Here is a 70,842-nt window from a genome sequence, read left to right as displayed (position 1 = left end):
TTCATTTTTTTTATAGTGATATTAGGCAAACATAGTATGTTGAATACATTTTTTTACAGAATGTATGTTGAATACATAACGGATTCACCTCTTTTTAATTTTAAGTTAATACATAGCTGTAATATAATGGAATTTTTGTGAATGCACCATTTGAAAGCAATTAATAAAGGGTCTTATGGTGTATTCTAAAGAACCTGTTTTGATCACACTCTTTTTTTTTTGTTTGTTTCTTTTAGCCTCATTTGTTATCTTTTAAAAAAACTGCCCTATATAGTATTTAATGCGTTCCTTTCAAATTCAACTAGTAACTACAATATTTTGTAAGTTCATATTCTCCATTTAATTTTATTATAAATAAAACTTTTCATTTTCAATTTGACATACTTTTCACATTTTATATTATTTTCTCTCAATTCAATATTGCATGCATTATTAAGTCTTTCCATCTATCTCACTCTTAAATTTTTTCTTCTCCCACGGTGGTATATTCCTTTCCTTCCATAGTCATTGCTTATAGTTTTTTTCTTCTTTACTGCCTTCTCTATTTTAATAGTTTTGGAACCTTTCTCATTAGATTTTCATTTTGGTGTACATAAAGGCTCTTTACCTTAAAACAAAGGAAATATTTTGTGTTTGCCTCTTTATGTTCACTTTTCATTGCTATAGGCATTTTGTTTTGGAATTATTTGATTTGTTGTTTTGGCCATTTCAATAATGCCTGTGTTTGATAATTTTAGTGTCAGGAACGTGTGGTTAATTTTTATTTTCTCTTCTCCCTCACTTTTGTTATCTTTGTATTGTAAAATACTGTGTGAATGTTTATTCACATGATAATTTACAGGAGGTATATTGCTAAGCATTTAGATCAAATTGGCCTAAAGATGCTATGGGAGTATGAAACACAAAAATTGAAGCACGTCTATTATGTGTCTCTCCAATTTAAATTTCTTTATGTTATTTTTTAGTATTTTATTTGAATTTTTTTATATTATTTGTTTATTTAATATTGTTTATTTATGACCTACCGTACTCCTTGCTAGATTATAAATACAAACAAATTGTCTAACAACCTAATTTGTGTAAAGTACTTTCAGAGTTCGTTTCACTTTTGTTTGTATATAAGGTTCCAAAATTAGTAAAAAAAATTGATTTGATTTTTGCACGATGAAATGTTCTGATAGATATACTTAAAATTGTCATAAATTTATTATATATGAGATAAAAGAATAAAAGATTAGTCCTTTCTTGCTATCACTTTTTTTATGTGTTTTCTCTTCTTCGTCTATTTTGTTAACTTCTTATTCTTTATTATCTATTGTTATGTTTGTTGTTTTTTTTTTATCTTACGAATTTTCTTATTCTTCTTTTCAGTATCTCTTAGAATTTAGGTATATGCAGTGATTAATGTTTTTTAAATTTATTACTAAATTATAAGAATCAAATTAATTTTCACTTTGAAATCTTTTAATCTACTCTCATTAAAAGTATGACATATATTTTTAAAATTACTTTAGAAAAAATGAATTTTCAAAATTAAAAAATCCCTCACCCTGCTAAATATTAAAAACTGAATACTATTTATATATATACAGTTTTTTTTAATATATGCATAGTTTAAAATCTAGTTATAAATTTATAATCAACTCCTATTCATCCATCATCACGTTCAATTGTTCATGCACTATTTTTTTTTCTTTCTTTTTGGTACATATTTATATTTATTTATGTTTATTAAAGACGGGATATAACATTATGATGTTAACATCGATTAAAAATTGATGTTAACAAAAGTGAAATGACATATTTGTAAATAACACGAGTTTGTCAACGTTGATTTTTCCAAAATCGACGTTAACGAACTCATGTTAACATTGGATGTTTTTGGGAAAATCAATGTTGTGTTAGTCAAATTAAATATGTATCTTCATCTTTTGGTGCTCTTTTTGAACCATCTCTCACTTTCACTCATCTCTCGCGCTTTCGTTTTTCTTCGCTCACTCACCTCTCGCGTTATCCTTCTCACTCTCGCTCTCAAGCACTCTCTCTCACTCGCGATCTCGTTCTCGCAATCACTCTCACGTTGCCATTCTGGTTCTCTCACTCTCGTGCTTTCACTCACTCATGAAAGGTTAGTCTTCCATGTTTGGTTTTGATGGTGATGGTAAGCGAGAAACTAAGGCTCATTCTTGGTTTTGATGGTGATGGTAATGCTTGTTTTAGTGTTTATGTGCATATTGCTTATTGTTAATGTAGGTATTACTAACATGAAAATGTTTTTTTTGTGTATGTTGTTAAAAACATGTGTTATTTTTTGAATATATAAATACTGATATTGAGACTTTGTGCATATTACTAATATGAAAATGCTTGTTAATGAGACTTTGTCATGGTGTGAAAATTCTGTCACATCCTTAGGCCCCTAAAATAGGAATATCATTGTTGGTTTTCAAAATAGAAACACTTTGTGCTGGTGTGAGAATTATTGGTTTTGCAGATTTATTGGTATCATATTGTTATGTCAAATGTATCATGCATATTATATTAGTTGCATGGAATAAGCTCCAACATAAGCATGACGCATTGTTAGTTTATGAATGGACCACTTAGTGAATTTAGTTGGTTTGATAAAATCTACTTAATGTCATGTTTATATTGTAAATGGAGTTTAGAAACGATGGATGAAGATCAATAGAACTGAAATAAAATGACTAATATAATGATGAAGATTAACAAAAAAAGCAGAGGAAATGTCCAACATTATTCATGTTATGGATTAAGTTAGAAATTTCAAAATTATTCTCAAATAAACATGACATGATATAACACATTTGCTCATATTACTTTGTTTGTTAAAATAGCTTTATGGTGAAGTCAACAGGTCATTTGTTGTAAGATGGAAGGATAAACTAGACCCTACTTGGCATCTGTCACTCTAGTGGCAACATGCACTCTGTTTTGTTACGTATAACCAAGATTTGGTGAGCCCAGTTCTACTAGCTGGATGGACAAAACTCAGAGAGTTCTATGGGCTCACTGAAAATCATCATGTGACCTTGATCCACTTTGAACAAAGTGTTTTCCTCCTCACCATCTTTAAAAGCAGCTTTAAACCAAAAGCTTACCCTAAATGACACTCATTGTATCACCAAGTTACTAACTCAGTCACTTTTTAAAGTCCGTTGGCTGAGTACAAAGTGACTTGCAACAATTTGGTGAGTAATTAAGCACTCTTCTTTATGTTAAAATTTAAAATCATATACATATCTAATATGAATTTCATGTTAATTTCAAGATGTGTCAAGTATCATGTACTCATTTATGAAAGTTGCAGGATTCACCCATAAGGGACTACAGAGTGTAGGATCGTTTATGATCATTATAGGAACAAAAATTGGAAATGGATGGAGGAATTTTGAACAATCACAAAATATGCTTAGTAGAACTCAAATTATATTTGAGTTCATAGATGCAACTTCTAACTTTGTTTTATTTTGAATTTATTTGTAATTAAAATACATTATTACTCTACTATTATCAATTTGTAAATTTCTGTTTAGAAGTCTTCGTGATATATTTTGTGAGAAATATTGGAGCATGTTGAACACATTTTGTTTATAAATGTTTATGATTACTCTTGGTATATGATATATTTTTGTTTATAACTTTCAGTGCATGACTTATTTTATGTGTTTTTTTACAACTTTGCATGATGAGTTGTGATATGAATTAATTACAGGTTGCTAATTAAAAAACAAATATGATATTAAAAAAAAACTAAAAAATAACATCAATTTTTATAAAAATTAATGTTGATTTTTGTTAAAATAATATCGATTTTTAAACAATCGATGTCAACGTTGATACTTTAATGTTGATAATTTTAACCTCGATTAGTAACTTATGTAAAAAACCTATTTTATAATAGTGTGATTTAAAACAAAAAAAATATTCATGTTTGTTCTCTCTATGTTACGTTGTATTGATACCTCAAAAGGGTGAGAAACCAATCCGCTTAAAAGAGGGAATATTACCGTTAAACTCTTTTCATTTGTAACGTTCCAAAATTTAATTTTGGATCATATGTGATATTGTTATTTTGAATCATTTGTGGATTGATGTATTGGACATCTTGTTGTAGTATTTGTGTTTTGAAGGCGTTTTATAAACATATTGTAAATGCTCACATGTAGTGTAATCTTAGAATATTTTGAAAATTTGTAGATGAAAAATAGTTAAAAAACAATGTTTGATATATTTTTTTATTAAATATTATATAATATTGAAGTTATTTTTAACTATTAAATATTTAAAAATGATATTCTACAATGAGTAAGAATTTAATCATCATGTTCAAACAAGAGAACTTAAATACAAGATATTTGAATTACTTTATCCAAATGAAGTATTTAAGAAATTAAAGAAATTCAATTGAATGTAATTCAAGTATCATGTATTTCAAATTCTTTATAAGTCTAAAATTCCCCGCCAAAACATACGGTAAGAATACTTTGGATCGAGATTTTATAAGAATTTGTTTATCAATAATTTTAATTGTCTCGTTTTCAAGTTATTTGAATTTACTTTTATTTTTTATTTTTTTCCACCTACTATCTTTCTCTCGCACCTCTTTATATTTGCCTACATTTTAAATTCCCTATTTTTTATAAATAATATTTTTTAATATAATATGAGAAAAGTTAAATTTTGCATATTTTTAATATAAAAAATTTACATAGTCTATTTATAAAAAAATATTATTGATATAACTTTTAACATAATGATAATAAAAAACAGCAAATTTAATATACATTTATTGATAAATGATAATATAAAAAAATATATATAAGCTATTGATGCATAAACTATTTATTCATATGAAAAAATAATGAAAAATATTAAATTTTACATATTATTTAAAAAATAAAAAGTCACACTAACTATTCCTAGGACTTCATAAAATTACACAAATCTTTTGAGGATAGGGATCAAAGTTATTCATTACAAACTCAATATTTATTGTCAGCTATATTCATTGGGTAATTAATGTAATGATATAAAAAATAGAATTTTTTTGCATAATTTCATGAATTTTCAGGTATGATTAATGTAATTTATTCAAATAAAAAATATTAAATTGTAATTTTGATTAGCTTGTAATTTCAAATTCACAATTTTGATCGCTATTAAAAAAAATAATTTTGATTCTTTGTTTAGTCCATCTTCAACGTCAAATCCAAATAAAAAAAAAAAATATCAATGTCCAACGAAGATTACATCAAAACTTTGTCCCTAATGTACACTTCAGATTTCTTTCCATGTTTTCCGCAGGCTTGGGGCTCAGAAAATTCCAAAAAAGGAAAAATGAAATGAGACGAGACACTTGAAAACTAAAAAAGAGAGGAAAAGAGAAGTAAAAGAGAGAGAGAAACAATGGTGTATTGGAGTGGCGCAGATTGAGGAATAGTGAGTGTATATGGGCGGTGTAGGAGGAAGGAGGAATACTTGTGGATGGCATTCGTCGCTTCTTCCATCGTTGCAATTCTATTAACTCTCACATTCACCATCACAACAACAACAACAACAACAAAAACATAAAGAACAAGAATAAGAACAAGAACACAATGCCAACAACAACAATATTAACAACATTGTCTTTGTGAGACATTTTCGTGCCCAGTTGGCCAACGTTCCCACTCAGCAAACCACTTCCTTCAACCTTCTCAAAGTCCCCAAACGCTCCCACTTCAAATCTTCTTCCATGGATCGTAACAAAAAGGTCCCTTTTTAAAAAAATACTTTTTTTTAATGGGTTCCATAATATCGTGCCTTTTTTGTACTCTAGCTTTATTTGGGTAATGGGTATTGTTCAAGTTTCAATTTTTTTTCCAACCCATTTTTTGTGCCTTTTTGGTTCTTTGGCATTTATTTTTTCTCTGTTGGGCATCACTATTTTGGTTTTGACTTTTGTGTGTTTATATTTTTTATTTTTTTTAATCCTGGCATAGAGCTATATTTGATGTAATGCCATAAAGAATCTGGTTTAAGTTTTGTCTGGGAATGTGCAGAAGGATGGGGGAGTACTAGAGAGGTTTGATTGCAGAGATTGTAATCGATTTCATTTGGTGCTTCTTTCAGGTTATGGTAAGAAACTAAGAGGTAGCATTTGGCAATTATTAAGTTAGCCTGATCATGGTGAACTTTCCTTTCCTTGCTATGTTTTCTTATAAATGGGAAATGAAGAGGAAGAGACATAGTAAGCAATTAGCATGATTTTTGATTTATCCCCCTTGCACTCATGACTTAAGGCAAGAGTTTACCAATATGGTGAGATATGGTTGGCAAATAACCATGCCCCTTAAGCATGTGCTCAGGGGTTCGATCCCCAGGTCCAACATCTGTTAGAAAAGGTTAACCCCTTAAATTCCGTATCTTGAGGGATCAGTCTCTGGCTCTTGGCCGGGGATACATTGGACACTAAAAAAAGGCAGTAGTTTGTTGTGCTATCACAAATTGCATATAAAAAGAAGTGCCAACTTTATGCGAAGTGTGAAATTGTCTGCTATCTGACTGTCCCATATATTTTGTAGTTATGCTTTTTGATGCCTCCTACATGTGTTTTACATCTATTACCATATAACTTGCAGTAGGTTGAAAGACAATCAAACTAAGTTGTAGTCTACTCAAATTGGCTTTACATTTTATTTGCCTCTTTTTACATAATGATTTCTGGTTTATCAAACAGGGTGCACCGGTGGTAGAGTTTTTTACTGAGTATGGAGAGGCAAGTAGGTTTGAAATCCACGAAGTGATTGGAAAAGGGAGCTACGGTGTTGTGTGTTCTGCTGTTGACACTCAAACTAGGGAAAAAGTTGCAATTAAGAAAATCAATGATGTTTTTGAGCATGTGTCAGATGCCACACGGATCCTAAGAGAAATTAAACTCCTTCGTTTGCTCCAACATCCTGATATAGTTGAAATTAAGCATATAATGCTTCCTCCCTCACGACGAGAGTTCAGGGATGTCTATGTTGTGTTTGAGTTGATGGAGTCTGACCTTCATCAAGTAATTAAGTCAAATGATGATCTTACCCCCGAGCACTACCAATTTTTCTTGTACCAACTTCTTCGAGGCCTCAAATTTATACATACAGGTATCCTTGTAATTAAGTCCTTGACTGTTGCAGATAGTGATATTAAACTAAAATAACATTCTTCTTGCAGCAAATGTGTTTCATCGTGACTTGAAGCCAAAAAATATTCTAGCTAATGCTAATTGCAAACTAAAAATATGTGATTTCGGACTTGCTCGAGTTTCATTTAATGAGGCCCCATCTGCTATATTCTGGACCGTAAGTATTCTAGCAAATTGATGCACTTATTATTTCTGTTTTGCTTTTGCTTCTGCCTTTTAAGATTTTCTGCTGGAAAGTGCAATCAAATTCTTTATTTCTGTTCCAGAATCATTCTTCTAAACATTTTGCTGACTGATTTTACCTGCTCTTACTAAGGACTATGTTGCAACTCGGTGGTATCGTGCACCTGAACTTTGTGGTTCTTTTTTCTCAAAAGTAAGCTTTTTGTATTCTTTGCACTTTGCTTTCCCCCTTTTCTGTAGTTTGTGACATGTATCTAAACTGTTATTGCTCCATATGTGATTATGCTTAATTATGTGTTATGGTCCAATTCTCTGGTTATACCTTTCAATTCTGAATATTATCTTACATATGTGATTATGCTTAATTATGTGTTATGTGATTATACTTAATTATGTGTTATGTTCTAATTTCCTTGTAGACTGTATATTCTCTCTCTCTCTCTCTTTATTTATCATATATCAATTGCTACATATATGATATATATGTAATTCTGTTTTAGTTGCTTCTTCATTATCCTTTTGCAAAGCCTTTTACGCACTAGATCGGTTACCTCTTCAATCCTCCTCTACCGGGATTGTGTATGATTTATGAAGTTGAATATATTTAAGTATTGCACTAGTGTGTAATTTCAAATCCTTGTCTTTTGCAGTATACGCCTGCAATTGATATTTGGAGCATTGGATGCATATTTGCAGAAATGCTCAGTGGGAAGCCATTGTTTCCTGGAAAAAATGTAGTGCACCAATTGGATCTCATAACTGACCTTCTTGGTACTCCTCCTGCTGAAACCATTTCTAGGGTCAGTTCATCCAAATCTATTCTACATTTTTTTAACATCAATAGGTAAAATTGTGGCAAGCTGTAATGGCTAATGACATTAATTCTAAGCTTCTATTTTTCCTGTTCTAAAACACTTCGTCTCTCATGTTTTTCAGATTTTGTTGTTATAAGTGTCTTCCATGCTTACTTTATTTCTTCCCACATGTCCTCTTGTTAGTAATTTTTTATCTTAATTTTACAGATTCGGAATGAGAAGGCTAGAAGATACCTTGCTAGCATGCAGAAAAAGCAACCTATTCCATTCTCCAAAAAATTTCCAAATGCAGATCCATTGGGTCTTAATTTGCTGGAGCGATTACTTGCATTTGATCCTAAAGATCGTCCAGCAGCTGAAGAGGTTGTTCTTCAGTTACCTAGATAAAAGAGGAAATTTTGTTGAATGTGTACCAAATGATGATCAATTATGCAGATAATTTCCAAGGTTCCTTACTTCTTTGTTATGCCTGTGTTTGCAGGCACTAAGAGATCCTTATTTCCATGGTTTGTCAAATGTGGACCGTGAACCGTCGTCCACTCAGCCCATTTCAAAGCTTGAATTTGAGTTTGAGAGGAGAAAGTTGGCCAAAGATGATGTTAGAGAGTTGATTTATCGAGAGGTATGGCCATACATTTCAATGACTTGATTCAATTTAATAATTTATTGTCTTCTCCTCTGTGCCTTGGTAATAATGAGTTATACATTTGTACTAAACAGATTTTAGAGTATCATCCTCAGATGCTCGAAGAATATCTTCGTGGTGGAGAACAAACAAGCTTCATGTATCCAAGGTAGGGCAGTAATACTGACTATTGGGAAGTTCAGTCTATTTCTTTCTCTAACTTGATAGGTTTTCAGATTTCTGATAGTGCTATCATATGGTCGTTTCTGAATAAACTATGACCCTAAATATTATGTAGTTCTTGTCTTGACTCTAGAACTTGTTCTATTATTGTTCATAATTGAAATTCTTTTTCCTGCTTTATAATATGCTCCTGCTTCATCTCCTAGTATTTATTGTGAAGCTTTGATATTTTTAATTATGGCTTCTATCGTAAGATTATTTGATTATGGGTTTTTAGGATTTTTTTGAAGTTACTCTTTGTGTATGTCTTATGACTTGTTTGTTTGACACTTACAATCAATTTCTCATACTGTGCACATGTTTCAATGTAAAATGTATGGTTGAAATTAATTAGGGCACACATCTCAATTACATTAATCAGTTCTATCAAAATCAATTCCACTCAACTTTAAACCAATCTGACTCTTAGTGGAACTTCTACCTTATCCCATTGATTATTAGTCTGGGTTTCATGATTCGTGGATTGTATTGTGATGGTCTGAAAAATGGCACATCCATGTGGGTAGTTGGAATGAATCCAATCCCCTGCCTGAGCCTGAACAGCCAATGCATTTGAAAAATTAATGGCTTCATGTGTTTGTAAAAACAGATGTGCTTGGAAGACATGTCTGTCCATCCCCTTTGTGTGCTCTTTTATAAATGAGACAAAATATTAAGCCAGCTTTTATGATATGTTTTTCATGATACCTGATTTTACAACCATTTTGTCAGGACATTGTTGTTGCACCAAAGTTGTGTTAGATTTTTTCTATGCAATTTCTTATAAAGAGCTAGAGCTTCCATTCACAAAACATTTGGCATGCATGTTTAGCTTTTGTTGATGATTCTTGTACAAGTTTTGACTCTTGAGAAGCAACTGATAGTTGATTGTCTTTTTTCTGCATGTCATCTAAGAACTGTGTAATGTGTTATCTTTTTGCAGTGGGGTTGACCGGTTCAAGCGACAGTTTGCACATCTTGAGGAGCATTATGGCAAAGGTGAACGAAGCACTCCATTGTTGAGGCAGCACGCCTCCTTACCTAGGTAAGTTTTGGTTAATCATCTAGGTTCCTTTACAGTTTCTAGATCCAAACTTGGTGAACCTGTTCAAATACTTGATTTGCAGACTTACACTAATAACAGCCTTTTTGTCTTGTCCTTTTAGAGGTTTATTTTATATCTTTTTTTTTATTACCACCATGGATTTTAAAATATAATCCAGATTAGTGTTGTCTTTACAATCTTCATAGATGAGGCTGGCAGTTGTGCCTGCAAACTTAGTGCATGTTTGGTTTTCAGTTCGACTTGCTGTGCATAAATTCTTAGATCAAATCAATGGTCTACAAAACTCATTTTGCAAAAGGAAGGGTGGGGATCCTTTTGCAAAACTCATTTTGCTGCAAACATCTGTTTGTAACTGAAATCCTAACATGCACTTTGTCTCTGATATCATTTAAGTATCATACATTGACTATTTCAATTAACAATTTGCAGAGAGCGAGTTCCTGCTCCCAAGGATGAAAATAATCAAAACAATGATGTTGAAAATCCAACTGGAGCAAATCATCAGAGTCCTCCAGGGTCTGATGTGACAAATTCTGGAAATCCAGATGCACAAAATGAACCCTCCAGGCCAAACTGCAGCGCACGTAGCCTGTTGAAGAGTGCCAGCATTAGTGGTTCAAAGTGTATAGATGTGAAACAAAGTAAAGTTTCAGAGGTAATTAACTCTCCTTTCAAGTGCTGTCCTTGTATTGTGTGGAATGGAATGGTACTAGCTGGAGAGTTTGATATCATTAGAATATCCAAGAATCTATGAAGCACCAATACTGTCATTTGCTTCATGTATTTGTATTCATATCCTATACGCTTCAATACTTTACGATATGTATATGTGAAGTATCGAAGCTTTAAAAATAGTTATGGAAATCCATTACAACCAGATATGAGACATAGAAGCATGTATAATATAAAAGCGCAGAAGTATTATTCCTTGATAAAAAATGGAAATTGTTCTCTTTAGGAATGATTTCAAGAAAGATTGATATCATCCCTATTTGTAGACAATAGGAAGTGACTCATGATGACCATGATTTAGTAATGTCTAGGAAGTATGTTATTAATTTGGATTTGCAGAATTGTCATTATATATTTGTTATGTTCTATGAATTTTTATATATCTAGATAGGTATCTTTTACACGTATTGTATCTTAATAGTATATTTTTAGAATAATCATATCATACTTGATACATGTATCAGAGCCAATAATTGATTATGATTTCCTTGTTCTATCAAGTATACACAATACACATCTGCCTTCAAATGATCTATGTTTATTTCCATTTTTTTACTCTTTGAGTACATTTCTCCTTTGGTTATGTTGACCCTATTTCTATTTCCACAGGAGGAGCCACTTACAGGGGTCAACGATGAGCTGGATGAGTTGACACAGAAGGTTGCTTCCCTCCATGCTTAGTTCAAACTTCATTCATGATTTTGTTCTAACTTTCCTATGCTCCTTTCTTCAAGAGAGAATGAGTTGTTGAATAGAAACTCTTCACATTTTTTTGGGGGTTAGAAGCTAACTGTAGGGCTCTGTTGTATTGAACTACCATTTCGTATTACCACTGCAAGTCATGCAAGTATTTAGTTGTGTAAAAGTACTCATTATTGCAGCACAATGTATTATAGAACCTGTTTTTGCTGCACGTGCTACGTAGGGATGGTGTCAATTATCTAAGGTTGTGCTTGATTTGCGTGTTTATTTTCTGTTTTTATTTTTTATTTTTAAAATTTAAAAAACATGCATTGAGAAGAAAATATTTTAAGATGTCAATGCGGTTTTACTTCCTTAGAAAATGCTAAAAACATTGATTTGATGTTTTCAAATTTTGATCCGTTTTTTAAAATATTTTCTAAATTGTAAGCAAATGTATTTTTACTCTTATTTTTTCTTTTCTTTGAATATGAAAACACTCAAACCAAAGATCACCTTAATTCCTTATGAGAATATTTGCAGAAATTGCTCTTGCTTTGCATGATTTTAAAGGCGTCAAGTTTATGCATATTATCAATATTCTTATCGTAGATGCATAGGATGCTTGAAACTGTTTTCATGCGTAATTAGGAATGATAGAGTTTAGCTATCAGTGTCCATTTTTTATACTTGTTGTTCCTAAATCCATACTTGCCTGGTTAAATATATGATAACTATAATGTATTTAAATTTTAGGTCACTGCAATAAATTAATTACAAAATATAATGTACATATCTTGTTTATAGCAAATAGAATAATTAAATAAATTCAAATAAAACATCATGAGTGTGAAATTAGTAATTTATCAACATGCTTATATTCTTTAAGAAATGTAAAAAAAAAGCCTGACATTAACACTAACTATTTTTAGTGATTCGTGAAATTAAAAAAATATTATTTTAATTATATAGTGATTTGGGTAATATTTGTTGCATATGATGATAATGATTTGTGTAATATTATTACGTTTATTTTAATTTTAATATATTCACTAGTCTAAATTAACCTTTTCTTTTATCTTTTTGTTTAGATCCAATTTAATCTGTTTTCTTTAATTCATTTTATTCTTTTATGTTTTTAAATTTATTTCAATTTATATTGTTTGTAACAATTTTTAACATTCATTTAATCTAAACAAAAAAAAATAACTTCATAAACACAAAATGCCATATTTAATTTTTGGCTAAAATATATTTTTCCTATAAAATCAACAAAATATGAATTTTGTCTCTATAAATTTTTTTTCTTCTATTTTTTGTCCTCCTAAAACTAACATATGCTGCTTTTTAGCTTGGAGTTAGTCTTAGGAGAACTATATATCACTACTTGATGGCAGCTCTTGTGTCTCCTATCTTGCATATCCCAATTGATAAAAAAATCCCCGTAACTAACTTGGTTGAGCTGAACTTGTATTGTCGTGAAAGAGCAGTGCTTTCTTGATATGTCCCTTAAGACAGTCTTCAAGGTTATGGTGTCTGGCTGGTAACCCCATCTTGAGAATGAGAATGTTGGCCAATACAGAGAAGCCGAAAGTTATTTGATCCATATGACAGAAACAATTAATGAGAATGCTCAAAGTAACAAAGCTTGGAACAATTCCCTTAAAAGTATGTTTAAAAGTATGTTTGGATAAGGAATTTTAAAATTTTAAGAATTTCAAATGCTTCAATTGAAATTCTTTTATTTTCAAAATTTTATGTTTGGATAAAAAAATTAAAATTGTGAGGGTGAAAGAAAATGAATGCAAAGAGAAGAGAATATACGTTTGATGTGCTTCCAAGAAGAAGAATACTGATGTGGCATGAAAAGTCGCAGGAAATCGGGAAATGGCGGTGTACACTACCACACTCAGCATTCAGTCAACGGCCTAAGACATGGTCTAGGCCCGTCACGCCAGCAAGCACCTCTGTCGCGTGATGGGCAGCGACGGCTGTTCCCCTGACTGGCGAGTGTAGTTCTATGTGTTCCCATACGCCCGCACTCGATCGACACTCTACGAGTTCAGACGGTGTTTCTTGAAGAAGAGAATCATTGACCGTGAGATAAGAGTCGCGAGTTCGAGAATGAAATTTCGAGAACTTTAAAATGAAAGAGATGATGAAGGTTATAAAGGAAATATGCAAACATTTTGGAAGCTTCTTCTATCAAGAAGAAAAATTTAATTTTGTACCTTTTAGAATGAAATTGAAATTTCACATTTTTAGTTGTTTAAAATTCTGTTTTAAAATTTCAAAAATTTAATATATCTGAAAATGACATTGATGAGAATGGATTTGTAGGAACAGATTTTTTACTTCTGCTTCTGTATAGGTTTGTGAATGTGAAATCAGAGTCTCGATTGGTTTGGTCGAAGGTCGTTGGAGGACTAGGATATCGGCTTAGCATCCACCTATAATAAACCATTGGTGTCAAGTTTTTATCTCAAATAAATATTTAACTTTTAGGTTTTATCTTTAATAAATTTTTATTTTGTGTTTAACTTAATAAAAAAATAAATTTACATTTAGTTTTTGACACTTTTTTTTTTAAAGTTTCTAATAAATTAACAAAATTTATATTTATTTTTTGAATTTTATTTTTCATTTGTATTTAAATTATAAGACTGAAACAAAAAATTTGTTAATTTAAACAAACACAATATTTATTATCATGTTAGGAAATAAAACAGCAAAATATTGAAAACCAAAAATAAATTATTATTTTCTAGAAAAATAAAATAAAAATTTATTAAGAAACACATTCAAAAATTGAATATTTATTTGAGATAAAAATATATATTTAAGCCTATAATTTAAAAAGTAAGTCGAAGTCTGTTAATTATTAATGTTCAATCAGGTCTCTTGATTAACAACGCTACAATTATATCCTTTCCTCATATCTGTTGATCTAATTGACGAAAACTAATGTCTTATATCAATTGTGCATACTAGCATCAGATGTAAAACTTCTCACCCCAAAATCCAGCTTCTCAGCGAACAATCTCCACCTTTGGGGTTAACATCAAAATGGCGTTAGAATGCTGAAAGCGCGCGTTGTTTTTGTTTGCGGCGGTGGTTAGTTTAGTTATAACATATGTAACAGGTGATGCACATATCCAAGTCCAATTAGTATTTGAATTGGAAAATTATTCATGATTAGGGGTTATTCTATTATAAATAGAATACCAACTGAAAATCCTTTTAAATCATATTTGATAGTATAGATGATGATTTTACCCTGTTTTATTGGCTCTCAATCTCATCAACTTCTTTCATAAAATTTAATTCCAGTCTACAAAAATATACTTAGTTAGTCAAAGTTCTTATCATATCTGATAACACATGACGAGAAGAAGACTCATGATATTTACTAAATCGCATAAGGAGCTTGTGAAAGACACTAAAAAACTATACCTACATGTCTTGTGGTTCATCATTAGATGCTGATATCAACTTTCCATGTTTTGGTATACACTTTAGAGTGTAGAAATAAAAGCCTGAGCAACTTTTCAAGTCTCAGTTAAACTGACATAAGAATCTCAAGCAAAACATAAATCAACAATAAATGCTGATATGAAAAGATCATCAGTTGCTTCAGCCTCAATGAAGTAAACCACTCAGAGTTTCGACAAACAAGAAGTAAGGCTTGATAATCTTGAAGCAGATGAAGGGCAAATATTTGTAGAGAAGTGGGACAGAGGCAACAGCATTCTCCACCAACTCAACGTCGTGCATGGTCTGAGTCTGAATCAATAAGATTGCAGAATCAAGTGGGAAGATGGAATAAAAGTAACTCACAACTCCAGGAGTCTTAGCTCTCCTTTCCAACCTACAATACTCCAAATCCAATGTAACTCATTAATTTTCTCTCCTATTTATACCTTCTGACTTCTCCCTCTCGCTAGAGTACAAGTGTGAGGTGTCTCACATGAGTAGAAGTAAAAAAGTTGAACACTATATCAGTGAGGAGAAGACCCATAAACTTGAATCTTAAGGTTTTGGATTAAAATGTGATGTTAACAAGTGACCCTAGAGTGAGCTTACACAGAAACCAACCTTGTGCCTGCTATTATACCTCCTAGCACAACTTTTTAAATATGATGCCTGCTAATGAAGTTGCTCTGGTTGGAAGGATTTGTATAACAATTTTCTACCACTCTCAACATATTAGAATTAGAATTTGGATTTAGGGTCTAACTCGACCCAAGATAACTAGTTTGTAAGGTGAGAATTGTCTATGGTTTATAAGCACTACTTAGACCTTAATGTGAGATTAAACACACCTCCTCACACCCATCACAATGAAGGAGCTCTGAAGTGGCTGCTGTTAAGGAAAGCCAAGGGTGACCGCAATTAAGATGACTTTCAACCATAATACATTATGAACGTATCAGCAGACAAATGAAAAGGAACTAAAATTTCAGATTTTTTAAAAGTTGGCTTATGCCCAGACTCCATTAAAATTGCATGGTTACTAATATATGATTAGCCTTCTTTTTTTGAGTTATTTTTATTACCTAATGCAGATAACCCAGGAGAAATTGAAGTTGTCAAATTATTTAACTGCCTTCATTTGGACGCATGAATAGAGGTCCTGGCAATCTATGTATGAAGAATGCATTAGAAAAAATGGGTCTATTTCCATCCTTCACAACAGCTGTTTTTCCTATTTACCATATATTCATCTCCTTCGTGCTCAGTTAACATCTGAAAACTGCCATGTTTGTATCATATATGGCAGCATTGTCTTAAGCTTCTTTTTTTAATTTTTTTTTATAAAAAAAGACAACAAGAAACAATAAAAAAAATCAGGTTTTACTTTCTCTGCTTTTAGGCAAACAAAGTCAACTATAGGAGTCCATCTTCTTTTTCATGTGTAACAATAAAAAAGAGATAAAGATTGACTAGTTGTCTTCAAAATCCAAAATAATTTAATGTATAAATAGAAAGCATCTCACCAAGTTTTACTATTACAATACGCCTCAAGCAATCATTTCTTGAAGATGTTTCTCTGCTTTATCATTCCCATCTTTTTCAAAGATATAACTAATTATTTCAAAAGTTACAGCACAGCCCGTTCTGTCACAAATGATGCCACCAAACCCGGCCATAGCTGAGTTGGTTAGGGCACTACCATCCACGTTAAGGGCAAAGACATACAGATGAGGACGTTTCCACATGTAATGCATGTAACATATAAGGATTAATTTGATTAACATAGTCAGAAAGCAAAAATATTCCAACCTTACTAAACAGTCTCTTCCAAAGATTACACTGCTTAGCTGAGTTTGGCAGGAATTGAAAAACAATTTTGGATGTTATCAGCATCTTATTAGATATCACTTGGAATCATGTTTTGAAATCAAGAGACAGAATCAAGTTGATACTTAAATCTCATACTTAAGAATGTATAAATGTATTGTCCGCATATAATTACTGAGTTGTGTCACTGCATATTGAATGTGGAATGATAAAACATCAGCAGCAGTGAGGCCACTGCATAACTCAACTCCTCTGATCAAACAAACACAAAATTTACAAACCATTCATGTAAAGTCAACAACAATAGAAATGTGATTTGATATGGAAATGAGGTGTGTGACCTTTTATCTTTTCGCCAAGCCTCTAGTGATCATTTCACTAAGAAGTTTCTGTGCCTTATCAGTGTCTCATTTGAAGAGAGAGCACATATAATTATTTCGAATATGTTATAGCATTAGGGATGCAACCATTGTCTTCCACTGAAAATCGAATGCCTCATCAAGCAAACACTCTTTACAAAGCCCAACAATCATCGCATTATATGTGTAGACACTGAGAAAACAAAATGTTTGTGTTTTTAAGACTTTCCTTTATGCAAAAAGACCACCAGAAATATACAGCAAAAATAATCCATATCTACTTTCTATAATCAAAGGGTAAATAGACTCAATTACCAGAGACAAAGCATTCTTAATAACCACATTAGTTTCAGCTTAGTAGTTAAATTAATGAAACACTAACGATGAACAGACAGAGAAGTGGTTGAAAAAAATCCTTAAAAGTATAGATGATGCAGATAGAAAGTAAATTGGAAAGAAAAAGATACATACGTTAACAGTCAGACAATCCATAAAAAATTGTTATTGTTACCACATCAAAATAGACCTAACATGTGACAATCCATAATTTTTTTTGTGTGAAAATGATGCATGCATGCATGGAAATCGCTTTGCTTACGTTAAGGTAAAAAGGATAATTTTTTTTGTCATCCTTAGGAATGAAAAGACGTGAGACAGTTTACAATAACTTGTATATTTTATTTAATCAATTGAATAATTGAATTATATCTTTTGACAAAAAAAAATTGTTGTGAATAATTTTACTTTTTTTAAAAAGGATGTAATATATTTTTAAAATGAATTAAATGGTAATTTGCTTTCTTTTATATTTTTTTCTCTCATACTTTACTATAAAATATGAATGTAGAGAAAACGAGGTTAAGGAATAAGGTTTTGTTTTCATAATATTAGGAGGGATGGTCAAGTCTCATTTATCCTATCCATATAGTAGGATATTTGTAATAATTTATGTAGATTCTTCAACCAATTAAGTTTGATGTCTTAGTAAGTCTCTCTCATTTCTTTTCTAATGCACACTTCTTTAAAATTACTATTAATTACATAAATTCTTATAATAAAATGATTTTTTTTAATATCTCCATCAAAAAGTTAAAAATAACTATTGTTCTATTTAAGTGGTATATTTAATAGATATATATGAATATGAATATGTCTGAAAAACAATTACTAATATTTTTAATTTTTAAAAATGCCATGACAGTACGATCAATAGAGAGACAGTATTAATTAATTATCATTAAAATATTATATCTGTAGGTAGTCTTCATCTCTCACAACCTTTTAAAATTGAATATTTATTAAATTAAATTTACCTTCATTATCTATTTTATTGTTTTCCACCGAACCCCATTGTGTCTGTTGTGAGAGAGAGAGATGGTTGAGCTTGTGTGAATGAAAACTCGGCATTTGACTCAGTGAGTGGCAGTGACAATCTCTCTTTCTATGAATTTCAGGTGAATTCTGTGTCAACTCTTCCCTTTCTGGATCTGCACTTTAAACCCTTCTTCTCCTCTTAGTTTCCCAAGTCTATCTGAACTTGTTCATTAAGACTTATGCTTGCTTAAAACTGAAAACCCTGTTCTTCTACTTATAACTTATCTATTACAAACTAGTAGTTTGGAAATGATCCTACGAATTAGACCAATCATAACCGATATAGATTTTACTACTAGTTAAGCTTGTGTTTGCTTGGAGATATAAGATTGGTCCAGTGGTTCGCCAAGGGTGAAGGGAGAAGGGAGTGGGGAGAGTTTGCGGGTTCGAATCCTCCCAACTGACATTTCTAACAAAAACTAACAAATTAATATGTGCCGATTAAAAAAAGCTTGTGCTTGCTTTGGTACTTTGCTCTTGCTTTATCAATTTCATTCCCATACCTTATAGGTGATTGGTAAATAGGCTAGCTAGTTAAGATTGTGTATGATGATCAACTACTTTTGTCTTTTGCATTGAACTTGCTGTATGATTCCTGTGCCAGGTTTGTGCTAGAGTGAGATAAAGTGAATTGCAACTCTCACTATGGGTGTCTCAGGGAAGTGGATCAAGGCATTGGTGGCTCGAAAGAAATCAGAAAAGCCAGAGTCATTAGAGAAGGATGGAAATGTGAGTTAATCTTTCCCTCTCCTTGTAAATGCTCCCTCAGTCCCATTTTGTTTTGGCACTTAAGGATTAAGAAATGCAATTAATGCTTTAGATTTCATTCATGGTTGAGGATATAGTAAAAAAAAAATATTTAATGCTTCATTGGTATTGTAAAATGACAATCATAATGGAACAAAAAAAAGTTTGCTGAAACAGTCTGGGGGAGTATTTCATACTCCTATTTCTGAGTTTTGATATTTATTCCATGTTCTGGCTATGAACATAACAATCACATATGGTAGTTCTATGTTGGTGCTTAGTTATTTCTCATGTCCTGCACACCCACACTGCCAAATAGGAAAGCAAATAACTTATGTTGCTTGGGTTTCATAAGTAAGGAAAATAATTGTGTTTGTAAGCAAGTGTTGCACTCAGAGTGGTTTTACTGGAGTCATTTTTTATTCTTCAAGTGTCAGAGCATGGTACACCTTGATTAAGTAGTTTTCTAATTGATAATTTCAATTCTAGTATGTGCTGAAGGAATTTTTCTCTTGGAAACTAAGTATAATGAATTTAGTAGTGTTTAAAACTTGTGGTGGACCCACATTATAGAGAAGGGGATACTGCATCCCCCAAACCATGATGGCAGGCAGGGTTAGCATATGAGAGAGCCACTCAAGGAGGTGTTGTTCTTAGCATGAGAGATGCCACTCAAGGTTTGCATCCATCCCAAATGAATTTTCTGCATATTGTGAAATAACTTTGTGTAATTTTTTTCAATGATCAGAAGGTTAAGGCTAGCAAGTTACACCATCAGGGAAAGCCTGCTGTCGAGTTTGATAATGGTAATCTTCCAAACGAATTTGATAATGATGCTACTCAACCTATCGGAGATGACAGTGGTCATACAAACATTGATGCCCATTATTCACCTTCTACTTCACAACAAGCACATGATGTTGCACATAATCATCAAATGAGGGAGGAATGGGCTGCAATACGCATTCAAACAGCATTTCGAGGATTTCTGGTAATTTTCCATAATAAATTTGGCTTAACGGATTGACATGAGCTAAACTGGAATTGGTTTTTAAGATGCATTTCAGATCTATTTTGAGGGTCCTTCTTTCTTTTATTACTCCATTATTTGTTTTGAGACTTATAATAATTATTTTCAGGAGTTTTATTGCCAACAACTTTGACCAAGTGAAGTTGTGTTTTATGTATCAGGCCAGAAGAGCACTACGAGCTTTGAAAGGAGTGGTAAGGCTTCAGGCCCTTGTAAGAGGCTATGCAGTGAGAAAACAAGCTGCAATAACACTCCGTTGTATGCAAGCTTTGGTGAGGGTTCAGGCTCGTGTTCGGGCAAGGCATGTTCGCATCGCATTGGAAACTCAAGCAACACAACAGAAACTTAAGCAAAAGCTTGCAAACAAAGTTCAAGTTCGAGAAACAGAAGTAAGGATTAAAGAGTAATGTTCTGTAAATGACATCACATTTTTTATTTGTAAAATATCTTCATCTCTTTCTTTATAGTTATAAAATTTCAGAGCCTCTTGGTAGTTTTATAGGTTCTTTGAAGAAATAATGTCAGCTAAAACTTGATAGAAATTGAAAAGAAAGAATGGAAAGAAGTAAGAGCTAGGAAGTAAGGAAGAAAAGAGGGAGAAGTTATCACATAAAAAACCCAAAACAAATTTCTATGATGAAACCATTCTGATTTTGATTTAGTTGCCTATGCATCCCATTTGTGTTCAGCATGTTTTCATGAAGGTAACAATCACATAAAGAAATGTATTTGCAAAATGCCATGGTTTAGTGCTTGGTTGGATACAATGTTAATTAAATTGCAGTTTTCCTATCAAATTATTTGTTTGAGGCATCTCGTAACTTAATAATAGTGATAATAACTTAACTGTTTTATAATCATATATACAGGAAGGATGGTGTGATAGCATAGGATCTATTGAAGAAATTCAAGCTAAAATATTGAAGAGACAGGAGGCTGCAGCAAAACGAGGGAGAGCCATGGCTTATGCTCTAGCTCATCAGGTGAATTTACAATAGCATCTGTTGTTTAACTATGTGGGTGTTGAGTATTATTCTTTAGTTACATTTTTCTGCAACCTGCATAATAAGAAATATCTGAAATTTGTATTTTGTTAATTTATTGGTGGGCCCTCATTGCCTTCAAGCTATTCTCCATCATGAGACATAAGAAATTTCTTGTTATTATATTCTATGAAAGTATTGGATATTCAATCTGAGCTTTTGAATGGTCCATCTCAAACACAAGTTTGTATGTAAAATTACCGAAGAGAGTACTAAATATGGAATCATTTTTTCTCAAAAAGAAAAATATGAATCAGTTTTGAAGTTTGAACATAATTTAACCAAGCTATGTAGTTTTATAACTTATGGTAGCATAGTATGGTTACTTGATTTGATGATGATATCATGTGGTACTGAACTTCTAGAAGTAAAATGAAAACTTTCGTCCAACAATTTCCCCATCACATGATCAGCAGTTGTGCATCATCCATTTCCTTTTGATACATCTTTTTTTCAAGCTTTGTGTAAAAAATTTCAAATTTCCCCTTGGCAGTGGCAGGCAGGATCAAGACAGCAGCCTGTTTCCTCTGGATTTGAACCAGATAAAAGTAACTGGGGTTGGAATTGGTTGGAAAGATGGATGGCTGTCCGTCCTTGGGAGAATCGCTTTGTTGACATTAATCTGAGGGATGGAGTAATAATACATGAAAATGGGGCTAAGGGTGGTCAAAATGGAACAACACATCAATCAAGACCTGCTAACAAGAAACCATTGTCATCAAACCCTCATCTGTACCCTGTAAGTCTGAGAACTGGTTCCATTCTTTCTGATGGCTGTGATTCTTCACCTACACTTAGTAAGTCAGCAGGTTTGCCAGAATCATCAGACACACAGCCTGTTAAGCCAAATTCTAAGGCAAATGTTGAAAATTCTGTTGAAGAAACATATTCAAAACCTGGAATTGAGTCAAGATCTCATTCAAATCCAAAGGAGAGAACATCTCAGGCAGATAAGCAGGCAAAAAAGCGATTATCTCTGCCTAACAATGGTGAGTTTATTCTCTTTCTGTTCATTTTATTGTTACATGTACACTGGCATCTGACAGCTGCTTCAGGGAGTCAGAAAAATTATCGGGTAAACTAAAATATAGGTAGACTAACTAACATGACATTATACTTCAGCTAGTTTGAGTTTGAGATTGACAACTAAAAGTTCAAGGAGGAATCACATTCATTCCTCACTTATAGATGGAGGCCAGCATTTTAGAGGACCCCAAAATTTAACTCAAATTTATTAAATGAATCCCTGCTACAAGAGAAATGCTATTTTTCACTTTTTTTTTCATGAAAGGTTTTAGAGCTAAGAGTACAGATGATCAATCACTTCCAAGAGTTTACATTAAGGATGAAAAGGCTTGTAAAATAACTGCATGCCAATGATGCCATGCCAATTCTTATGGAAATGCTGTAGAGAAGTTTCCCTAAATTTCAACATTTTCCAACTTGCAAATGTCGACCAGCACTGTAGAAAACCATTCCACTGTATTTATAGGTTGAGCTCTCCGTTGTCCTAAAATTTTACTCTCGGGAATAATATCTCTGATGTTTTGTACACTCCCTAAGGAATTAATTTGCAATTTCAGTTAGAAATTTTATTTTAACATCTGTATTTCTAGAATTCTTGTGTTGATGAAAGCATAGTAAGGAATCTGAAAATCCAGTTGGTTGGATAATGTTAGGATAGAACCATCCATTTTTAAATATTATTTCTCATCACTGTTAAGCAGGGGGTGGTCCTGGATCTCAAACTGCCAAACATCCTATTGGAACTAGTGTGAAAGGGACGCTAAGCACGCAAAAACCTAGCAGGGATAAGCGTAAGCTCAATAGAGGAAAGGATGTGAATATTTCAAAATCAGTTCCATAGCTCAATCAAAGAAAGGATGTGAATAATACATGGTATGCATTTTCGAGAATCCCAAATCATGGAAATTATTCTATTCTCCAATGATATATGTGTCATTTTGTACATATAAATATAATGTCAAGCGGGGAGGGCTTTGTACTGACTACTTCATCCATTTAGACGCTGATAATGTCAATAGAGGAAAGACTGATGCTTGGTTTGGTTTGAGAAAATATTCTCTGTTTTCATTTTTTTTTTCATTTTCAAGTTTTCATATTTTAGAAAATGTTTGTTTTTCATTTTCTACTTTTTATCATTATTTAGAAGACGGTTTGAGAGAGAATGCAACTTGAAAGCCACGATCAAGATTCTGGGATGCACAGTCCCATGTTTCAAAGAGAGAGAAAGTAAGATGGAACCGAATGAAGTCATGAAAATTTCAAAAATACCATTGCAAGATCAGCAAAAACGTGGAAAACATCTTTTTGTTGTTTTCAATATTTCCAGAAATACTGACTTCATTTTCTGAAATTGAAAATATTCTCTCTTATTTTCTTTGAAAATAAAAATAGAAAATGATTAAACCAAGCACAACCATCTCTGCATGGAGAGTTATAAAATTTCTGGAAATTCGGAATTCAATTTAAGCTATTAAAAGCATTTCATTCATGAAAATCCTTGTTTAGATTATTCATCTCAGCAGTAAATTTTGACGGGTGAACTCACTAAGAACGAAAAATATGAAAAAGCCATGGAAATATGAGCATTGTTGAAACTGTAGCCATCAACAGTTAATGGAGAAAAATTCAGAACCTCATATGTATAGGTAGAAATTAAATTCCCTATTTTAAGATAAATTAAATTCAGAAATCACATATGTATTCTAAGTGTGGGTGCAAATATATATCTCCATAGGGCTATATTTGGAATCAGAAGCAAAATAAAGCTATAACATTCACAAGATTCAATCTCTGTAAATTTGCTTTTAGATCTGTACATGATTAAATTAAAACACAAATTCATATGCAATCAAATAACTTTAAAGTATCTCTAATTAAGTTAAGAAGCACTCAGCACCATTAATTGGAGAATTAATTCATATGCAATCAAAATATTTGTTACAGCCAAGACCAAAATTGTGACCTCCCTCGATGGCGGGTATAATTCTTACTGCATGTTTTAAGATACTTTAAATCTATAATATCTGGTTGCTATTAACCTAGTAAAAGTTGCAGAGAATCAATAGATGACATTGACAGATCACTTGCTTGATTTTGGAAGTAAAATGCCAGGTGGATGGAGAAATTTTACTTCTGCTTTAACAATCCCTTTCAAATTTTATGTGAAAATGCAAAAACTGAAATTTCACGAATTCACGTGCAGAAGTTACTACTTACTACACACACAGAGAATATGATTCCATGAGCGAAAATAACTCACTTTGGACACATCCAGTCACCTTTCTTCATCTCAGCATCTTTAAACAATTGATTAGTCGTAACACTTAGAGATTGGCCTTCTCCCACAGCATCCTGTGCAGTAGGCTTTGAACGAGCAGAAGCAGGGGCTGGAGCAGGGGACTCACTCAACTCAATTAGCTGAGAGAGAAGTTTTCTGGCGGATGATTCAATAACTTCTCGGCCTGGTGGTTTGTCTCCACTAGAAAGCACTAGTGGATCTAGTGCGTAGAACAAAAGTATTCGAACTATATCAATAGTTCGAGCATCAGTTTCAAAATCCTTTAGAATCACATAAGCTCTATCACAAGAGCTTCGTAGATTGCAAGCACCACAAACCTGGATGGAAGCAAACTTACCTTGTCAGATCATAAGGAAGCAAAATACCCCCTCAAACTCAGGCAGAAAAATAAAAAATAATAAAATAAAATTTCATCTCATACTGTCATACATAGACTAATAATAACAACAACAATTAAAATCTTGCTTCGTTAACTAGAAGAAATACTAACAATACACTCTCCAACACTCGCACTTCATAATTGAGTAAAACTCCGCACTACTATTTATGAGAACAGCATGAGATTTCATTCACACAATAATAAAGGAACGTCAAATTAATGCATACTTTCTAAACATTTCTCTATATTAACTATTACTTGAAAGTTGCAACCAATATGTTCAAAACATTAATACTTGCGCTGAAAAATTGAAAGTAAAAAATAAAAATGAACTAACACACGTACATCCCCTTCATCTAATTGCAGGTGTGCTCTCAGTCTCTTGGCCGAATTAACAGCTTTACGGAGAAGATTAGGGCACCCACCGTCAACTACTGCTTGGATATCGTGCGTAGGCAGCAACCTGCATAGCATAACAAGTAACCAAACAAAATTTACTGAACATGTAATAATACTAACCCCAGATATACATATACCCTTCTCATCATGAATTCTTACAAAGCCAAAAGGCTTAAATATGTTTTTCATACATGTAATATATTCCTTTTTCAATTTACTACCTAAATTTTTTTATTGTACTACCAGACATTTCCAAACTTTTGCTTTTGTTACATATCATTAATATCAGTTCGTTAAGTGATAACTCAGCAAGCTAACATATGACTTAGACTAACCACACGTCACGTACCAAAAGTAAAAGTTTGAAAATGTCAAGTAATAAAATAATAAAAAAAAAGGTGGTAAACTGAAAAAGGATATCATCTATGGAAAATATATTTAAGCCAAGCCAAATTGAGAAAAGGCAAAAACAACAATAACAACAGTTTTTTCCCTCAATCATCACCAAATAAACTAAGGTTCTGTTTGGATAAAGTTTTCAATATAGGAGGAGAAAATGAAAAGCTTAAATGAAATAAGTTTTTTTATAAGTTAAAATTAGCTTACACAAACTAATTTGTAGACTCCTTTCAATTAGCTTCTCCAAAAGTTCAATTTAACTCATGGGAGAAACTTAATTCGTTATTAGGTATAAGGTTCAGGTTTAGACTTAACTCAAGGAGAAACTTAATGCATTTTACCTTTTTTAATTTACTTCTCATACAAATTCTCGAGAAGTTTTTTTTTTTTTTTTCTACACAGACCCAAGTATTTGAAATTAAGCAAGTTCAATTTATGTATTTTTTCGCATGAAAAGGAGAAAAGAGAAAAACGAACTTGAAAAGGTCGTAACGGTCACGCGAGAAGCTGAGACAAGCGTCCTTGAGAGAGTTCATGTTGGTGTAAAGGCTTACGGTGTCATCGGAAGAAGAGGAGGGTTTGGGGAGGTAGCCTTTGGTGCTCAAGCGGTCGACGAAGGAGACCCATTCCGGCCAGGGGTGGTCAACGGAGGGTAGGATTTCTGCGGCGGCGGCGGAGGAGGAAGAGGAATCGCGGAGGAGGAGGAAGCGCGGCGGCCGAGGTAAGGGAATGGGTTTGAAGAAGAGAAAGGGAGTTACACTTACAGGTGCAGTTCGACGGGTGCGGAACAGTGCGGTTCCGATTCCGTACAGTGTGAGCTTAGAAGCTGATGACATTTTTAGTTCTAGCTTTCTCCCTTAGCCTCACTCACTCAGGTTTATGTTTATCTCAACGGAACAACACTAGCAGGGTTTTGGAGTTCAAACTAGAGGATAATATTATATTATTTGTAGTAGTATTACGGTTATAATAATAAAAAGAACAAATCCAAACTATAAAAAAAAAAACTTATTAAGCTTGACAAGTTATAATAATAATAATAATTTTATTTTATCAAATTTTATCTTATTCAGATTTTATTTTATTTAGATTTTATTTTATCCAGATTTTATTCCATCTATATTTTATTTTATCCAGATTTTATTTCATCCAATCTTATCTTATTTTATCAAGATTTTAGTTTATTTCGTTTATCGGTTTGGCCTTAAAATAGATGTGTAAACTTTGGGGCTGAAGACCTAATCCATACATTTTTTAATATTATATTTTTTTTTGTTTTTTTTATATATTTTGTGCTTTAACGACTTTAATATAATATGATTTTGTTTATCAATTATTTTTGGATTTTTACATTACTTATATGAAATTTTATAAGTTTTTTTTAGTTAGTATTTCACTAGGTTTTAAAATAATTAATTAATCAAATATATCTTTAAACAAACTTTTAAATAAACTCGTGAAGCAAGTCAGACTTTTACGTAAGCCGAACCGAGCCTTTAAAAAAAAGTCTATGATAAATAATGAGTCGCTCAATCCTTACGTATTCCACTGAAGCCGAGTTAAAGCCTAATAAAACTTGATTTGACTCATTTCTACCCCTACTTAAAACATTTGACTAGGAAGAAATTTTTCCATCTCAGTGAATAATCATAGAGATTAACTGAATAAATATACAGATTAGTAGAGTGTAGATTACCTTGTACATATCTTTCTTTAGCAAATGTCATGGTCAAAACTAAAATCATTTTTAAAATTGAATCCAAAAGCTTTTAAAATTTTCAAAATTGAAGCCTAACACTGGACTTAGTTTTTGAAAATTTTAAAACTTAAAACTGAAAATCACCCTAATTATATTATCATTTAATAATAAATTATAGTTTAAATTACTTTAAGATAATTTATTTTAAAAATTATAAATTTATCATATATGATGTATTATAATTGGATAATTTTATAAGATTTTTTAAATTATCAAGTGCATAATCTTTCTTAGCTTAATAAAAAAATTACACTAATAATATAGCAAGTCTCATAGAGCCATTCAATCATAATCAATCATCTAGGATAAATTTGATAAATTTTAAAATAATTTAATCTTTTTTCTCTAAATTATTTACTTGAAATATTTGAGAGTTTTTAAGTGAATTTTCAAGCTTAAAAAAGCTATAAAAAAAATTCAGATATTAGTTTGTGGCGACTTTAAAATTGAATAAATATAGCAGTTCTAAAAATTTTAGGGACTTAATTAAAAACTTTTACATGATTAATGACCTATATTCAAAAATAGTTGAGGGCTTATTTGAAGAAAAATAATAGTTTAACTTAATAAAATAGTAATCCAACTAAATGAGTCAAATTTAGTGAGCAACACATGCTTAATTTATGAAAGACAAGTTGAATTCAATTCCTACAAAGTGCATCCTTGTCTTGTAGAGGGACTATATTTTTTTAGATTAATTTTAAATATATATATATATATATATATATATATATATATATATATATATATATATATATATATATAAATTTTATGCACCTCTTGTGAGTTTTTTCTTAATCTGCACTTAATAATTTAATAAGTATGTTTTTGAGATGTTGAAAAAAAATTATGTATAACTCTTAATTGATCATATTAATATTAAGAGTAAATTACAAAATTTCATGAGATTTTGTGTAATAACATAAATATTTTTTTTACTTTTTTAACCATTACATTCACCTTCATTAATATTTTAGGGGCTTACCGGTTTAGTGTAAGATCCGAAAATGTATCGAAGAAGCGTAAGTATAATATTTTTAAACATGTAAGGAATGTTAATATAATATTTTTAAATTTAATGGGATTAGAGAAGGAAAATAAAAAATAATAAAATTTTGTGTAATTTAATAAAAGTTCTAGATGTGTTGCTCTAATTTGTTCTAAAATCAATAATTTGTTGGGGATAATATTTTGAATTTGGAGCAATGATATGAGTAATGGTACTAGAGCAATGTTACTTAAAAGTTCAATCATTTTTTTAATGCACTGAAGCATAATTTTTTTTTTAAGAGGAAAATTATTTTTTATATTTTGTTATAAAAACATTGTCTTACTTAAAAGAAAAATTAATTGTTTTCATACAATTTTTAGAAAATAAAAAGTGGAATGATATTTTTATAGCTAAGAGTGAAAAAAATCCATAACAAAAATCTCCATGATATTATAAAATATTTACCGGGTAAATTGGTTGGTCTTTGCCAATAATATAAATGTTAACTCCAAATTTTTAAATGTTAATATTAGTAACTAATTTTGAGATTGAGTGAAAGGTTGTGATAATTTGTAAGTGTGTGATTATCATTTTTAAAGGAAGTGACCAGTAGAATTGCGAAAAATATTTAAGTTATATTTATTTAATAAGTTTTTAAAAGTTATTTACCACATTATAAATACGAGTTCAAGATGAGAATAACCACTTCAACATGAATAGATGATTTAAGAAACGCGAATTTAAAGAATGTGAAAGAGACTATGGTAAGTGTGATAGTATTTATTATTTCTTATAACTCTTTATTAAAGACTCGGTTTATAAAGTGATACACTATGAATGCATGAAGGATTTTTCATGTTTATTAAAAAATTGTAATATTATTTAAGATATTGAATATTTGCTGAGATATTTTCATAAAGGTGGGCAATTGTGTGTGAACTGCATTAATATTCTATTCTTTTATTATTTTTATCCTCGGTGATGTTTGTGTGTGTATTATTTATCATTTGATCCTTATGTGTATGTGAAAGGGATTCCTAATAATGATATCAAAGCTGTTGGTTGGTGTTGTCACGTAAATAATAAAATAAGTATTGATGACAAATCCATGTGAAAATTTGTATCAAGTTTATTTTTTGATATGAAAGTCAAATTATTAATGATAACTAACAACGATGCAAATACAAGTAATGTCACCATTAAATACTTGTGAATGAATATTAAGATCTAAGAGTATGACAAATAAGACACCAAGTTTTGTGTAGCAAAAGCATGACATGAGAAAAAAAACATGAAGATGATTGTAGAGGACTTCCATGACACTAATGACAATGGGTGTTGAAAGGCAAAGTATATGGTTTGGAAACTCTGATTCAGGGACCAATTGTGAATCTAATTCCAAAATTCAATTTATTAATTCAAGTGATTCATTCTGAGATTAAGTAAAAAATTGTAATCATTGGTAAGTGTTGTCCAAATTATTGTTGTATGAATTATTGTACAAATAATAATTCTGATAATTTATAATTGGATCATACTATTTTTTCTTAAATGTAACAATTTTCACGCTTGAAATCTCTACTTAGTAAAATGTCTACATTCATTGTTTCTTAAATAAGATTATTTCTCAAATATGTTAAAAATCAACCATAATATAGGAGTTTAGAGTTGGAATGTGAAAGTGTAAGCAACCTATTTTCTCAAATAAGAGTAATGAACAAATAAGTTGTTAGTATAAATAATATTAGACTTGATTTCTTTAACTAAGATTTCGGATTTGAGCATTGTGTATAAAGAAAATATGATTGGAGGGAAGACTCCTGAATTATTAACAAAATTGATAAATACATCACACCATATCATACTATGGGTACCAAAACTAAATAAATAATAGTAATTGTTAAAATAGAATGTGAATAAGTTTTGGATCACATATCATGGATACCAAAAATAAATAAAAGATAAATAATCAAATTTATCTCTGAAAGTGTAAGATGCTGGTAAATAGATTACTAAAAAATGAAAAATTTAAATTTAATCTTTGAATGTGTAAAAAACATGATAAATTAGTCATGTAAATAATTTAATAATAAATTGATCCATAAATTTTATAACTTAATATCAAATTAATGCTAAAAAATATAATTTATTATCAAATTAATTATTAAACATCATTTAATAATAAAATGATCTCACAAATTTAAAAATAAATAAAAGACTTATCCACTCCAGTCACTGTGACTTTCTTGTTTAGTTGATGTGATTATGGCTTATATTTTTCTTTGTAGTTTTCATTACTGTGTTGCATTGTGTTTCTTCTATCTTGGATTTTATTATTCATCCAAATGCTAATTTGCACTTCCAGTTTTCGGGCGGGATATTGGAGATAATAGGATATTAGGATTATTAGGTGTGGCTAAGTCCATAATGTACTCATGTAAATTTGATTTGTTGTTTGAGTAATATTTATTTTTAATTTTATTTTTTGTCTTTTCTCTCTCTTCTATATTATGAATTCTTACATGTAAGATTAATTTATCCTTTTTTTTTACATCAATTTATATTTTTGATCTTGTTATCAACATCACACTTTTAGAAACAAATAGGATTATTTATTTTTAAATAAATAAATAATAGTAATTGTTAAAAAAGAAGGGGAATAAGTTTTGGATGAGGTGGAGAGCACAGAACGAAAGCTAAAACCCTGTCCCCGTGGATCTACGAAACCCACATAAACCCTTCCGGGTGAGGGTGAGAGTGGGAGAGATCTGATTGTGTTGTGAATCTCAGACGCGACGCCATGAGAAGGGTACCTTCCATTCTCTTCAGAACCCTTGCCGCCCCTCGCGCCGCCACCTCTTTCGCCGTCCCCAACCGCCTTCTTCAGGCCGCGCTCTACGGCAGCGCCACCGCCGCCTCCCGTTCTCACCGCCGCCGCTTCTCCTCGCTCCTAGGTCCCTTCGCCGCCGCGTCCCTCGGGGTCGCCGGGGCTCTGATCTCTCAGGAAGTCCTCGCCAAGGAGCCCCCGCCGCCCGAGGCTCTCCCGAACGACGTCGTTCTCTACCAGTTCGAGGCTTGCCCTTTCTGCAACAAAGTCAAAGGTAAAAAACAAAAAACAAAAAACTAACCGTTGATTTAACACGCTCTAGCTGTTAAATCATGTTATGTTATATTGATCATCACACACCCGGGACTCATTTTAGATAAATTACAGGTTTGATACATTAGTAAGTACCTAAACTTTTTGAGAAATTTTAAGTAGGTCCTCGAATTAAAAAAATAAAATTGTGATTTTATCCTTGATCTTCTACAATTTTTGTAGCAATTTGTTGATTTTACAATAACCAATTTAAAATTCATACCTACTATGATTTCTGATTGGTTTGTGTAGAAATTAAATCATAGATATTTCATATTGTACCCAGAATTTACTTGTGTTTTTAGTAAGTTTAATATATGTCGAAATGAAGTTGATTGATGAAGAATTAACTAGTTTTTAGATTATATGAATTTTTCATACTTGATCCACTTAACAAAAAGTCTTAATCTAGTGGTTGGATTGATGGAATTCAATGTAACTGAGTAAGTATGACAGCTCTTAGTGTATGTTTGCTTACGGGTCTCAGATGCGTGTGTTTATGTTAAATTCCTTGTCCAAAAGCTGAAGCATTGAGTCATTGAAATACAAAGAGCCAAGCCAAACATATGCTTATTCCTTGGAGTAAGTAGATTCCTTGAGTTATATGAGAATTTTAAATAGAAGCATTGAGTAAAGAGGATGGAAAAATGACACATTGGTAGTCAATTGTCACTTCTAAATGTGGCTGTATGCCTGTATTCTTCACCCTATTGATTTATCTCATATATAATGGTGAGCATGGGCTAGGATGTTGGTGATTATTCTGCTATACATCTTTCTCTTTTATTACTGGAGTTTCTCCATTGAGATTTCGCAGCATTTTTTTTCTGGTTTGTTATTGATTTTTTTTACTTGCTTTACCAGCATTTTTGGACTACTACGATATACCTTACAAAGTTGTGGAGGTCAACCCTCTCAGTAAGAAAGAAATCAAATGGTCTGAGTATCAGAAGGTGCCAATACTGATGGTAGATGGCGAGCAGCTAAATGATTCATCAGGTTTTTACATTTTCCCTTAAACATTGATTGTAAAGTTTTGTGATGGACTTGTGTCCATTGAACATGTCACTATAATTTTTCCCTGATGTTTGTTTGTTTGGCAGTTATAATTGATAAGCTGGGACATAAGATTCTGTCAAAGATAATTGTAGATTCAACTTCTGAGGATGAAGAGACAAAATGGCGGCGGTATGGTTTTCTTTCTTTTGGTCTTGTTTTATTTTTCAATCAAGCACGTGTCTAATAAATGTAACAGGGTGAAGTGGTTGAATTTTTTCTTTAACAATTTGATTGAATTTCGTTTTTCCAATTTTAAGAAGTTGTTTTCAGTTTCACACTTTCATTTGAACCAACTAAAAAGGAGATATTGCTCAGTTTGACTGGAAGAGAAACCTTTCTTTCTTCCTCAATTACTCTGCTTTTTGTTCTGTACTTTGCCATTAGGATTGAAGAGAATATATTTACTGATGATTTTATAACATTTCACTTATCTTTTTATCTTTAGTTCAGCATATAAATGCAGTGTGATATTGTTCTAACAAGCATAACTGGACATTTATTATGTCAAAACAGTATAAATTAAGTCACTACTTCCTTCGTGTGTGATGCTATTAAATTGTTGGCTTTCTTTCTCTATGGCGATTTGATTTCAGTCAACTTTTATTACACTTAACATATGAGGAATCTTATGTCTCTATGGGTTGGATTTTGGTCTAATCTTTCAATTGTTTACTTTTGAATCCCTTGATTTGTATATAAGAGACCTTACTATATCTGTTATGCAGTCCCCCCCCCCCCCCCCCCACACACACACACCTCCATTTTTTTTTTCTAACATTTTTCTAAAGTAAAATTATTTACCAAACCAGTAAATATTTTCCATTGCCTGCTCTTATTCTTTTGAGTAAGAACAGTTAGATGTAGAATGTGGACATTAGTACCAGCCAACTTGTGTTTGGGGAGCACTTCTTTTCACTTTTCAGTAAGATGCTCAATTTAGCACCCATTGTTTATTCTTAAATTTGTATAGCCAAACAATTTGACAATTGATCTGGATTGCAAGATGCAATATGGCAACTTGAATTGCTGTCGGTAATTTGTACCCGTTACTATTAGAGGGAAGTCAGACAAAAACTCTGGGGAAGTGATTGAATCTATTTTAGCTTAGCATGTATATCTAATAGGCTAATTAAACTTTCTCTTCTGATATAGGTGGGTTGATAATCATTTGGTACATGTTCTGTCACCAAATATATATCGAAATACATCTGAAGCACTTGAATCCTTTGAGTATATTACGAGCAATGGTAAGTTGGTACTGGCCTTTGCTATAGAAATAATTTTTTTACCATTAGTTCTTACACTTATTTTAGCACATGCTGTGGTTTATGTTTCTTTCGACCACGTTTTCTACTGTATGAAATTGTCATTTGATATAAGAGCACATTTGGAACGTAATCTGTTGCCATGAAGCAACTGTCCCAAAAGCTTAAGCTATTAGGTGAAGACACCTTAACAATTTTATATTATATTTGAGTGATACCTTTAACAACAAAATGAGCCTCAAGACCATCCATTTTGGCAATAGGAGAAAAAAGTATCACCATTATCCTGTCCAAAAATTTGATTGATACCTTTAAGTCTTTAACAAGAAAATGAGCCTCAAGACAATCCACTATAGGTCCTACTTTTATAGTGAAGACCCAAAGGCAGCCCACAGGATTTTTACCTAGAGGTAAAGGAACCATCTCCTAAGTATGGTTTAATTCCAAAGCATGCATTTCCTCTATCATTGCCTGGTGCCATCCTAGATGGGAAAGAGCTTCCTGGACAATTTTAGGGAATAGAAACAGGCGACATGGAAGACGTGACAGCATATTGACCAGAAGAAAGATGATATAACTTACATAATTATAAATAGTATGAGGATTATGTGTGGAGAGAATACCTTCACAAATAGCAATTGGGAAGTTTGAAGGAGATGAAGGCTGGTGATACAGAGAAGGTGGAGAAGCTGGAACAAGTGGCGAAACATATGCCTTGGGATATGGTTGGGATGCTGAAACTTCACATGGATGACAATGATAAGTTTTCCGAGGATGAGCACACTCTACATTAAGAGTGGAGGTTGGTGTTGTCTTCTTGAAGAGTGAAGTATGTAGAATTTTAAAGAAAATCATATCTGCTTAAGTAAAGAGACAATATAATGAAGGAAAGTAACACCTATAAATTTTTTTGTACATTGGAATATTCAAGGAAGATACATTAGATTGCACAAGTGATGGGCTTGTCTTTTCCTAGAGAAACATCACAAACAAAGTAGCTACAGCCGAAAACACAGAAGGAGTTTATATGTAGACTCAACAAGAAACAAAATGAAATGAGAAATCTAAATGTAAATATTTAACAAAGAGGATTGAATTAAATAAGCAGTGGTAAGGCCGTAAGAATTGCATCTGCCCGAAAAATTATAAAGACATTAGCTGAAGTGACAAGGTATGAGCAGTATCAAGAGAAGACGAGCATGTTTTCTTTCAGTAATACCTTTCTCTTGGGTTGTGTGAGGACAACTAGATTGATAAATCTTTCCTTTAGATGACAAAAAAGACTTGAGAAATAGAAAACTACTCCTTGGCATTATCATTTTGTAAAATGTAATCCGAGTGACCAAATAGAGTAGAAATTTCTGAATATAATTTTTTGAAAAATTTCAAGCATTTATTTGATCAATTTTTCATCTAATGGATCCAAGTACACCTTGGGAAGTCATCAATGAAGGTTACAAAATGATGAAAGCCTAGAATTGAACTAAACACAACAAGGCTACCAAATATGTAAATGAACAATTTCAAATGTTTTGTCATACAATGTACCTGTTATCTGGAAAAGAAAGAAACTCAAAGTAGAAGAGATATGAAGGACACAACATATATAATTGTGTTGGGGACGTGTTCTTTCTGGATATTATTTACTATTGTGAAAGGATCAGCTTTATACACCTCCGTTCATCCTTAGTTTTTGGAACTTGAAAAATTCGGGCTTGGCGTAGTGGTGGAATCATCATGAACTGGGATGCCTTTTTTTAATTATTGAGCATATGTGGCCATTGAAAAGGCTCAGATTGATGTAGAAAAATTTCTATAATTGACATTTTACAGTAAAAGAGACGAGAGACACTATCTTACAGGCTTGTAGAAGATATTAGAGGACATCACATGCAATCTGCTTCAGGTCTGAATAGAGTCAAATAATGCTGTGACACTGAAATGTGCATGCATGCATGCACACATACAAACTAGCCTTCTCCTACTTTGACTTGTACAATATTGGAAAAAATCCAAGTGCCACATCAGATAGCTTTTGGGGTTAAGTTAGCCTCAAACTCAAATTCTAATATGGTATTAGAGTCTATCTTAGATCCACCAACGGGCTGCCCACCATATTATCCACACACCAAACCCAAAAGTAGGGTTATAAGTGGTTCGGGTTGGATTGAGTTTTGTCTATTTTTTAACCTAATTCAATTAAACTTAATTGGGTTGGATTAGATTGGGTTTACCTTCTTTTTTTTTTGCCAACCCAATCCAATCCAACTTTAATTGGATTGGTGATCGGATTGAGCCATTAAAAAATTGTCACCTTAAGTCTTGAAAAAAAAAAAAAATCATCAAGCTCAAAAAATAGTAAGATATTTTATTTGACAGAAAATGAGAAAAATACTATTCATATAATAAACAATATTCATTAATAGAATTCAATAATCATAAACATAACATTGTTTTACAACTCAAAATACTTAATCAACAATAATCATAAAACATAACATTGTGTTAGATTGGGTTGGGTTGGGTTTTGATCGGATCCAAAACTCTAAACCTGCCATCAAATCTAATTATTATCGGTTTCATTAAATTAAAACTAATCTAATCCAATAGCTCAATCCAATCCACAAAAATCTGATTGGATTGGGCAGATTCGTGGATTAGGTCTGATCCACTTACACCCCTAGTCAAAAGTGTTGGACGTGAGGGGGTGTATTGGAAAAAATCCAAGTATCACATCGGCTAAAGATAGTGACAAGATAGAGTATGTAAGTGGGGGACAATCCTCACCCTATAAGCTGACTTTTGGAGTTGAATTAGGCCTAAATCCAAATTTTAATATACAATAGTTCACATTTCTAGAATCATCATTTTTAATGAGAAACTTAAGGTTTTCCTATTTGTTTTGTTATTACTCAATCTGTATTAATACATTTTCATGGGCAAAATTAGCAATGTCGAATCTTTTCTTTAACCCTTTCTTTTCCCTAATGTACATACAAAGAATAAATCTTCTTCAAAACTCTCCTTGCATATTGTGCCACTTAAGATTTTAGAGCTTAAGATTTTAGTGAGAAGAGCTTGAGTGGATCACACTCGAGCTGAGACTAGTCAGCAAGTACATGGAAATGAAAGGGTGCAGACTGCAGCACCCTGACCACAAATGGCTACAGTAGGAAAAAGAGAAAAAGGAAAGAAAAACATAGAAAAATACATATAAAAACACATTAATATAACAGTGTTTTATCTACTTTCAGCCCATGTGTATCATGCTTACAAACCCTTAATTTACTTTATGTGAACTTCTTTCTTTGGCCATGATTTATTAAACCTGAAATCTAATCATGATGATATTTTGTTTATTTTTATATTTTTAGGCAATTTCAGCTATCTTGAAAAATTTTCAGTGAAGTATGTTGGAGCTGCAGCAATGTATTTTGTGTCTAAGAAACTGAAGAAAAAATATAACATTACTGATGAACGTGCTGCTCTTTATGAGGCAGCAGAAACATGGGTAGATGCTCTGGATGGCCGGGAGTTCCTTGGTATGTACTCCACTGTTGTGTTAAGGAGATTATAATATCAATGCAAAAGCATCCATTCCCTTTCCGTGTGTGTAACTGTGTATAAAACTGAGGCCTCAGATATATCCAAATGCTGTATAGCTTCTTGTTTGGAACAATTTTTTTCTAGAGAAACAATTGTTTTTTTTTTATTATTAAAATTCTCTCAAGAAGTTGACCTGAAAGAAAACAACTAATTTCTCCCAAATAAGTTGAACCAGATGTTCTAATTTTATTGTGTATTTTTTTTTTTGCCAAGCTAAAGAGTAACAAATAAAATAGCTTCATATATCCTTGGCCAGTCTAAGTATTGATCATGAACATGTAGTCTCCATTTGTAGTACTTTTGATTTTCACATTGGTGGTCTCTTGTAATTTTCCACTGGATTTGTTTGATCTAAACCTCAAAAGATAATTCAGAGTTTAGTACCTGCATGTAACCATTTAAAGCAAGTGACCCTTACATGTCTGTCTGTTAGTTTAGCTGCAAATAATCTCTGGCTTTTGATTCAGTTTACTTCAATTTCTTGTGAATTTTGATGAATATTAATCTTGCATTCATAGGATGTGAGACCATGATTACTTTTCTGTGTTTTTAGGAGGGTCTAAGCCTAACTTAGCTGACCTGGCTGTCTTCGGGGTTTTAAAGCCGATCCGCTATTTGAGGTCTGGCAAGGATATGGTGGAGCATACACGTATTGGCGAGTGGTATGCAAGAATGGAGAGTGCTGTGGGAGAGCCTTCCAGGATTAAAGCCTAAATTGGGTTCTTTCTTGTCCTGACAATTGACATTTATTTTTTTGGCTTCTACTATTATTATGGTCTTGCTTTTGCCTCCACTGGTTTGATGGAAAACATTTAGGTTTCTCAGATAACATATTTGGCTCTTTAGAACAATACTACAATGTGGTATTAGTGTTATATATAGGCAAAGTTTTGCTGAACAATTGATTCTTTAGAAAAATTATTCTTCTATTATAGCTGCTGTTATTGTAAAGATTAAAGAAATCTTTGAGCTGTATCAAAGAATAAGGCAACGTCTGCCATGCCTGTGATATTTTAACACTTTGGTTTTGATTAATTTGATGCATAAATGACTTGATAGAGTTTAATATTGAGTTTAATTTGATCACTGATCAATCGATGTAAATAAGTTGAGAAACTGAAGCGATGTAAATTAAGGATTCGTCTTCTAAATTGATTGGTACATTTTAAAAGATATAGTACTAGTATTGATTTTGGAGAAGGCTAATTTTGTAAGTCAACCTTTCCGTTATCAAAATATTATTGTAATTACCAACTCCTAGAACCCTGTTATTCTCAGTATTGTGAGCGTGATTTGCAATACGAGATATTTATGGTAATTTTTAGTTCTGTTAGAATGAAAATGTGATTGTTCAGATGGTTCTTTACTTTTCCTTAAAAGAAAGTTTGACAAATTAAATTAAAAAACATTAGAAGGAATTTAGAGTGTCAATTACAATTATGATAAATATCACTCATAATACTATCTATATTCATAATGTAAGTTTTTCAACAGCCCGCTTAAAATAATTAAGGTTAAATAGTAAATTTTATCATTCAACTTTAATTATTTTGTAAATTTTATCACTCACTTTTATTTTTACAAATAATATTACTAAAGTTTTTAAGTTTTGTGTATTTTACCACCTTGACAAAAGATGAATGATTTTTTACTTTCATATCAGTTGTAATAATAATCGAAGTAGGAAAATGATTTTTTATATCTATTATAACCACAATTGATATAAAAATATATTTTTCTACATTGATTATAACGACAATCAACGTATAAAAATTTTAAAAAATATTTTTTTACATAAGTTTGATACCAATGTAATTGTAAAATGACAAAAATAAAAATATTTGGATGATAAAATTTGTAAAACATTCAAAGTTAAATGGTAAAATTTGTGGAAAAAAAACTTGAGCGCTAAAATTTGTAAAATTACACAAGTTGAGTGGTAAAATTTTTGAAAATAAAACTTTTAGTAAAATTTGTAAAATAATAAAATTTAGTAATAAAATTTGCAATTAAATCAATAATTAATTGATTATTTTTTGTTCATAATTAATGTTTATTATTGATGTTCATAATCTATTTCGGAATGTACATAATGAGAAAAATAATAGATTTTCACTCAAAACAATCGATTATTTTTGTATAATCATATAGTAACTTTTTATTATTATTTCTCATTTTTATGAAAATGTTTTTAGTATTTCATATATCACATTACTATAATATTATCGTCTTAATGTTTTTAAACTTATATATTTTTATTACCCTTACATTACCATTCTTTACTATTTATTTCAATGATTGTAAACAATGGTGTCCACATAATGGTGGCGGTATAATATTAGATATTAATATTAATATAAGAATGAAACTGAAGTAGTGTTCATATAGTGCTAAGCGCTAACTTAATCTAAAATGGAAAAAGTGCAAAAGCCTGTAACTGTAAGTACACATTCTAAGGTCAGAAGCAGTAAACGCTTGTGAAGATGATATACACAATATAAATATTATTTTTCATAATTATATTTATGATAATAAATAAATATTTTAAAATTGTTTATAATTAAAGTTCATAATAAATAAAATTTTTGAAGTATATAAATTATATTTTAGTTTTATAATAAATAATTTAAATTATAATATTAGATTATTTTTTATATTGAAATAGATAGATAGTTAACAAAATCAAGAATTTATATGACAAAGTTTTATAATAAATTATTATTATTTTTGTAAAATAAAGAGGTAATTTTTTTTTGGCTAATTGTAGAAAAAATACGTGAAATGCACTTCCTAAAGACAGGAAGAGAGAATTATCACTCTGAGTTATGGATTCTAATTTATATATAAGCACTTCCTAGAGATGAGAATTTTGTTTTGCTTAAGCGGAAGATGAATTACAAAGGCAGGAAAAAGCAATCAAAGGAGAGATACCTGCTATGAGATATTTTGAGCTGGAAACAAAATTGGTTTAAAAGTTTTGGTTTTTCGACTGTGTTTGGAATCTGAAACAAAATAAAGCTACAGCAGCATTCACTGTCAAAATACATAATTGGCAAAATTTCATATGCAATCAAAACAACTATAGTGTATCTTTAATTTAATGGTTGTTTACGTGGCATTACCAAAAGTGAAAAGCACCTAGCTAGCACCACTGCCACCACATTAATGAGAAGATTGAAAAAGAAAAAAAAAATGGGTGTATAACAATTTATTTGTTATGACCCCTATCAAGAATATGATATACAGTGTTGCATTCAAACAAAGTAAAATGAGATGAGTTTTGCCGAATCTTGTGATGTTGCTGATGAAGTCGTGCACAAACCCCACAAGCTCTTCTTCCTCCATGTCCTTTCTTGGTTTTGTATATGCTATGCTTCTTCGTTGTCTCATTTTTAGATTTTCATCATCACATCAGTATTGTAATCTTCTAATTCCAAATTGAAAAGAAATTCTCTTTTGCTGAGAACCTCGTACTACAAGAATCCCTTTTTAATCATACTTTGGTTTCATCGTTCTTAATTGGAAAATATAAAAAAGACATGGTTTTTTTAATCTGGGTCATTTTTTTCCTTAACCATACCACATTTTCCTTCATTATTTACTTTATGGAGAGTGTTGGAAATTGTTGGGGACTGCTTTGCAATTTGATGGTGTTTGTGGTGATGATGGGTTTTACATTTCAGTGAAGGCAAGGAAGAACAATAATCAACAACAAACGGTTCAGAGAGAAAGAAGGGTGGTGGTGATCAATTTGTTGTTCATTGAACCCAATTTGGTGTTGTGCTTCTGCTATTTTTCTTTTCTTTTGCTTGATGTGCCTCTCTAGGAAGATGTGTTTTGGAGATAACTTCTTTTTTCAAATAACGTGCCAATCACGTGACCATACAAGCAAACTGAGTTAACACCGTTTGAGGGAAAGAGGGTGCAACTGTAAGAGAAACGAAAAAGAAAAAGTTAGGAGATTTGTGTAAAGTGAAAAGTTTAGGGGGTGTTTAATTTGGTCATTTTTTGTTTTAATTTTCACTGAAGATAGAAAATATTGATGGAAATGTATTTGGTTGGATGTTTGAAAACATTTTCGGTATACATATTTTCTCAAACGAACCAGAAAATGAAAATAATAAAATCATGTTTTCACTTATCTTGGATAAAATAAAAATGCAGTGATAAATAATGTAATTTTAAACAAATCTAAAAATACAAGAAGATAAGAAGTCAATATATCATAAATTTTTAGTGTTTTTATTTCTTAAAAACATAAAATAAGACGTTAAACCAAACATGTTTCTAGAATTCTAATCTTTTGAAAATGAAACTAATTTTCAAAAAATAAAAATAGAAAATAAAAATAAAAAAATCCTTATGTAATTCAGTCTTACTTCAATCACTTAACTCCACTTTTCTTTTTTTAGGTGAATTCACTTAACTCGAAGTTATTAGATGTCTATCATCTACATAATTAACTCAACTGAAGCTTTAAACTAAAAAAAAATTATATGATCCAATGGAACAATAACTAATCATATCATATTGGTATAGTTAAATATCTTTCATTATGTCATAAATCCAAATTTTTATAATTTAAATAAAAATGGTTTTAGAAACTATTTTTATTAAAAAATATTTTTAAGAGATTTTTTTAAAATTTAATGGTGATACATTAATAATGTAAAATAATTTTATAGTATTATCTGTTATAAATTATTATTGATATAACTTTTAAGATAATTTTATTAAAATTAATAAATTTATCATAAATAATAATTTTTTATAGATGACACGGTCAAATTATTTTATTTTAATTTTTTATTTTGTATTTAATTTAATTTAACTACCTAAAATATTTCTTTCTCAAACTACTTCCCTTTTATTATTATCAATATTTTAAATTATTTATCCTTTTCAATCTATAATTCTCATGTTTATTTATAAATTGTCTCTATTAAAAATTTAACTAAATTATAGATTATATATTAAAAAGTATTTTTTAATGTACAAATTATAATTACATTCAAAAACCCTGAAATTGATATTAAATAAAATTATTATTATTACTTTCGTTCCAAAATAATTATTATCCTAAATTATTGACACATAATAAGAAGAAAAATAAATAAAAAAAATGAGACCAATAATTTACAAAAATATTTTTATATCATCGTTAGTTTATTTATAGATTTTTTTATCTTCTATTAATATTATAAAGATTATAATTAAAAATAAACATTAGTGTTATATTAAAAAATTAAAATACAATTATTTTATAATATTTTTTACACAATAATTAAAAAAAAACGGTGATTGCCGGACAGGTTGGTTGATGGGATGCCATATGCATCCAATCCAACTGTTTAAAAGTCAAATTAAACCAAAACCAAAACAGCCTTCACCTCTCATTCATTTCCCCATGCAAAAAAAAACACACAAGCACCACAATAACAAAACAAAAATACAATTCAAAGATCACATTCTCCTTCTTCTCATGTTATGTTAATAAGGTTTCTCTTTCTCCTTCCAGAACCAAAATCCCATTTCTGGTGGGTCCCACTTGCACCTTCGTCTTTTTCTTATTGTCATTTCCATTTTAGAATTAACAACATAATAACCACAGATTAAATTAAACCATTAATTAATTTTCATTTGATATAATAGTAATAACTCATTTACTCATGAATGGGTGTGTTCTGTGTTGGTTGTTTTACAGAAAGTATTATCTTATTATATAATATTAATATTATTATTATAAAAGGAAAAGAAATGGAGGAATCAGATTCAACACCAAAGTCTCTGATGGAGAATCTGCTTGGCCTTTTGAGGGTTCGCGTGAAGCGTGGTGTCAACCTTGCCGTTCGTGATGTTCGAAGCAGCGACCCTTATGTTGTCATCAAGATGTACAACCAGGTTTTCTTCTTCACTTTTCTAATTTTATTTTAAAAATTTAATCTTTTTGGTTATCTTTGTTGCCCCATTTATTCAATTTTGGAGAATTTTGTTTCCCTTTTCTTAATTTTTAAGGATATCAATGTTTTTATTTCTTAGGGTTGGGGTGGATGAAAAGTTCTTAATTTGTGCATGTTTTAATTGATGTTTGACTTGCATGATGATGATGACATGGGTGTACGTGTTATTGTCATCAATAGTTCTTAATTCTAGTGATTTGAATGCAATATTTATGTCATGGTAGATCTTGTCTAATTACAAACAATGACGATTGATTGGTGAACCCCCCAACTTTTTTTTTTTTTTGCAGAAACTAAAGACTCGTGTGATTAAAAAGGATGTGAATCCTGAGTGGAATGAAGACCTTACTCTTTCTGTTATAAATCCGAATCACAAAATTAAACTGGTAAAGTGAATGAATTGGTTAATGTCTTTTTTTCTAGTTTGTAAAACTTCAGTTCTGTTAAAAGAGGCTGTTGTAGATTTTTTTTCCTTTTTGTTTAGGGTTGGTGAGACAAGTTGTTAATATGAGAAGTTAATCATGTTTTTTCTTGCCTCTATATTTTGGAAAAACAAGTTATTTTCATGATAACAAAAGTGAGAATGAGTTCACAATCTACACAACACCCCTGAACATTGTTATCTGTGATTGAGTAATTGTAGTAAATTTCATGAATTGTTCTGCATTACATTTGCCATGCCTTGAAAAGTAAAATCCTGTTTGCAATCCTCAAACGTAGGTACTAATTTGTTCTCTAATATATGATGTTAGGATACATCAATTTTGGTTCATCATAATTAGACTGCTCATTGGTTGATGATCCTTTCTGATTTTGCAGACTGTGTATGACCATGACACTTTTAGCAAAGATGACAAAATGGGAGATGCAGAATTTGACATCTTTCCCTTTATAGAGGCCTTGAAGATGAACTTAACTGGCCTTCCAAATGGTACTGTAGTCACAAGAATACAACCAAGCAAGCATAATTGCCTGGCAGACGAGAGCTGCATAACTTATAGCAATGGCAAGGTTGTCCAAGATATGATCCTTAGATTGCAAAATGTGGAGTGTGGTGAAGTGGAAATCCAATTGCAGTGGATTGATCTTCCTGGTTCTAAGGGTTTATGATCTTATGACTTATGAGGTGTTTGTGTATTAACAACTTCATGCATATAAGCTGGCTTTTGCCTTGGACTCTAAGACTTGTTGAGGAACAAATTACTGAACTTGTGTTTATTCCCGGAATGTATGTGATGTATTAGTACAGTTTAGAACTTGTAATTTTTCATGTTTAAAAATTTATCTTCTGGTTCTGGTCTCAGTGTGTTTTGGAAGGGGATGGAGGCATTGATTTGGTCCCATCTCCTAAATGAAATCTGCATGTCACTTACGCTTCAAAAGATGATAAAAAGAATAATGTTGCACACTTCCACTCTAGATCAAACAGTAACTGCATCATCTTTGTCATCATTTGATTGTAAACTTGTTTCACTTGACACTATTTAAGTGGTTTAAATTATTTTCACAAATGAATTAGGTGTACTTATTACTTTCCTAATAAAAATTGAAAGGACAGTGGTTTGTATCTTGATGTAAGTTTTAATTTCATGTTGTATTTGATTTGTAAATGGGATGAAAGATTAAAAATCACATTAATATTGTATTGTGTAAAGCAATCATGATAAGGAATTATATGTATTCAAAGAGGAAAGACATAAATGATTTCCATTGAGTGCTACTTTTAACTGAGTCTGCAGTTTGCATCACACCTTTCACAAATATTTAAAGAGTAAACAATCTATAGTGTAAAAGATTTATACAATGCCATCTATTTATAGATTGCTATGTTTATAAGTTTGTTGACTTTTTAATAACTATAAAAAAAGTCACACTTATCACTATTCTGATTAATTGATAATATAAACAATTTTACATGTGCCTATAAATTAAACTAATCTTCCATTTTCTCATTCTTAGTTGTTTTTTCCATCTAGCCAGTATGGATAAAAATGATCTTACACCAATTTTGGTAGGTGTGAGCAATCGGCTAATTTTTGTTAAAATTGTGGTGGTTCAATTATTACTTAGGATTTTCAAGGGAAAGAAAAACCATGTGAGAAATGTTATCACAAGTGTCTTTCTCTATTCCATATCTTTAACAATTTCGAAGTCATCCAAGAAGCTTTCAAACAGTTAGCACTTGCATGGTACAACAACTATTTTACTGATATTATTAGCTAAAAAAAATAGAGTAAATAATAGGTTGTGAGTATTTTAGTTATAAATAGAGAAATGTTAGGTCAATTTTCAGACTGACGATAGCTTCTAAGCCTTCTCTTCTTCTCAATTTCGTTGACATGGTACCACATTGCATATAGGCTTGAGTCTTAGCATAACTGTTGTATAATGTTTGCTAATTGTTTATTATGAAATTGATGAGTGTTATTGTGTCTTGATCAAAGTGTGTGATTCATGTGTAATATGATTGATGATTGAAAAATGATTTTTAAATGACAGTGGTGAAATTACGTGTTATGTTTAAGTAAGTTGTTTCTCATTTATATGATATGTATATCTAGTTGTCTTATTTCTCTATTAGTTAGGAATGTGATGGCTTACTCCCTGTGTGTTGTTTGTTTTTGGATCCTGTGATAATCTCAAACTTTGTGTTTCGGGGAACAGATGATTAGGTAAATGACTTTAAGGAACCTTGTGTTGAAGGACGTTGGGACACAATGCTCTGATAGGATGTGACATTGTGACATAAGTTTCTATGTTAATTGCATGAAGTCTTCAACGACCTTGTTTTAAGCCGAGATGATTTTAGTATTTATTTGACAGTCATTTTATGATGCTAGAAAATTGACTGTGAGCCTTTTATCCTTTTGAAAGACTTTTATTTAAATGTGTGTTTAAAAAATTTTAATTAATTATAAATTATTATTCCTTATATTATTAGCACATATATGTATAGGATAGAGGGTGTCACAAAACTTGAGGTCACCTTCCCAACATCAGTCTATGGCGCCATAGTGCTCATTGGGTCCTTTCTCACCTTATATTTTTCGTGCTCCGTTGACATTGATCAACCTCTTCCTTTGACGGCTCCTTAGAAATCCAACGAGGCGTCAATTCTTTAGTTACTTCTGGAGTAACTTGATCCTTCCTTAATGCATTTCATTCTCAAGAATCACATTTGATTAATATTATATTTTTTTGTGAGAATAAATAATTTATATTAAATCTTGATAAATAAGAGAATCAATATCCGAAGGGCTAACATAAAAAAATTGTGGACGCTCATAAGATTTAGATGGCTTAGTCAACATATGAGAATTTCATTGGCTTCCGTACTTACAAATTGTATCCAACAACTTTTCAAGAAAATAAACTTGTAGCAGAGTTTCTCAGAATATGATAAACTTTAATGTTTTGAAATTTCTTTGGATTGATACAGTCAGAGATAGTCTCACAATCTATCTAAAAAATAATCTTATTGAAATGCATATGCAACATCCTATAGATCGTAGAGCTATTGCTTGGCTTCTTGAGGAGAGGATCCAAGATGTCCTTGCAACCACAAAATATCCAAAAAATTTAGAATCACATTGAATCATTTAAAAATAATTTGGAAAATAAATTGATTTATTTTTTTAAAATTTGAATATTAAATTGAAGCTTTTAAAAATTTAAAGATTGAATTAATTTATTTTTGAAAATTTAACGATCAAATTAAATCTTTTAAAATTTAAAAATCAAATTAAATTATTTAAAATAATTCAACGACTAATTCATAATTAAACCTTTTTTTTTTGTTGGTAGACTTCGATTTCACATTAACAAGTATCATGTGAATATACAACATCGATGTCGTTGCCAAAGGTTAAGGTTTTCTGTCTCTTTTTTCATTCCCAATTTCCCCTTTTTTCTAACAAACCCCTAATTCCCAACTCTCCATTATCACTTTCACTATAAGTCTCTATCCTTTGAAAATCTTGATGATGATGTTTCCCAATTCAATCGCATGCTGTGTATGCATCATACCACACCCATCATCGAATTTAACAAGATTTTAGATTCCTTTGCGAAGATGATGCAGTGTCCCACTGCCGCTTCCCTTTCTCACCGATTAGAACTCAAGGGAAGTGTTCCAAGCCTTGTTACTTTGAACATTCTCATTAATTGCTTCTATCATATGGGTCAAATCACGTTTGGCTTCTCTTTATTGCGGCCTAAGATTCTCAAGAGGAGTTACCAGCCAAACACCATAACCTTGAACACACTGATCAAAGGTTTCTGTCTTAAGGGACGCGTCAAGAAATCACTCACAAGGATTTTAGTTATGGTATTTTGATCAATGGGATATGCAAGACTGGAGACACAAGGGCTCTCGTCTAGTTTCTGAGAAAGATCGATGACTCTAATGTGATAATGTACAACACAATTATTGACTGTTTATGTGAACATAAACTTGTATGTTTTTTTTCCTAAAATGGTTGTCAAAGGGATTTTTGTTAATGTTGTCACTTGTAATTCTTGATTGTGTGGCTTCATTGTTGGTAAGCTGAAAGAAGCAACTAAGTTCTTATATGAAATCGTATTGAAAAGCATCAACCCAAGTGTTTATACCTATAATGATGCATTATGTAAAAAAGAGAAGGTGAAAGACAATTATTGCATAAAATTAAAACGAAGACAATTATTGCATAAAATTATTCTTGTTTTTTTTTTCTATAAAGACGAAATTCTCACTATGCTACATTCTAAGATGATTCTTATACTCATTTTAGTATGTTTAAAAAATAAATTTCACTTTCCTAATAACAAAATTGTCACTGTGTAGTCATTTTTTAGTAGTGACATAAACAAGGCTTAAATTCAGTTGCCCATTTTGGATTTTTAGTCTTAGGGATCAAAACAACATATAGGTATTGTTGAGACCTATGAGAATATCCAAAACAAGTTCTGTGATATCATCACCCACTACCTCCCAAAACTGTTTGTAGAACAAGCTCTTTGACTTCCTCGTGTTTGAATGGAGTATTTAGCACCTCCAACGTATTATTATCAACTATATTCACCACCCCTCCACCACCTTTGCTCCCAAATGATTTCTTCCTTCAACAGTAGTTCATCCAACTCATTCTCTACCGAAATGGACTCGTCAATACACACTCAGATTGAGTCCTTTCTTTTATCTTCCTAGGAATATTACCAAAACATTGGAGCCCCTGCTTTTATCTTTTGGAGAGGAAATGATATTATAGTCCTCTATGCATAGCCACGAGGTATCACTTCCTGTCTTTAAAGATTGTAAGATGTCCATGATATGCATCTTCCTACTTTTTTAACCAGGAAAACCATGTATGACCGAGAGTTGAAATTGCTTATTTTGAGCCATTTAGAAAAAAAGATGAAATATACACCTCTAAATTGTTCCTCCACATAAAGCACAATCCCCCACACCCCTTAAAGACTGTGATTCACCTCCTTTCTTCTTGGTTTCCATAAAAAAAAATCAAATCGGAACCTACTTCCTTTAGCCAGTTTTAGGGAATAATTGTACCCTGAACAAATATGGTCTGAAACCTTCTTCTAAAATATATATATATATATATATATATATATATATATATATATATATATATATATATATATATATGTGGAAATAGGAGGCTATGACTTACCATTATTATATACTAGAAGCAAGATTTTGTTTTAGAATGCTCCAAAACTAATTTTTGGGTGATAATTAAATCTTTCATTTTAAAAACTCGTAACATTGATAAATATAAAAAATGACTACAAAGTTTATTCACAAAAAAATAAAATAAAATAAAGACAAGCAAAATATTTTTCTACAAATTACCCATAATTTACTCGTAACTTCCTTGAATTTTGTCATTATTTTGCAAACCTTTGTTTATTTTAAAAAACTATAAAAATTTTCCCAAACACAACAGGTCACATTAAAGTTTATAAAAAATAAAGAACAATAGAAAAGTAATAATATTTTAAATTAATTACTTTTAAACTTAAAATACTTAAAGTGTTAAATGCTATTTTATGGTGGAGAAAAATAAAATTAAAAGAAAAATATTAATAATTTTTAATCATTGTTATTTTAAATGAATTATTTTTAAATTAAAAATATTAGTATTAAATCATGTTAATGGAAAATTTAAATGTCATTCTCACGGAGGTTAAGGTTTTCGGTCACTCTTTCCATTCCCAATTTTTCCTCTTTTCTTCAAAACTCCTCACATTCTCACTTTCACTCTCAGCCCCCATCCATTCAAAATGTTGACGATGCCGTTTCACTCTCTGTATTGACCAAGATTCTCAAGAGGGGTTACCCGCCCGACACCGTAACCTTGAATACACTGATCAAAGGTCTCTGTCTTAAGGGACAAGTCAAGGAAGCACTGCACTTTCACGACAAGCTATTAGCACAAGGATTTCAACTCAACCAAGTTAGTTACGCGACTTTGATCAATGGAGTATGCAAGATAGGAGACACAAGAGCTGCCATCAAGTTTCTGAGAAAGATTGATGGACGACTGGCTAAACCTAACGTGGAAATGTACAACACAATTATTGACGCCCTGTGCAAATATCAACTTGTAAGTGAGGCTTATGGTTTATTTTCTGAAATGACTGTCAAGGGAATTTCTGCTAATGTTGTCACTTATAGTACTCTAATATATGGCTTCTGCATCGTGGGTAAGTTGAAAGAAGCACTTGGTTTGTTAAATGTGATGGTATTGAAAACTATCAACCCAAATGTTTGTACCTATAATATACTGGTTGATGCATTATGTAAAGAAGGAAAGGTGAAAGAAGCAAAAAGTGTGTTAGCTGTGATGCTCAAAGCATGTGTGAAATCTAATGTTATTACTTATAGTACTTTAATGGATGGGTACTTCTTAGTTTATGAAGTGAAGAAGGCACAACATGTATTCAATGCGATGTCCCTAATGGGAGTGACTCCTGATGTTCACAGTTACAATATCATGATTAATGGATTTTGTAAGATTAAAAGGGTGGACAAGGCATTAAATCTCTTTAAAGAAATGATTCTTTCACGATTATCAACCCACAGATGTAATCACCTACAATTCTTTAATAGATGGATTATGCAAAAACGGTCATCTTGACAAGGCAATTGCATTGTTCAACAAAATGAAAGATCGGGGAATTCGACCGAATACATTCACATTCACTATACTTCTTGACGGACTGTGTAAAGGTGGAAGACTTAAGGATGCACAAGAGGTTTTTCAAGATCTTTTGACTAAAGAATATCATCTCGATGTCTACCCATACAATGTTATGATCAATGGGTATTGTAAAGAGGGCCTGCTCGAGGAAGCATTGACCATGCGGTCAAAAATGGAAGACAATGGTTGCATCCCTGGTGCTGTTACTTTTGAAATTATCATCAATGCTCTCTTTGAAAAAGATGAGAATGATAAGGCAGAAAAACTTCTTCATGAAATGATTGCTAGAGGCTTGTTGTAAGACTAAACTACACTAGAACTTTCTAGTTACACGTAAGAAAGAAGATGAACAATGCAGTGGGCTCAATATCACTTTACTTTTGATTAAAGGTGATACGTACTTAGCTTCATTTTTTATGTTCTAAATATAACAATAGTCAAATGATTACTGTCTTGATTCAACCATCCTTTTCCTTCTCAATGTATTGTGGATGCTTGCTTTAATGATTTACTCAGTCACTCCTCATTGTTAGTGTTTCAGTTGTGAAACTAATCTGAAACTGACATGATTATTTGAAATGCTTTATCTCTTATAGTTTACTTTGTTTACCTAAAAGCATAGAAACTAAAACTGGATCTTATTTTTTTCTGATTGCTTCTTGTTCTCTTTTTACAAAATGAAAAAAATAAGCATACGACTATGCTGTCATGTATGATACAAACATGACAGTCTTCGGATGTTAAATTTGCACAAAGGATGTGAACATATGGTGAATAGGCAAAACAGCTTGGTGAAGGATGGAAGTAGACCCATTGTTTCTCTTGCTTTCTTCATACATGGATTGCCTAGGCCTCTGTTCACACGTCCTAATGAAGGCATTTTAATTTCTCCTGGATTATATCTGCACTAGGTAATCACAACAACTCAAAGAAAAGAAGGCTGGCCAATTCAAAATCATATATTAGTAACCATGCAATTTTAATGGACCCTGGGTGTAAGCCAATTTTCTAAAGTCTGAATTTTTTGTTCCTTTTTGTTTGTGTGCTAATACTTTCATAACATGTGTTATGTTAGATGATGGGTGGGTGGGTGTTTGGGGGGGGGCTAAGTAGTGCTATAAAGTTTAGGCAATTCTCACTTTATAATCTGTTTTTCTGGGGTGGAGTTTGACCCTAAGCCCAAATTCTAATTCTGATATGTTACATACAAGATTGTTTGTCAGTTTCATTGCTATATGTTAAATATCAATAACTTTATATGTTAGCATTATTTTATACTGCTGCAAGAGCTTTTAAGTTCCATTCTCTATCTCTTGGGTTTATTTCTATCTACATTTTTGAGAGTGGTACAACATTGTTGCTTAGAAATAGAATCATCGATGCACCTTTCCATGATGAGCTCTGGTTTGCTGTTGCTAATCAACCTTGCTTGCTTCATGTTCGAATTGATGCAATGTATACAAAGCCTTCCAATCAGAGCAACTTCATTTGCAGACATCAAATTAAAAAAGTTATGCCAGAGCCTAGAAGGAAAAATAGCAAGCACAAGGTGGGTTTCTGTATGCTCACACAAGGGTTAGTTGAAGTTGTTAACAGTTAAATTTAACAGTGATTTAGTTAGACATCCTAACCAAATTGAAAGAGAGGGAGAAGTCTGAAGGTATAAATAGGCGGAAAACTATTGAGTTAGATTGGATTTGGAGTGTTGTTGGTTGGCCTATCTGTAGCTGATGCTTTCCTAGTTCCATGTTGGATGTGAAGAGTTGATAATTTTTTATTTCTTCTCTTCATTTTGATTGCTATAGTTGATTAGTCGTGTTTTTTTTTTTATTCTGGGTCAGAGACCACAAGTGTTTCTTAGCCCACTGGGTCAGAAATTAAACCCGCTCGCGGTGCGTGACTGCCATTGGCCCAAGGGAAATCGAACACGAGTTCTCTCCCTAAATATATTGTTTTCACTCTTGTGAATGCAACAGGACCTTACACTATTGCACCAACCCTTTGGGTTTATTAAATGATCAGTAGAGGTGTTGAAAGCAGTGACCTCATTGCCTTTCATATTAAAAGTATAGAAGTTGAAACTCTTTAGTTCCCTCTGAAATTCCCTATGCATTGTAGAATTCGTTTTAAATGATTAGTAGAGGAGTTGAAAGCAGTGACCTCTTACCTGTCAAGTTTATATTAACCTGTTTTTAATTGATTTTGATGTTGGGTTGTTGGTTGACATTTCGAATCTTGAGGTGGTTTTTATTCATCTTCCTTTAGGATCTTTCAACTCATTCATTGCTTGCTACATGCTCATGGGGATAGTGTTTAAGATGTATTAATAATAGAAAAATTATATATATATATATATATATATATATATATATGAACCCTTTTTATCACGCAACAAAGTATGTCAATTGAGTAGCTTCTTACACAGTATTTTATCTTCACTGCTTGGTGCCTACCCATTTTATGCAGCTCTTTTTTAAATGGTGAAACGCATTTGGTTCGCCATTAAAGCAGCCATCGGTAAGAGGATATATTATTGATTGAAGTGTTTGTTGCACTAGTCTATTGTTCATGCCATGAAGAGGGATTGGTTTCCCTTTTAAACTTTTTTTTTTTTTTTTCTTAATCCAGTTACAGTTCTAATGCAACGATAAGTCAATAGATGGCAGTTTACCAGCTTGAACCTCTGTCTAAATAGTTTTTCCTTTATATGAAGTGCTTTTCTGCTTTAAGAAAGTTAAGCTTTTGTTCGGATGGAGTTTATGGAAATTCGAAATACAAAGTTATTTTATTCAAAATTACAATTAAGGTGAGAAGGTGTTAATTAACAAGTAGCAACAACAAGGTTGACTATAATATGGGTTTAGTATGGTCTGAGGGTTGGCCACGAATGGGGTGAAAACATTTGAAAAATTAACCCACTCTAATCATAATAAATCCAATACAGTATAACACTTGAAATAATAATAATAGTAGTAATAATAATAAATCCAATTTAAGAATAACTAGTTAAAAATGTTCGAAGATTGGTGTTCAGGAATATGGTGTAACTACTTATTTGTGTATATTTCCAGCATGTTTCTCACAATATGTTTTCTTTTCGATTGCGTAACTAGTTAAAAATTTAACCCATACTTGAGGTTTTCTTTTCGATTGCGTAATTTCGACATCTTCCATGTTTCGGAGCTGCATGCTTTGAGCCTGAAGAAAGGAGTTTTTCTGGTGCTTCATGGTGCATCTGGTTTGAGCAAAGAACTTGTTAAGCTACAGTTGCATAACTAATGGATTTTGGAAGTTGCTTTAAGTTTTTATACGTCAAAGTAACACAAACTTTTATGAGCATTGAGCTCATGGTACAGTGGTAAGTCGTCTCAGATTTTCTAACTTATCTTTTATGTTCAACTTCTGATCCCTCAGAATAACATTTATTTTGTGATGTACAGTGAATTCTAGTAGCTTTTGCACTTTATATTGGTAACCTCATAAGAGCTTCTTGATTCCTGACAAGAATGCATAAATCTTGGTGTTAGAAAGTTCAGTGTCAACAGAGGTAAGGAAAACATACGTGGACTCCCTCGTTACCCTGAAGAACGATCTAGTTCATGTTATGACCTCTGCAAAGGAAGCCATCAACGCTGTGGTTGCAGAAAAGATGCATCTCTTTGGTTCAGCAGGAAGGGCATAATTTCTAAAAATTTACTAGCTAGAACCTCTTATTATTTTGCTATTATATTGTCTTGTAGTAAATAGTAAGGAATATCATTGTCCCATGAATTCATTATTTCCTTCGGTTCAATACATGGTTTCTGAATTTCTTATTTACCTGCCTTGTCCTTGAGTGCATAGATTTCCAACCGTGATTATTATTACTCTAAAAAATTGATTCTAGCTGGTTAATAATTCCCCCTCCCCCACCCACAAAAATAAGTGAGAAAACTATGTTTTCTTAGGGACATGTGGACATTTTATTACACATTCACTGTATTGGTGAAATGTGCAAAATATTTAAAATCATTATGTAAAAAAAAAAGTTAAAAGATTAACTTAACTTTTAGGGGGAGTTTGGTAGCCAAGACGTTTTATATATACGAGAATCATGATTCTTAAAAATTCAATTACTGAAAATCATAATTTCGAAAAATCTGTAAAATATGTTTAATTAATCTTAATATATATTTCTTGAAAAATAAATATTCATATGTTTGGTTACATTATAACATTTTTGGATATATAAGAATTTTTTACAAATATATCCTTCATTGAAAAAATGCATCATAATGATTGAATTATCTTCTCAACAACTTTGATGTTTTTTCATTACTTTTTTTGAATTTGTATTCATAGAAACACATTATGAAAGTCAATGATAGACTCTTGTTGTCAAAATTGATATGAAAATAGAAAAATAAAAAAAACACAAGTGATTTATATCACATAATGCTTAACAAGGACAATATTAAATATAAAAAATTTAGATGATGAGAAACAGAGGAAAGTGTAGAAATATAAAAATTAAAACTCACCATAAACTCTACCATAAAGTAGCTCAAGACATTGCAAGAGTAACATAATACAACAATGGTGGAGACTCAAGCTTTTAGATAAACAACAATCTTGATAGATTCTAATTTGTTGTAATTGTAAAAAACAATTTTTTATTATTATTTATATACCAAACTTGAGAAACATAGTTTTTCATAATATTCATGATTCCTAAGAAAATAAAAACTTTCCGACTATCAAAGTCACATTAAAATTTATGTGTGTTTATGATGCTATTTAAGTAAAATAAAATTAAAAGTTAAAATAGATGAATAATTTTTGTCCTCAATAAAGTAGTTAGGGATGCAGGTGTTCATAAATCCATTCAAAAAAACTGATAAAAAATAAAAAATTAAATAGATCAAAAAATTGTAAAACCAAATTTTTTATTAGAATAATTTCATATTTAATTTTAGAAACAGATTCAAACTAAACTTTTTTTTATATATATATATAAATTAATAATATCACTCATTTTTATTTCTTATATTTTTATAAAATTATCATATAACTTATATCTATTTATGAAAATATATTTCATTAAAGAAATTTTTTCTAATTATTTGAATTAAGATGCACAATTATTCTATTATTAGTTATATAATGACATATAAATAAAATATTTAATATTTTAAATTATTTTTATTATATATATTATCTTTTATTTAATATTTAGAAAAGTTATAAATTAAATTAAAACTTATGATTAATCCAATCTAAATCGTTTTAAATTAGATTGAATGAGATAAAATTAAAAATTTAAATTAAACCAAGTTAATAATAAATTAAAACAAAAATAATGAGGTAAAATAATTTTCATCTAATTCAATCTACCGACATACGTGGTAGATGGATGACCTAACGCGGTTTTTTTTTCTTCGTAAACACACCTTCTGTTTTTTCTCAATCTAAACTACTTTATAATTTAATTTTTAATATATATTATTTGAGACTTTTTTTCTCCTTTTTGTTTTTTTAATTTAAAATATTATAAAATATAAATATTATATTATATAATTTTTTTAATTGGTTTTAAAATTACTTATTTATTAAATTAAATTTTATAATTTTATTTTTCATCTTTTTAAAGAAAAAGTATATAGACAAAGAAAAATAAAAGAATTGAATAAAATTAGGATACAATTTTTAAGTTATTTTGTAGTTAAATTTATGTGATGTTGATTTTTTTTGTTATGTTCGTTAATTAAAAAAATATGAAAATTAGTTAATATTATTAAAATAAATTAAAGAACATATTAAAAAAATAATTGATATATCTCTTATACAATATACATAACATCTCAAAGAGTAGTACCTGTTATATTGAAAATATTTTTAAAAATAATTATTGAATAACTATATTAGAAAATTCAGATTTTAAATAAAATTATTCACCTAAAAAATATGTTAAGTAAATTAAATAATAAAACAAAAATAATAATATTTAATAATATCATTTTCTTTAAAAAAATTAAAAAACAAAATTATAAAATTTAATTTAATAAATAAGTAATTTCAAAACCAATTAAAAAAAATTATATAATATAATATTTACATTTTATAATATTTTAAATTAAAAAAAACAAAAAGAAAGAAAAAGTCACAGATAATATATATTAAGAATTAAATTACTAAGTAATTTTAAAAAAAGTAAGAAAAAAAGATGTATTTACTAAAAAAAAAAAACCACCTAACGAGCCTTCCATTTCATGAATACCAGCCGAATCTGAAATCGGAGAAAACGGAACTTTGATTTCTATCTCATAAACACAATCCATTGCTATTGCTATTGCTTGCTGCCAACACATAAACATAAAATGTCGCTGCCAACAAGGTTAAGGTTTTCTGTCTCTCTTTCCATTCCCAATTTTTCCTCTTTTCTTCAAAACTCCTCACATTCTCACTTTCACTCTCAGCCCCCATCCATTCAAAATGTTGACGATGCCGTTTCCCAATTCAATCGCATGCTGTGTATGCGTCATACCCCACCCATCATCCAATTTAACAAGATTTTAGATTCCTTTGCAAAGATGAAGCACTATTCCACCGCTGTTTCCCTTTCTCACCGATTGGAACTCAAGGGAATTCAGCCTGACCTTTTTACTTTGAACATTCTCATTAATTGTTTCTGTCATATGGGTCAAATCACTTTCGGCTTCTCTGTATTGGCCAAGATTCTCAAGAGGGGTTACCCGCCCAGCACCGTAACCTTGAATACACTGATCAAAGGTCTCTGTCTTAAGGGACAAGTCAAGAAAGCACTGCACTTTCACGACAAGCTATTAGCACAAGGATTTCAACTCAACCAAGTTAGTTACGCGACTTTGATCAATGGAGTATGTAAGATAGGAGACACAAGAGGTGCCATCAAGTTGCTGAGAAAGATTGATGGACGACTGACTAAACCTAACGTGGAAATGTACAGCACAATTATTGACGCCCTGTGCAAATATCAACTTGTAAGTGAGGCTTATGGTTTATTTTCTGAAATGACTGTCAAGGGAATTTCTGCTGATGTTGTCACTTATAGTACTCTAATATATGGCTTCTGCATCGTGGGTAAGTTGAAAGAAGCAATTGGTTTGTTAAATGAGATGGTATTGAAAACTATCAACCCAGATGTTCGTACCTATACTATACTGGTTGATGCATTAGGTAAAGAAGGAAAGGTGAAAGAAGCAAAAAGTGTGTTAGCTGTGATGCTCAAAGCATGTGTGAAACCTGATGTTTTTACGTATAATACTTTAATGAATGGATACCTCTTAGTTTATGAAGTGAAGAAGGCACAACATGTATTCAATGCTATGTCCCTAATGGGAGTGACTCCTGACGTTCACACTTACACGATCCTCATTAACGGATTTTGTAAGAGTAAAATGGTGGACGAGGCATTAAATCTCTTTAAGGAAATGCATCAGAAAAATATGGTTCCTGACACGGTCACTTACAGTTCTCTTGTTGATGGTTTATGCAAATCAGGGAGAATATCTTATGTTTGGGATCTTATTGATGAGATGCGTGATAGAGGTCAACCTGCAGATGTAATCACCTACAATTCTTTAATAGATGGATTATGCAAAAACGGTCATCTTGACAAGGCAATTGCATTGTTCAACAAAATGAAAGATCAGGGAATTCGACCGAATACGTTCACATTCACTATACTTCTTGACGGACTATGTAAAGGTGGAAGACTTAAGGATGCACAAGAGGTTTTTCAAGATCTTTTGACTAAAGGATATCATCTCGATGTCTACATATACAATGTTATGATATATGGGCATTGTAAACAGGGCCTGCTTGAGGAAGCATTGACCATGCTGTCAAAAATGGAAGAAAATGGTTGCATCCCTAATGCTGTTACTTTTGACATTATCATCAATGCTCTCTTTAAAAAAGATGAGAATGATAAGGCAGAGAAACTTCTTCGACAAATGATTGCTAGAGGCTTGTTGTAAGACTAAAACTATATGAGAACTTTCTAGTTACACGTGAAAAAGAAGATGGACAATGCAATGGGCTCAATATCACTTTACTTTTGATTAAAGGTGATATGTACTTAGCTTCATTTTTTATGTTATAAATATAACAATAGCCAAATGATTACTGTCTTGATTTAACCATGCTGCCAAATGATTACTGTCTTGATTATTGTGGATGCTTGCTTTAATGATTTACTCAGTCACTCCTCATTGTTAGTGTTTCAGTGTTGAAACTAATCTGAAACTGACATGATTATTTGAAATGCTTTATCTCTTATAGTTGACTTTGTTTACCTAAAAGCATAGAAAGTAAAACTGGATTTTATTTTTTTCTGATTGCTTCTTGTTCTCTTTTTACAAAACGAAAAAAATAAGCATACGACAATGCTGTCATGTATGATACAAATATGACAGTTTTCAGATGTTAAATTAGTTCAAAGGATGTGAACATATGGTGAATAGGCAAAACAGCTTGGGTGTGGACGGCAAACCCAAGTGGACAGTACTCGGCGCAATATGTTGAGGGGAGAAGCAACAGTGGGGATTCAGGACCTAGCTTTTGAGGAATTATGAAAGCTAAAAGTCCCAAATAAAGTTTTAGTGGCCTGGATTTGGTTCTTAATTAGAATCTGATTTGGAACAAAATCACAGGAAAACAAATTCTTGTACTTCAGTACATCTGGTACTCATTATATATAAATATATCTATCTTTGTTGATCAAAAAAAAAAAAAACAGCTTGGTGAAGAATGGAAGTAGACCCATTGTTTCTCATGCTTTCTTCATACATGGATTGCCTACGCCTCTGTTCACATTTCCTAATGAAGACATTTTAATTTCTCGTGGATTATATCTGCACTAGGTAATCACAACAACTCAAAGAAAAGAAGGCTGGCCAATTCAAAATCATATATTAGCAACCATGCAATTTTAATGGACTTTGGGCATAAGCCAATTTGCTAAAATCTGAATTTTTTGTTTCTTTTCGTTTGTGTGCTAACATGTGTTATGTTAGATGATGGGTGGGTGGGTGTTGGGCGGGGGGGGGGGGGGGGGGGGGGGGGGGGCTAAGTAGTGCTATAAAGTTTAGGCAATTCTCACCTTATAAACTGTTTTTCTGGGGTTGAGTTTGAACCTAAGCCCAAATTCTAATTCTGATAAGTTACAGACAAGATTGTTTGTCAGTTTCATTGCTATATGTTAAGTATCAATAACTTTATATGTTAGCATTATTTTATACTGCTGCAAGAGCTTTTTAAGTTCCATTCTCTATCTCTTGGGTTTATCTCTATCTACATTGTTGAAAGTGGTACAACATCGTTGCTTAGAATCATCGATGCAGCTTTCCATGACGAGCTCTACTTTGTTGTTGCTAATCAACTTTGCTTGCTTGATGTTCGAATTGATGCAATGTATACAAAGCCTTCCAATCAGAGCAACTTCATTTGCAGACATCAAATTAAAAAAGCTATGGTCGAGCCTAGAAGGAAAAATAGCAAGCACAAGGTGGGTTTTTGTATGCTCACACAAGGGTTCGTTGAAGTTGTGAACAGGTAAATTTAACAGTGATTTAGTTAGACATTCTAACCAAACTGAAAGAGAGGGAGAAGTCAGAAGGTATAAATAGGAGGAAAACTATTGAGTTGGATTTGATTTGGAGTGTTGTTGGTTGGAAAGGAGGGCTAGTACTCCTGGAGTTGTGTGAGTTACTTTTTTTCCATGTTTCCACTTGATTCTGCAATCATATTGATTTAGATTCAGGGACAAAAGTGATTTTCAACGTAAGTCCTATTTACTTTTCTCATTTGATTCCTATTACAATCATGGTTGCTTCAGGTCTGTTTATATTAGATTTTTAATGTAAAAATACACCAGGGCTAAGAAATACAAGCATCTATATTTCTTCTAATATTGATATTGATATTCTAAATCTTAATAAAATTGAAGATATATCATGTAGCACTTTGATTCCTCAGAGCAGAGAGGATTGCAGTGGCAATTCGAATTCATAGTGTAGACATCCAACATGTTAAAAGTTGCATGAGATTATCAGGTCAAACTTGCCAGTTGCCACAACGCATAATCATAACAAAATGTCACTGCCAACAAGGTTAAGGTTTTCTGCCTCTCTTTCCATTCCCAATTTTCCGTCTTTTCTTCCAAACACCTCACTCTCAACCCTCCATTCTCACTTTCACTCTCAGCCTCCATCCTTTGAAAATGTTTTCTCTGAATTCAATCGCATGTTTGCTTGATGAGACATTCACTTTGCGGTAAAAAATGGAAGACAATGGTTGCATCCCTAATGCTATGACATTCCAAATAATTATGTGTGCTCTCTTTGAAAAGTGAGGCTGATAAGGCAGAGAAACTTCTTTGTGAAATGATCACTAGAGGCTTGGTGAAAAGATAAAAGGTCACACACCTCATTTCCATATTAAATGACATTTCTATTGTTCTTGACTTTACATGAATGGTTTGTAAATTTTGTATTTGTTTGATCAGAGTAGTTGGATTATGCAGTGGCCTCACTGCTGCTGATGTTTTTAGCATTCCACATTGGATATGCTGTGACATGTCTCAGTTATATATTAAGTTACATTTCTATTGTTGTTGAATTTAATTACATGAGTGGTTTGTATATCGTTTATTTGTTGGATCAGTGGAGTTAGGCTACACTACACCATGGCCTAACTGCAGCTAATGCTTTCCTAGTTCCATGTTGGATGTGGAGAGTTGATAATTTTTTATTGTAAGTGCATATGATGTATGAAGATTTTGATGATGTCAAAAGATTGAAGTTATTCAACGTTGATTCAAGTCAAAATCAAGAAATCAAGAGAAACGATTCACAATAGTCCTTTATATGTTAAACGAATATCTTAAAAAGTTGCAAAGGTGTGACCTTAAAAGATTTAGGTTTTTAAATCTTTTATAAAAATTTTAAGTAATTTTACATCTTTGAAAATTATGTATTTCTATCTGGTAATCGATTACCAGAAGCAAAAATGTTTTTAAACAATTTCAGAAAGTTTGAATTTGAATTTTTAAGCTGTAATGGATTACCACTGTTGTGTAATTGATTACCAGTCACGGAAAGTTTTGATATTCAAACTGAGAAGACATGATCCCTCAAAAATTAACTGTGTAATCGATTACCACAGATATGTAATCAATTTTCAGTAAGGAAATTTTAAATATAACTCTGAAAAATCACAACTCTTAACAAGTTTTTGAAAGGTCATTGTTCAAAATTTGGCAAATGCACAAAATGTCCAAGTAGTAAAACTCGAAAGTCCGAGTGTCGAATTCCACAGGAATTTTGTGTTGTATTTTTTATTATATACTTTTCAATTTATAAGAGAAGAAAAAAATTAAAGAGAGGGGTGGAAGAAAGAATAAGAAATAATAGCAGGAAATTATAGATAGTAGAGAGCAAAAGAAATAAAAGCAAAAGAATTAAATCGGGAATTCAATCGAATGCGAATGTTAGGACCTAGCATGCCTTGTTTGCCTAGGATGTATGATTTTATGATTTTTCTTTATCAATTGAAGTGAATTTATTTTACCCACATCTATTCATTTACTTTTCTCTGATGTCTCACCATGACAAACCTATTTTATTTATCTATCTCGCAAATGTCTTTGAAAAGATTCAACAAATAATTGTAGTAAATTTCATGATAACAAAAGTGAGAATGAGTTCACAATCTACACAACACCCCTGAACATTGTTATCTGTGATTGAGTAATTGTAGTAAATTTCATGAATTGTTCTGCATTACATTTGCCATGCCTTGGAAAGTAAAATCCTGTTTGCAATCCTCAAACGTAGGTACTAATTTGTTCTCTAATATATGATGTTAGGATACATCAATTTTGGTTCATCATAATTAGACTGCTCATTGGTTGATGATCCTTTCTGATTTTGCAGACTGTGTATGACCATGACACTTTTAGCAAAGATGACAAAATGGGAGATGCAGAATTTGACATCTTTCCCTTTATAGAGGCCTCGAAGATGAACTTAACTGGCCTTCCAAATGGTACTGTAGTCACAAGAATACAACCAAGCAAGCATAATTGCCTGGCAGACGAGAGCTGCATAACTTATAGCAATGGCAAGGTTGTCCAAGATATGATCCTTAGATTGCAAAATGTGGAGTGTGGTGAAGTGGAAATCCAATTGCAGTGGATTGATCTTCCTGGTTCTAAGGGTTTATGATCTTATGACTTATAAGGTGTTTGTGTATTAGCAACTTCATGCATATAAGCTGGCTTTTGCCTTGGACTATCTAAGGTATCTAAGACTTGTTGAGGAACAAATTACTGAACTTGTGTTTATTCCCGGAATGTATGTGATGTATTAGTACATTTTAGAACTTGTAATTTTTCATGTTTAAAAATTTATCTTCTGGTTCTGGTCTCAGTGTGTTTTGGAAGGGGATGGAGGTATTGGTTTGGTCCCATCTCCTAAATGAAATCTGCATGTCACTTACGCTTCAAAAGATGATAAAAAGAATAATGTTGCACACTTCCACTCTAGATCAAACAGTAACTGCATCATCTTTGTCATCATTTGATTGTAAACTTGTTTCACTTGAAACTGTATTTAAGTGGTTTAAATTATTTTCACAAGTGAATTAGGTGTACTTATTACTTTCCTAATAAAAATTGAAAGGACAGTGGTTTGCATCTTGATGTAAGTTTTAATTTCATGTTGTATTTGATTTGTAAATGGGATGAAAGATTAAAATCCATATTAATATTGTATTGTGTAAAGCAATCATGATAAGGAATTATATGTATTCAAAGAGGAAAGACATAAATAATTTTCACTGAGGGTCACTTTTAACTGAGTCTGCAGTTTGCATCACACCTTTCACAAATATTTAAAGAGTAAACAATCTATTTGTTGATAGTGTAAAAGATTTTTACAATGCTATCTATTCATAGATTGTTATGTTTATAAGTTTGTTGACTTTTTAATAACTATAAAAAAAGTCACACTTATCACTATTCTAATTAATTGATAATATAAACAATTTTACATGTGCCTATAAATTAAACTAATCTTCTATTTTCTCATTCTTAGTTGTTTTTCCCATCTAGCCAGTATGGATAAAAATGATCTTACACCAATTTCGATAGGTGTGAGCAATCTGCTAATTTTTGTTAAAATTGTGGTGGTTCGATTATTACTTAGGATTTTCAAGGGAAAGAAAAATCATGTGAGAAATGTTTTATTTCTGTATCACAAGCCTCTTTCTCTATTTCATATCTTTAACCTTTTCGAAGTCATCCAAGAAGCTTTCAAACAGTTAGCACTTGCATGGTACAACAACTATTTTACTGATATTATTAGCTAAAAAAACAGAGTAAATAATAGGTTGTGAGTATTTTAGCTATAAATAGAGAAATGTTAGGTCAGTCTTCAGACTGACAATAGCTTCTAAGCCTTCTCTTCCTCTTAATTTTGTTGACATGGTCCCACATTGCATATAGGCTTGAGTCTTAGTATAATTGTTGTATAACGTTTGCTAATTGTTTATTATGAAATTGATGAGTGTTATTGTGTCTTGATCGAAGTGTGTGATTCATGTGTAATATGATTGATGATTGAAAAGTGATTTTTAAATGACAGTGGTGGAATTACGTGAGTTATGTTTAAGTAAGTTGTATCTCATTTATATGATATGTATATCTAGTTGTCTTGTTTCTCTATTAGTTAGGAATGTGATGACTCACTCTCTGTGTGTTGTTTGTCTTTGGATCTTGTGATAATCCCGAACTTTGTATTTCGGGGAGCAGATGACTAAGTGAATGATTTTAAGGAACCTTGTGATAAAGGACGTTGAGACACAATGCTCTGATAGGATGTGACATTGGGACATAAGTTTCTATGTTAATTGCATGAAGTCTTCAACGACCTTGTTTTAAGTCGAGATGATTTTAGTATTTATTTGATAGTCATTTTATGATGTTAGAAAATTGAATGTGAGCCTTTTATCCTTTTGAAAGACTTTTATTTAAATGTGTTTTAAAAAATTTTAATTAATTATAATTTATTATTCCTTATATTATTAGTACATATATGTATAGGGTATAGGGTGTCACAAAACTTGAGGTCACCTTCCCAACATCAGTCTCTAGCGCCATAGTGCTCATTAGGTCCTTTCTCACCTTATATTTTTCGTGCTCCGTTGACATTGATCAACCTCTTCCTTTGACGGTTCCTTAGAAACCCAACGAAGCATAAATTCTTTAGTTACTTTTAGATTAACTTGATCCTTCCTTAATGCATCTCATTCTCAAGAATCACATTTGATTAATATTATATTTTTTTTAGAATAAATAATTTATATTAAATATTGGAAAATAAGAGAATCAATATCCGAAGGGCTAACATAAAAAATTTATGGACGCTCATAAGATTTAGATGCCTTAGTTAACATATGAGAATCTCATTGGCTTCCGTACTTACAAATTGTATCCAACAACTTTTTAAGAAAATAAACTTGCAGCACAGTTTCTCAGAATATGATAAACTTTAATGTTTTGAAATTTCTTTGGATTGATACAGTCAGAGATAGTCTCACAATCTATCTAAAAAATAATCTTATTGAAATGCATATGCAACATCCTATATATTGTAGAGCTATTGCTTGGTTTCTTGAGGAGAGGCACCAAGATGTCCTTGCAACCACAAAATGTCCAAAAAATTTAGAATCACATTGAATCATTTAAAAATAATTTTGAAAATAAATTGATTTATTTTTTAAAATTTGAATATTAAATTGAAGCTTTTAAAAATTTAAAGATTGAATTAATTTATTTTTGAAAATTTAACGATCAAATTAAATCTTTTAAAATTTAAAAATCAAATTAAATTATTTAAAATAATTGAACGGTTAATTCATAATTAAACCCTTTTTTTTATTTTTTTGTTGGTAGACTTCGATTTCACATTAACAAGTATCATGTGAATACACAACATCGATGTCTTTGTCAAAGGTTAAGGTTTTCTGTCTCTTTTTTCATTCCCAATTTCCCCTTTTTCCTACCAAACCCCTCATTCCCAACTCTCCATTATCATTTCACTCTGAGTCTCTATCCTTTGAAAATGTTGATGATGATGTTTCACAATTCAATTGCATGCTGTGTATGCATCATACCACACCCATCATCGAATTTAACAAGATTTTTTATTCCTTTGCGAAGATGATGCAATGTCCCATTGCCGCTTCCCTTTCTCACCGATTAGAACTCAAGGGAAGTGTTCCAAGCCTTGTTACTTTGAACATTCTCATTAATTGTTTCTATCATATGGGTCAAATCACGTTTGGCTTCTCTTTATTGTGGCCTAAGATTCTAAAGAGGAGTTACCAACCAAACACCATAACCTTGAACACACTCATCAAAGGTTTCTGTCTTAAGGGACACATCAAGAAAACACTCACAAGGATTTTAGTTATGGTATTTTGATCAATGGGATATGCAAGACAGGAGACACAAGAACTCTCGTCCAGTTGATGAGAAAGATCGATGACTCTAATGTGATAATGTACAACACAATTATTGACTGTTTATGTAAACATAAACTTGTATGGTTTTTTTTCCTAAAATGGTTGTCAAAGGGATTTTTGTTAATGTTGCCACTTGTAATTCTTGATTGTGTGGCTTCATTGTTGGTAAGCTGAAAGAAGCAACTAACTTCTTAAATGAAATCGTATTGAAAATCATCAACCCAAGTGTTTATACCTATAATGATGCATTATTATGTAAAAAAGGGAAGGTGAAAGAAGCCAAAAGTATGATAACTGTGATGATGAAATCTTTTGCGATACTTGATATCAGAAAAACATGGTTCCTAACATGGTGACACACAATTCTCTTATCGATGGTTTGTGCAAGTTAGGGAGAATCTCTTATGTTTGGGATCTTATTGATGAGATGCATGATATAGCAAGTGCGTCGAAGAATATACGAAATTCATAATTGCTACAAATAAGGATACTTATGTGTATGACTATGGTAGCACACGAAGACGGCGTGACGATAATGGAGGGCATGATTGACAATGATTGGGGACAGGACGATGGAGAGAGGTTGACGGGCGACACCACGGAGGCTAGGTGACAGAGAGCATGACGGAGGGGACAAATGAGCTAACAACTTTGGGATTTCAAATGGGACGCGATGACAATTTCATAAATAGGGAAAATTAAAACGAAGACAATTATTGCATAAAATTATTCTTGCTTTTTTCCTATAAAGATGAAATTCTCACCATGCTACATTCTAAGATGATTCTTATACTCATTTTAGTATGTTTAAAAAATAAATTTCACTTTCCTAATAACAAAATTGTCATTGTGTAGTCATTTTTTAGTAGTGACATAAACAAGGCTTAAATTCAGTTGCCCGTTTTGGATTTTTAGTCTTAGGGATCAAAACAATATATAGGTGTTGTTGAGACCTATGAGAATATCCAAAACAAGCTCTGTGATATCATCACCCACTACCTCCCAAAACTGTTTGTAGAACAAGCTCTTTCACTTCCTCGTGTTTGAATGGAGTATTAAGCACCTCCAACGTATTATTATCAACTATATTCGCCACCCCTCCACCACCTTTGCTCCCAAATGATTTCTTCCTTCAATAGTAGTTCATCCAACTCATTCTCTACCGAAATGGACTCGTCAATACACACTCAGATTGAGTCCTTTCTGTTATCTTCCTATGAATATTACCAAAACATTGGGGCCCCTGCTTTTATCTTTTGGAGAGGAAATGATATTATAGTCCTCTATGCATAGCCACGAGGTATCACTTCCTGTCTTTAAAGATTGTAAGATGTCCATGATATGCATCTTCCTACTTTTTTAACCAGGAAAACCATATATGACCGAGAGTTGAAATTGCTTATTTTGAGCCATTTAGAAAAAAAGATGAAATATACACTTCTAAATTGTCCTTCCACATCAAGCACAGTCCCTCACACCCCTTAAAAACTGTGATTCACCTCCTTTCTTCTTGATTTCCATAAAAAAAATCAAATCGGGACCTACTTTCTTCAACCAGTTTTAGGGAATAGTTGCACCTTGAACAAATATGGTCTGAAACCTTCTTCTAAAAAAATATATATATTGAAATAGGAGGTCATGACTTATCATTATTATATACTAGAAGCAAGATTTTGTTTTAGAATGCTCCAAAACTAATTTTTGGGTGATAACTAAATCTTTCATTTTAAAAGCTCGTAACATTGATAAATATAAAAAATGACTACAAAGTTTATTCACAAAAAAAATTTAAAAAAATAAAATAAAATAAAGGCAAGCAAAAGATTTTTACTTTCTAAATATTTTTCTACAAATTGTCCATAATTTACTCGTAACTTCCTTGAATTTTGCCATTACTTTGCAAACCTTTGTTTATTTTGAAAAACTATAGAAATTTCTCCAAACACAACAAACCTCATTAAAGTTTTAAAAAAATAATAATAGAAAAGTAAAAATATTTTAAATTAATTACTTTTAAACTTAAAATACTTAAAATGTTAAATGCTATTTTATGGTGGAGAAAAATAAAATTAAAAAAAATATTAATAATTTTTAATCATCGTTACTTTAAATGAATTATTTTTAAATTAAAAATATTAGTATTAAATCATGTTAACGGAAAATTTTAAAAATATAGAAGATGAAAATTAAATATTTCAAACTTAACAATTCAAAATAAAACAAATGTGCAACTTTAATTTTTATAATAAAGAAAGTAGATTTAAAAGACTATGGAGTTACACAAGTGAAAACAAGTTTTGTATATGCCCTGCCTTCCATTCCATAAGTTCTTGCATTGGCTTCACGCCGAAGCTGAAATCGGAGAAAACCGAGCTTTGATTTCTCCCCAACAAACACAATCCATTCTCAGCAATCTCATTCTCACGAAGGTTAAGGTTTTCCGTCTCTCTTTCCATTCCCAATTTTCCCTCTTTTCTTCAAAACTCCTCACATTCCCACTTTCACTCTCAGCCCCCATCCATTCAAAATGTTGACGATGCCGTCTCCCAATTCAATAGCATGCTGTGTATGCGTCATACCCCACCCGTCATCCAATTTAACAAGATTTTAGATTCCTTTGCGTAGATGAAGCACTATTCCACTGCTGTTTCCCTTTCTCACCGATTGGAACTCAAGGGAATTCAGCCTGACTTTTTTACTTTGAACATTCTCATGAATTGTTTCTGTCATATGGGTCAAATCAATTTCGGTTTCTCTGTATTGGCCAAGATTCTCAAGAGGGGTTACCAGCCTCACACCATAACCTTCACAACACTCATCAAAGGTCTCTGTCTTAAGGGACAAGTCAATAAAGCACTGCACTTTCACGACAAGCTATTAGCACAAGGAATTAAGTTCGACCAAGTTAGTTATGGGACTTTGATCAATGGAGTATGCAAGATAGGAGACACAAGAGCTGCCATCAAGTTGCTGAAAAAGATTGATGGACGACTGACTAAACCTGACGTGGTAATGTACAACACAATTATTGACGCCCTGTGCAAATACCAACGTGTAAGTGAGGCTTATGGTTTATTTTCTGAAATGACTGTCAAGGGAATTTCTGCTAATGTTGTGATAGCAACGAAGGCAGCAGGACACAGGACACAGGACAAGGGACACTTACGCAAGGCAGGCCCAAAAGGATTACTAGGAGACCAGCCCAATATCAAGATTACATTTAGTTTCAGTATCACGAGTTCTTGCTGATAATAGCATTAGGATAAAACTATTTTGGAATTCTGTTATTTCCGTAAGAATCAATTCTGTTACTACCACTATGAGTTTGTTTCAATAGCTGGCCCACCTGTGGGAAATTACAGCTTCGTTATCTCCTGCTTTGTTATAAATACCCCTAATGGGAGTGACTCCTAATGTTCACAGTTACAATATCATGATTAAAGGATTTTGTAAGAGTAAAATGGTGGACGAGGCCTTAAATCTCTTTAAGGAGATGCATCAGAAAAATATGGTTCCCACTATAGTGACATATGGTTCTCTTATGGATGGTTTATGCAAATCAGGGAGAATATCTTATGTTTGGGAACTTATTGATGAGATGCATGATAGAGGTATACCCGCAGATGTAATCACCTACAATTCCTTAATAGATGGATTATGCAAAAACGGTCATCTTGACAGGGCAATTGCATTGTTCAACAAAATGAAAGATTAGAGATTCGACCGTCTCACATTCACTATACTTCTTGACGGACTATGTAAAGGTGGAAGACTTAAGGATGCACAAGAGGTTTTTCAAGATCTTTTGACTAAAGAATATGATCTCGATGTCTACCCATACAATGTTATGATCAATGGGTATTGTAAACAGGGTCTGCTTGAGGAAGCATTGACCATGCGGTCAAAAATGGAAGACAATGGTTGCATCCCTAGTGCAGTAACTTTTGAAATTATCATCAATGCTCTCTTTGAAAAAGATGAGAATGATAAGGCAGAAAAACTTCTTCATGAAATGATTGCTAGAGGCTTGTTGTAAGACTAAACTACACTAGAACTTTCTAGTTACACGTAAGAAAGAAGATGAACAATGCAATGGGCTCAATATCACTTTACTTTTGATTAAAGGTGATACGTACGGTTGGTTTTGTGGAAAAAATTATAAAAAACAGAGGAGAGAAGAGAAACAATGTGTATGCGGAGGAAATAGAATTATTCTATTCTTATTCAAATTGTTCTCAGCAGCAATACAATAAATAACAAAAGATAAACTAATTAGATAACAAGATATTAGCAAAACAGAATATTAAAACTAACTTGTTCCTTAAAGATAGGAACCACTTATTTACTAGGCTAACCCATTAAAACTGACTTACTCCTAAAATATAGGAAAACAACTTATTTACTAAATCCTATTTTAAAAACTGAAAAAATAAAATATTATGC

At 31.6% G+C, this 70,842-nt stretch overlaps 7 protein-coding genes, 1 long non-coding RNA gene and 2 pseudogenes across 13 annotated transcripts; 9 read left to right on the top strand and 1 right to left on the bottom strand.

Annotated features, from left to right (window-relative positions):
* The first annotated feature begins 5,337 nt into the window (after positions 1–5,337).
* On the top strand, positions 5,338–11,775 carry LOC114367378 (mitogen-activated protein kinase 9-like). Of its 2 annotated transcripts, none has more exons than XM_028324549.1 (11): positions 5,338–5,776; positions 6,743–7,151; positions 7,222–7,349; positions 7,509–7,568; positions 8,026–8,175; positions 8,398–8,553; positions 8,672–8,812; positions 8,911–8,984; positions 9,981–10,082; positions 10,533–10,758; positions 11,445–11,775. In XM_028324549.1, the coding sequence occupies exons 1-11, from the start codon at positions 5,759–5,761 to the stop codon at positions 11,514–11,516; spliced, it is 1,536 nt and encodes a 511-aa protein (XP_028180350.1). In that variant the 5' UTR covers positions 5,338–5,758; the 3' UTR covers positions 11,517–11,775. The 2 variants fall into 2 exon arrangements, with proteins under 2 accessions (XP_028180350.1, XP_028180351.1); XM_028324550.1 differs by lacking the exon at positions 5,338–5,776 and adding an exon at positions 5,941–6,141.
* A 6,731-nt stretch (positions 11,776–18,506) lies between these two features.
* Positions 18,507–25,572, top strand: LOC114368782 (protein IQ-DOMAIN 1-like). Of its 3 annotated transcripts, XM_028326037.1 has the most exons (8): positions 18,507–18,630; positions 19,155–19,279; positions 20,046–20,288; positions 20,489–20,716; positions 21,197–21,310; positions 21,864–22,359; positions 23,098–23,269; positions 25,441–25,572. In XM_028326037.1, the coding sequence occupies exons 2-7, from the start codon at positions 19,196–19,198 to the stop codon at positions 23,235–23,237; spliced, it is 1,305 nt and encodes a 434-aa protein (XP_028181838.1). In that variant the 5' UTR covers positions 18,507–18,630; positions 19,155–19,195; the 3' UTR covers positions 23,238–23,269; positions 25,441–25,572. The 3 variants fall into 3 exon arrangements, with proteins under 3 accessions (XP_028181838.1, XP_028181836.1, XP_028181837.1); XM_028326035.1 differs by lacking the exon at positions 25,441–25,572 and having other exon boundaries at positions 23,098–23,449; XM_028326036.1 differs by lacking the exon at positions 25,441–25,572 and having other exon boundaries at positions 18,508–18,630; positions 19,127–19,279; positions 23,098–23,464.
* Positions 24,158–26,794, bottom strand: LOC114368784. Its single transcript, XM_028326038.1, has 3 exons — positions 26,350–26,794; positions 25,420–25,537; positions 24,158–25,012 (listed from the first exon to the last, which is right to left on the bottom strand). The coding sequence occupies exons 1-3, from the start codon at positions 26,706–26,708 to the stop codon at positions 24,653–24,655; spliced, it is 837 nt and encodes a 278-aa protein (XP_028181839.1). The 5' UTR covers positions 26,709–26,794; the 3' UTR covers positions 24,158–24,652.
* Positions 26,795–31,285: 4,491 nt separating this feature from the next.
* On the top strand, positions 31,286–38,757 carry LOC114368781 (prostaglandin E synthase 2-like). Its single transcript, XM_028326034.1, has 6 exons — positions 31,286–31,723; positions 32,626–32,760; positions 32,865–32,949; positions 33,973–34,067; positions 37,460–37,627; positions 38,245–38,757. Exons 1-6 carry the CDS (start codon positions 31,423–31,425, stop codon positions 38,403–38,405), a joined length of 945 nt encoding a protein of 314 aa, XP_028181835.1. The 5' UTR covers positions 31,286–31,422; the 3' UTR covers positions 38,406–38,757.
* Positions 38,758–43,080: 4,323 nt separating this feature from the next.
* On the top strand, positions 43,081–44,954 carry LOC114425837 (protein C2-DOMAIN ABA-RELATED 4-like). 2 transcript variants are annotated; one of them, XM_028392800.1, is made up of 4 exons: positions 43,089–43,228; positions 43,441–43,592; positions 43,942–44,037; positions 44,471–44,954. In XM_028392800.1, exons 2-4 carry the CDS (start codon positions 43,449–43,451, stop codon positions 44,759–44,761), a joined length of 531 nt encoding a protein of 176 aa, XP_028248601.1. In that variant the 5' UTR covers positions 43,089–43,228; positions 43,441–43,448; the 3' UTR covers positions 44,762–44,954. The 2 variants fall into 2 exon arrangements, with proteins under 2 accessions (XP_028248602.1, XP_028248601.1); XM_028392801.1 differs by lacking the exon at positions 43,942–44,037 and having other exon boundaries at positions 43,081–43,228.
* Positions 44,955–49,818: 4,864 nt separating this feature from the next.
* LOC114368471 lies at positions 49,819–51,372 on the top strand (annotated as a pseudogene).
* Positions 51,373–51,963: 591 nt separating this feature from the next.
* Positions 51,964–54,672, top strand: LOC114368780. The gene is made up of 2 exons (XR_003657413.1): positions 51,964–54,211; positions 54,294–54,672. It is a non-coding gene; the product is annotated as an uncharacterized LOC114368780 (long non-coding RNA).
* Positions 54,673–57,094: 2,422 nt separating this feature from the next.
* On the top strand, positions 57,095–59,174 carry LOC114368777 (putative pentatricopeptide repeat-containing protein At1g12700, mitochondrial). 2 transcript variants are annotated; one of them, XM_028326032.1, is made up of 2 exons: positions 57,096–57,226; positions 57,309–59,174. In XM_028326032.1, exon 2 carries the CDS (start codon positions 57,357–57,359, stop codon positions 58,848–58,850), a length of 1,494 nt encoding a protein of 497 aa, XP_028181833.1. In that variant the 5' UTR covers positions 57,096–57,226; positions 57,309–57,356; the 3' UTR covers positions 58,851–59,174. The 2 variants fall into 2 exon arrangements, with proteins under 2 accessions (XP_028181832.1, XP_028181833.1); XM_028326031.1 differs by having other exon boundaries at positions 57,095–59,174.
* Positions 59,175–60,343: 1,169 nt separating this feature from the next.
* Positions 60,344–63,098, top strand: LOC114368470 (protein C2-DOMAIN ABA-RELATED 4-like). Its single transcript, XM_028325728.1, has 3 exons — positions 60,344–60,426; positions 61,379–61,415; positions 62,808–63,098. The coding sequence occupies exons 1-3, from the start codon at positions 60,344–60,346 to the stop codon at positions 63,096–63,098; spliced, it is 411 nt and encodes a 136-aa protein (XP_028181529.1).
* A 5,615-nt stretch (positions 63,099–68,713) lies between these two features.
* On the top strand, positions 68,714–70,524 carry LOC114368779 (annotated as a pseudogene).
* The last annotated feature ends 318 nt before the right edge of the window (positions 70,525–70,842 follow it).

Source organism: Glycine soja, chromosome 9 (genome assembly GCF_004193775.1).
Source record: "Glycine soja cultivar W05 chromosome 9, ASM419377v2, whole genome shotgun sequence".
In the NCBI taxonomy this organism is placed as follows: domain Eukaryota; kingdom Viridiplantae; phylum Streptophyta; class Magnoliopsida; order Fabales; family Fabaceae; genus Glycine; species Glycine soja.
Note: the sequence above shows the minus strand (reverse complement) of the source record. Positions and strands in the feature narration are given on the sequence as shown.

Coding starts and splice junctions, on each gene's coding strand:
- LOC114367378 (XM_028324549.1), top strand. Junction 7,569..8,025: donor GTGGTTCTTTTTTCTCAAAA/GTAAGCTTTTTG, acceptor TGTCTTTTGCAG/TATACGCCTGCAATTGATAT. Junction 8,985..9,980: donor ACAAGCTTCATGTATCCAAG/GTAGGGCAGTAA, acceptor ATCTTTTTGCAG/TGGGGTTGACCGGTTCAAGC.
- LOC114368782 (XM_028326037.1), top strand. CDS start 19,196: ATGGGTGTCTCAGGGAAGTGGATCAAGGCATTGGTGGCTCGAAAGAAA. Junction 20,289..20,488: donor CAGCATTTCGAGGATTTCTG/GTAATTTTCCAT, acceptor TTTATGTATCAG/GCCAGAAGAGCACTACGAGC. Junction 21,311..21,863: donor CTTATGCTCTAGCTCATCAG/GTGAATTTACAA, acceptor TCCCCTTGGCAG/TGGCAGGCAGGATCAAGACA.
- LOC114368784 (XM_028326038.1), bottom strand. CDS start 26,708: ATGTCATCAGCTTCTAAGCTCACACTGTACGGAATCGGAACCGCACTG. Junction 25,538..26,349: donor GACCGTTACGACCTTTTCAA/GTTCGTTTTTCT, acceptor TATGCTATGCAG/GTTGCTGCCTACGCACGATA. Junction 25,013..25,419: donor TGCAATTAGATGAAGGGGAT/GTACGTGTGTTA, acceptor GCTTCCATCCAG/GTTTGTGGTGCTTGCAATCT.
- LOC114368781 (XM_028326034.1), top strand. CDS start 31,423: ATGAGAAGGGTACCTTCCATTCTCTTCAGAACCCTTGCCGCCCCTCGC. Junction 31,724..32,625: donor TTTCTGCAACAAAGTCAAAG/GTAAAAAACAAA, acceptor TTGCTTTACCAG/CATTTTTGGACTACTACGAT. Junction 32,950..33,972: donor GAAGAGACAAAATGGCGGCG/GTATGGTTTTCT, acceptor CTTCTGATATAG/GTGGGTTGATAATCATTTGG.
- LOC114425837 (XM_028392800.1), top strand. CDS start 43,449: ATGGAGGAATCAGATTCAACACCAAAGTCTCTGATGGAGAATCTGCTT. Junction 43,593..43,941: donor TCATCAAGATGTACAACCAG/GTTTTCTTCTTC, acceptor TTTTTTTTGCAG/AAACTAAAGACTCGTGTGAT. Junction 44,038..44,470: donor CGAATCACAAAATTAAACTG/GTAAAGTGAATG, acceptor CTGATTTTGCAG/ACTGTGTATGACCATGACAC.
- LOC114368777 (XM_028326031.1), top strand. CDS start 57,210: ATGTCGCTGCCAACAAGGTTAAGGTTTTCTGTCTCTCTTTCCATTCCC.
- LOC114368470 (XM_028325728.1), top strand. CDS start 60,344: ATGGTCGAGCCTAGAAGGAAAAATAGCAAGCACAAGGTGGGTTTTTGT. Junction 60,427..61,378: donor TTCGTTGAAGTTGTGAACAG/GTAAATTTAACA, acceptor TTGTTTGATCAG/AGTAGTTGGATTATGCAGTG. Junction 61,416..62,807: donor GTGGCCTCACTGCTGCTGAT/GTTTTTAGCATT, acceptor CTGATTTTGCAG/ACTGTGTATGACCATGACAC.